Raw genomic sequence first — 72,089 nt, forward strand, 5'->3', positions numbered from 1 at the left:
TCTTTGAGGCCAGAAGTCCATTAACAGATTTTTAATTACATAAAATGTGAACATTGCAAACTTGGTAAAAGAGTTTGTTTTAAATTGGAGAAACTGTTAACATGCTTTGAATCCTAGAAAGTGATTTCTTATTACACATTACATTTTGGTTAAAAACAGTATGTCTTTAGTGTCACAGTCTATTTAGTCCAATACAATGCTTGTTAACTATGTATCTTTGCGGCCAGAAGTCAATGAAAAGATTTTCAATTACTTACAATGTGCACTTTGTAAACTTGGTAAAAGAGTTTATTGTAAATTGCAGAAACTGTTAACATGCTTTGCATCCTAGAAAGTGTTTTTTTACTACACTTTACATTTTGGTTAAAAACAGTATGTCTTGTAGTTTCACAGTTTATTTAGTCCAATACAATGCTTGTAAACACTTTCTTTGAGGCCAGAAGTCAAATAACAGAGTTTCAATTACTTACAATGTGCAAATTGTAAACTTGGTAAAAGAGTGTGTTCTAAATTGCAGATACTGTTAACATGTTTTGCATCCTAGAAATTATTTTCTTATTACACATTACATTTTGGTTAAAAACAGTATGTCTTGTAGTGTGATAGTGTATGTAGTCCAATACAATGCTTGTTAACACTGTTTCTTTGAGGCCAGAAGTCCATTAACAGATTTTCAATTACATAAAATGTGAACATTGCAAACTTGGTAAAAGAGTTTGTTTTAAATAGCAGAAACTGTTAACATGCTTTGAATCCTAGAAAGTGATTTCTTATTACACATTACATTTTGGTTAAAAACATTATGTTTTGTAGTGTCACAGTCTATTTAGTCCAATACAATGCTTGTTAACTATGTATCTTTGTGGCCAGAAGTCAAAGAAAAGATTTTCAATTACTTACAATGTGCACTTTGTAAACTTGGTAAAAGAGTTTATTGTAAATTGCAGAAACTGTTTACACACTTTTCATACTAGAAAGTGTTTTCTTATTAAAATTTGGTTAAAAACAATATGTCTTGTACTGTCACAGTGTATTTAGTCCAATACAATGCTGGTTAACACTGTTTCTTTCAGGCCAGAAGTCAAAGAAAAGAGTTTCAATTACTTACAATGTGTAAATTGCAAACCTCCTAAAAGAGTTTATTTTAAATTGGAAATACTGTTAACATGCTTTGCATCCTAGAAATTATTTTCTTATTACACATTATGTTTTAGTTAAAAAACATTATGTCTTGTTTATTTAGTCCAATACAATGCTGGTTAAACCTGTTTTGGCAACCCTGATGCACTGGGGAAAACTCAAACTAAAACTTCCCAAACAAAACCAGAAAACGGGCAGTACTTGAATGGCTAAGGGAAGCCTCCGGAGAGAGACAGACTTGAGAGGGAAAACTGGAGAGAGGAAGGGACATGTGAAAACACAGACACCCTCACAGCATACAAGTGAGGTGTAGCACCAGAGCTCATAGACCTCAATACCTTACATTACCAGATCGGATATTGGCTCAGAACTTTGGCAAAGACCCAGCACTGAATGACTGGTTCACTGGGCTTATATAAGGTCTAGGATGTTAAGCCTGTTTAGTGGTGTGGTTGACTCGAGGCCTCCCCCTGGTGGCCGGAGGAGGCCTCGGCCTGGTGCCAACCCTTACAGTACTCCTCCCCTCCTTGGAAGGGGCGGCTTCTGACGTCCCAATGCCAGCTGCACAATCTCACCAAAAAGCCCGAATGTGTTCACGTTCGAGGATGTGATGGGAGGGGACCCAGGACCGCTCCTCTGGCCCGTATCCCTCCCAGTCCACCAATTACTGGACTCCACTATGAACCCGCCAGACATCCAAGAGACGCTTGACTGGGGCCCCGTCCACCATGCGTGGACCCGTCGGGTTGGAGGGGCCCACCATACACAACACAGGCCTAATGTGAGACACATGGAAAGTATGGTGGACACGCAACGACAGGGGAAGGGCAAGGTGATAAGAAACAGGGTTTATGCGGCAAAGAACTTTGAACGGCTCGAAGTAGCAAGGGGCAAGTTTGCGGGTATAACCATGCAAAGGCAGGTCCTTGGCCAATAGCCAAACCCATTGTCCCGGCCAATAAGTCAGTGCTGGTCGCCGTCTCATCGGCATAATGTTTTTGAGCAGCTGTAGCAGATCAGAGGGCCTGACGGAGGGAATGCAGGGCTAAGCGGCAGAGCCTGACTATCTGCTCAGATGACTGGACACCCATGTCAGCCTCCTGGTTGGGAAACATGAGCGGAGCATAACCGTACTGGCACTCAAATGGCGACATGCCTAAGGAGGAGTGTCACAGGGTGTTGTGGGTTAATTCCACCCAAAATAGGTGCTCAGACCAAAAGGATGGGCAAGAAGAGACCAGACATCGGAGCCAGACATCGGCTCCAGGTCCTGATTAACTCTCTTGGTCTGGCTGTTGGATTGGGGATGAAAGCCAGAAGACAAGCTGGCTTCTGCCCCCAACAACCAAAAAAAGCCCCCCAGAACCGGCTAGTGAATTGAGCCCTGCGGTCCGACACGATGTCTCTAGGCAGCCCATGGTGCAACAGACCAGCAGGCCTTGTCCTAGGGTCTTTGCACTGAGCACAGATGCGACAGGAGTTCACAAATGCTCGAATGTCGGGTTCCATGCGTGGCCACCAAAACCGCCGACGGAGAAACTCAAGCATCCGTGTGACTCCTGGGTGCGCTGAAAGGGGGCATGCCTGTCCCCACTCAAGGACCTGAGCTCTAACCGCCTTAGTTACATACAGCCGTCCCGGTGGGCCTCCAACCGGGTCTGGTTCAGCTATGAGAGCCTGATGTACTGCCTTCTCAACCCCCCACTGGATTGGTGTTACGATGTGGGCCCTTGGGACAACAGTCGAGGGTGGAGCAGAGGGCAGCAAGGATTCCTACTGGCGGGAGAGGGCATCAGGTTTAATGTTCTTAGTGCCTGGCCTGTATGATAAAGTAAAATCAAACTGGGCAAAGAACAGTCCCCATCTGGCCTGGCGCGGATTAAGTTGCTTGGCCTGCTCTATGTAGTTTTTGTGGTCTGTCCAGACCAGGAATGGGTGTTTTGCCCTCTCCAGCCAGTGTCTCCACTCCTTGAGCGCAAGCTTGACCACCAGTAATTCGCGGTCGCCCACGTCATACTTTTGTTCTGCTGGGGACAGACACCAAGAGAAGTAGGTACAGGGATGCAGTCTTTTGTCCACTTCTGATCGCTGGGACAGAACTGCACCAACACCCACATCAGATGCATCTACCTGAACAATAAATGGAAGCTCTGCATCAGGGAGCCAGAGAATAGGAGCCATGATTAGACGGTGCTTTAGTTCTTCGAATGCCTGCTGGGCTTTGGTGGACTAGCAGAACCGACCAGATGCTTTCTTGGTCAATGCGGTCAGTGGGCTGCAATTGTGCTAAAGCTCTTCATGAACCTGTGGTAAAGGTTCGTGAAGCCCAGGAAGCGTTGGATCAGATGCACTGAGGTGGGTCTAGGCCAGCTTTCCACAGCCCACAGCTTGGCTGGGTCCATGCATAACGTGCTGTGGGAGATGATAAATCCCAAAAAGGAGATGGTTTGTGCATGGAACGTGGACTTCTCCAGCTTGATGAAGAGGTGGTTCTCGAGTAGGAGCTGGAGGACCCACCTAACATGAGTAACATGTTCATCTACCGTTTGACTATAGATCAATATGTCACCTAGGTAGATGAACACGTACCTGTCAAGGGCTTCCCTCAAGACCTCACTGATGTACTGTTGGAAGACGGCGGGTGCGTTCATCAACCCAAACGGCATGACGAGGTATTCATAGTGCCCAGAGGGGGTGATGAACGCCGTCTTCCACTCATCCCCCTCCCAGATTCTCACCAAGTTGTAGGCACTGCGCAGGTCCAGTTTAGTAAAAACAGAGGCCTGCTGCAGTGTCTCGAATGCTGAGGTCATGAGGGGCAATGGATAGCGATCCTTGACAGTTAGTTATTCTGTTAAGGCCCCGGTAGTCCATACAGGGGCGTAGCCCACCATCTTTCTTCCCGACAAAGAAGAACCCCGAGTCCACGAATGCCTGGAGATATGTTTCAGATGTTCCCCAGACAATTGCATCCTAGAAAGTGTTTCCTTATTACACATTACAGTTTAGTTAAAAACAGTATGTCTTGTACTGTCACAGTGTATTAATCAAATACAATGCTGGTTAACACTGTTTCATTGAGGCCAGAAGTCAAAGAGAAGAGTTGCAATTACTTGGACTGTGCACATTGCAAACATGGTAAAAGAGTGTTTTAAATTGCAGAAACTGTTTACACGCTTTTCATCCTAGAAAGTGATTTCTTATTAAATTTTGGTTAAAAACAATATGTCTTGTACTGTCACAGTGTATTTAGTCCAATACAATGCTGGTTAACACTGTTTCGTTGAGGCAAGAAGTCAAAGAACCGAGTTGCAATTAATCTATTCTCCCTGAATTAAGTGGACCGGACCACACAAGCTTTCGAGTGTGTGTGTGCACAGTGCCATTATGAATTGCTGGAATGGGAAATGTGTGTGTGTGTGTGTGTGTGTGTGTGTGTGTGTGTGTGTGTGTGTATGCATCTTACAGAAACAGAGGAAAAGGGTGTCCACAGACATGCTGTACACACTGAAGAAGCCTTGAGTAATCAAGTAAGCTCCCACCATCACTGCCTAAAAAAACACTAGTAGAAATACACACTGGGCCATCAGTACTATATGAGGAACTGCTTTCCAGAATAAATTTGTAAATCATGGTTATTACAAACAAAGTGACTTTACAATCACTGTCCACTGCCTAAAAAAGGAAACATTTCTACAATATGCTGATGTTTTGACCTCACACAGAAGTGAGTGTCAATTCTGAGGTTATGTCGAGTGTCAGTTCTGAGGTTATCCGAGAAGTGCAAGCAATATGTACAATAATGGGCAACCAGTTGTAATGCAGCAGCTGAATCTGGAAATTGTCATCTGGCAGCCTCATTCGCCCAGAGAAGAATTAGAACCTCTGCAAACATTACAGGGAATGTAGAAAAACTCTCAGTTACCTTCTAAAGTGTGTTGCTGTGTGCCATCATGCTCAGCATGTGATGAAGTGTACTATGGGTAATATACACATGAATTTACACACTCTCACCCACTAATCCACCACCAGCACCTTGCTGGAAAACAGCAGTGTGTCTGTAACAGTCCAACACCACCACCCTGTGGACAAAGGGACATGGTCAAGGACAACATGCTAAATACATGCTTGAACAACCAAACACATAAAATGATAAAAATATCCCTTTCTTGGCACTCAAGTCAACAAATATTTATACAAATTAGAGTCATTTTCATATGTGTTACATGCCCCCGGTTGGTGGCAAAATCAACAGGGTTGTAACAGTCCTAAGAGGAGTGTATGTGTGTGTGGCCTGTGTAAAATAGCCAAGGATGAGACCAACGCCAATAGCCTCTGTGTTTATCAATTTACTTGTACCAATAAAATCAATGGCGAGACCACATATTTCAGAACATAAGAACAATTCTAGTGAGTGAACATAAAGTACGGGTGGACATTGTGGACGGTGTCAAAGAAACGAAAATAATAAACCAGCTTCCCTGCTTACCGCAGCACTGCATACTTTCACAAAATGCCCTAAATAATAACTCAAGCATGTCCCATATCAGCGCTGCACACTTTCGCAGGAAATCCGCCTTTAAAGCAGCAGTCCCACTTCTCAGCCCACAAGGCTTCTTTTTGGTTTACCTGTAACAAGGAAAAGCAACCAATACAAAACACAAACATTCACACCTGGCACGTAACAATATGAGTATGTACTGATAAAGTCATTCATTTAATATTTTTGCCTTAAAAATGGAAATGAAAGTAATTTGTTCCACAACACCAACATTCAATAATGTGTGTGAAACATGTCCTCTGTGTGAGGACCAGTTAATATTTCTACTCAAGAGTATGTAAGCATTCTTGGCAGATACAATTAAATTGTCTCCATATATAGCAATCAGTATATTACCAACCACAAACAGCCTGTTGTCAGATTGTACACTCAGTAAATTTCACTCAGTAAATTTCACTGATCATATAAACACAATTGCATACTTTGACACTATTACCAACTTGTTTAAAAAATAAACATAATAAGTCATACGAATATACACAATACAGTATTTCATTTAGTTTTATCTAATACTCATACTAACAGACTAGACAACCTGTCACTGAAGGCACATTAAAACAGTTATTTCAGAAGTTACCTTTTTTTTGCACAGCTGAATATGAGACACAGCGTGATATAGGTGTTTCTGTGGAAGAACATGAGGAATTTTCCAGGAACCAAAAGCATCATCACAAATGTTTCATATCAAAATGTTCAGACCAATCTCAGCTCCCTTTGTAATGAGGTACCACTTAACCTACAGCACTGCATAAAGAAATAATATGGCTGTAAAGCTGAAAATATGAGGTCCAATTTTAGAAATGTATCATATTTCATTTGAAAACATCTTTACTTGTGAGAAATAACTGTTTACCAAGCTTTTACCAAACAAGTTTACCAAAGTGTTTGGTTTACAAAAGCAGTGAAATATATGAATAAAGTAGTATAGAAGTTAGCAATGTCTGAAATAACATTTTGTCAAATGTTTACTGAGTAAAAGTGTGGTCTGTCACTCTGTCACCAAGTCTTTGAGGGACTGAAATAAAATGTGACTAAACAATGTCTTTATATTACATATCAAGCTTCATGGCCTATCAATACATCTAGCTTTGTGTGTGCAAGTGAAAATGAGCATTAGAACAACTATATCCACAAAATGGCAAAAAACAGAAAATTCTCAGCTGCACAGAATGTATTCTGTATGGCCAAAAAATTCAGTATGGCCAAAACACACCAATATATCTATACTATACTACCTTACTTTCACACCAAAAAAAACCTTAACAATGTAAACCTTTACTAATGGACAGTCAATTTTGTCAAACAAAAGTTATGACAAATGTAATAGAAATCAATTTCATGAATTTTGCACAGAAGCAGTATTTAGGTTGCTAGCTATTAGAAGACATTGTGGCTAAATGTGACCATAGCTATCTAAGTCAACTATAATAGCGATATTGTAAAATGCATTTGTTTAGCCATCACACTTTTATTTTATTTCTGATGTGAAGGGTAAATCCTTAGTGATTTCATGATTGTTTATCAGTGTTTCACACAGACTGACACACAAATTCATCAAATCAGACATGGTGATTAGATGGATAAGACCTGAGTGACACATGAACACACAGATGCCTCTTAACTCTTAACTATAAACACAACTCTTAACTCTTAACTATAAACAACTATAACTTAACTATAAACTCAAAATTCTTAACCCAAAACTATAAATAAATGCAAAACTCTTAACTCTTACTATAAACAAAATTGGGCAGATTCAGGAAATGTTTGAACCATTTTTCAACACTGTCTTATTGCAAAGATATTATGCACCAGGAACCACAGGTTAAACACTTTGGGCAGCATGATGCAGATCTTGGGTTTCATAGATATAGACAATTAAGGTAAACTGAGACATTGATGAATCCCACCATTCTCACTCATTCACACAGGTTTGTTGACTGTAGAGCAGAGGGGCTCTGATATCTCAGGTAGCCTTAAGCTGTGCTACCTTCTGGCTCTCCCCTTTTAGTTAAGCTGTTATAGTTCTGATGGAGTCTCCATTGAACTCTGTTCATCATATGTAACTGTCCAGGTGTGGGATTTGTTTAAATTTAAAAAACTATTGACAAATGGGGCACCACCCTAAATAAAGGGCAGTAATCATTAATGATTAATTACTGAGGGTTAATTAATACTGTATAAGACTCATTCTAAAAGTAGTTCAAAATGTGTGCAGTGACCTAATACTTTTGGTTAAAATATACTTCCCACAGTGACCAGTTTAATAAATAATGTGAAGCTTATCGGTTAATTAATATCAAGAAAATTTAAACATTAAAAGGCATTGTAGAATTGGCTCGGGTATATGAAATTAACTTGCACCTTTGTACCATGAGAGAGGCATATAAGAAAGCATATAAGAAAGTCCGCTTTGTTTGGACTGCGCTGAACTTCATCAGAATCCACTAGGCCTTTGAAGGTGTTCCAAAGATGCTCACTGGTATCTAAGCTGTCTAAACCCCCACTGACATAGGCTACTACAAGACTTGATTTGCAGTTGATTAAATTAAAATTAGTATTTGTTGGCTAAACAGAACTAATCCTAATTCTATCAATGATAAAAACAAACTAATTTTATAGCAATGGTTTGGAGGTGAGCAATTGAAACACCTTTGACAAGTAATGCAAACTAACAGGAGAAACAAATAAAATACAGTTCTAAGTTTATATTTAGAACTTCCTGGTGCACTCAGATTTATATCAACACCATGGCTAAGACTACCCTACCACCTCCTGTTGTATTTTCTTGTATCCAAGATCTCAAACAGTGAATGAACACAAACTTCTTAAAACTAAACTCTTGACAAAACAGAATTTCTACCAAAGTCCAAAATCTCAAATTTGTCCAATTTTAAATTAAATCTGGATGGTGTTTTGATCAATTGCTCATCCATGGTTAGGAACCTTGGTGTACCCTTTGACTCCTCAATCTCTTTTGAACCCCACATCAAATCACTAGTCAAAAATACTTTTTTTCACCTCCGGAATATCGCTAGGCTTAAGCCCATGCTCTCCAAGCAAGATGCTGAGACCCTGGTTCATGCCTTCGTCAATTCCCTTCTTGACTACTGTAATGCTCTCTTTGTTAGCAACCCAAACAAAACCTGAGAATCTGCTCACTTCAATATTTCCAAAATTCAGCTGCGAGAATCCTCCTTCATATAAGGAAAGCAGCCCATATCACCCCTAGTCTACATCAATTACACTGGCTCCCCGTCCTTGAACGCATTGTTTAAAATTAGGATCACTTTCATTTGTGACCCACACCAACAATTTCTTTGGTGGCTGACTGGGTAAGGTGACAAGGTGGCTTTCCACAAAAACTCCACCAGGCAAAGATGACATTGCTGGTGGCTCAAGTGGTGCCCACTTCTCACTGTGGACAATATTTGTTCGCATACAGCATTCAACAGGAACTCTTTCTCCAGCAGGGATGACTTCTGTCCTCTTGCTTTTCTTTTTCAGGATTCTGATGTGACCACTCTTATGCTACTTTTCACAAAATGCAAGTGTTCTCATCAGCTGGCTGTAGCCAAGAACAGTTGAGTTCATTTCCAAAATGCAACCATGACTCTCTAAAAATTAATACATTTCCCCCTTTTCATCATTGTCATTCAGCCCACTGACAACAATTGAGTTGGGCACCTTGATGTTCTTAGCCAACACTACATCCATTTTTAAAAAGAATGAATTATACTCCAAGTATGGAAAAACAAAGAATATTCGAATAATAATTTTACTGCTTACATAAATTGGTTCTTAAAGCTATGGGTAGCCTGTAAATGAATTTTTAAAAGTACAAGACTGCTCTGTCCTGGAACAAAACACATCAAAACACACACACACACACACACACACACACACACACACACACACACACACACAAAACACAAACTGTCTAAACAGGAGTATTACTTGGCTTTACTTGGCTTTATGCCAACACAACAAACAAAAGTCTTCTAAAGTGAATTCAATCATTAACTTCCCTAAAACAAAATAAAAATAAAATACAATAACTCTCACCTCAACTCCTTATCACAAAAACAAAAATACAACAACAAAGCAAAAAGAACATGGCACCACCCCTACAACTCCAAACAATATGAAAAGAACAATAAACAAATTCTAACACCACAGCACAAAGAAATAACAAAAAAAAAAAGTCCAAAGAACATAACATTCCCTTGACTGTGATTTAGACTCTGTCTATCTGGATTTGTCTGCTGTTTGGATTTCCTTTTCTGTTTTTTACACTGCTTCTGTTGTTTCTTTGGTTTGGTAATCCTACGGTTCTGGTTTTGACCTTGGCTTGTTGTTTGACTACATTTTTAGATTATTTTGTCAATCAATTACTTTTATCTGCAAGCATCTAGCTGATCCTGCCTCATTACAAATATCATATATCTTTTCTTTTAAAAGTTACAATTGTTCTGTTATTTGACATTGTTCCATTTTGTTTTTGCTGGACTTAAAGAATGCATAGTGTCTCATGCTATATTCCTTGAGCACTTGGAGCACTGCACTGGCATCATCAGCTGATTAATTTCTTACCTTTAGAACATTTATAGATACATTATTTGTAACAAAGGCTGAAGGCAGATATCCTACCCAAGATTTGAACCCAGGGCTGACAGGAGGTAAATGAGCCATCGGTTTTTGGCTTCCTCAGGGTCTGTTGGTTCCTGTAGGTTTGTTTTGGGGTTTTTTTATATGCATGTTTTTTTAGGATAAATAATACATATATTGCATTTTGTTTTGTGGGTATGTTAATGATTTACAGGTATATTCCCTTGAAACATAGTGCTCCTTAAAGAAGCTCAATGAGTACATTGTGAACATTAAAAACTGTAAACAAATAATATTGTTGTTAAACTTGGTTCACCCAGTTAACAAAAAGTAAAAAAAAAAAAAAAAAAAAGAAAGTAAAACCCCATATAAAACATCTTGGGGTAACCTATGACCTAGAATTAAAAACTGACACTCAAATTAGTGCATCTGTCAAAAGTTTCTTCCAGTCTATAGCAATCACAAAATCATTCCTTACAATACAAGATCTATAAAAAGTAATCCATGCATTTATCTCCTTTCATTTCTAGTGAAGCCCTGAACAGAGTGGTCTCTCTAACATAGCTAATATGTTTATTTCACACCTTGCCCTTAGATCCTTAAAGTCCTCTTTGCAAGCTCTGTGAACACAACAGAAACTAGCAAAACTTTTTTTCTGCTACAGATACAAGAAGGGGCAGTTTAAACTTAAGGTGACAGGAATATAGTATTGGATCAAGAGAAAATGTACTTACCTGGGTTTTAAGAGTTAGTCCAATAGGGGGCACTATTTGATATTTTATGGTTGCTCTCAGGGTTATCCTGAAGAAGAAAACACTTAGACTTTACAGACTTTACAGACATACAGTTATGAGTTACAATAAAGTGCATGAGTTCTTAAAAAAAATTTATGTTTTCTGTCTGATGTTAGAGTATTCCTGTAAAAATAAGCATTGTACTCCATTTAAAGGAAGACTGTTTATTTTAGGTTCTTCATTTTAATTTTGCTAGCATGTGTCCTGGTGTTCTCATTTGTAATGAAATCTAAATGTTCCATTAGAGAACATAGGCTTATAAGGTAAATCACATTATTGTTGCATAAACACATATCCATGCAAATATTTTTTCAACTACTTCAAATAACATATATATATATATATATATATATATATATATATATATATATATATATATATATATATATATATAGTAGCTGTATTATTTTCATACTCAATTATAATTTATACTAAAAAGCTTTAAAATGAATGAGTTAGACATGTACATTCAAAAAGAGTAAGATTTGCTATTTTACACATTACCTTTTATTGTGGATTTTGCATAGAATATACTTTTATAATCCTAAACCATAAAATGTTATTGATTATTTGTTTGCATTCATCACTACAGTAAATCTGCTAGAACTATTACGTAGCCCCTACCTTTTCCTCAACTTTCTCCTTCCATAAAAAGAGACAGCAGTGGGCGTATCATCACGCATGACGTTTTTTCAGAGCTCTGACGTTTGATGGCACCCATGGTACGTCTGTGAACGAGTCCGGCGAAACCTTACTGACAATTTTGTTGTAGGGATGTAATAGAAGCGAGATGCTCAGTCTCTTTCTTGCAAAACGGCCGCAGTTTGAGTTCAGCAAACGTACGGCCGAGCGAGCATCCAGAAACGATCTCTACTGAATGTCTGCTTGTCCCTCATGAACCTACAGGAAATTGCCCTTACATTGTTGCTGTGTTGTTAAGCGTCGGCTGTTCTCATCAAGGTTTCGTTTTATCGGTGTTAAATTTGTGGGAAAGTATTTTTAGATACGCCAAAGGATGAATTCAATACGACAGGTGCCGTCACGGGTGAAGAGTAAAAGGACGGAAACTAATTTAGGAGCAGAAAGAGAGCATTTTGATAAACAGCAGGTAAGCTATTTATAGGCTACGTTAAATGCTCTGAAATGTTCTGTCTTTTGAAAATTGGTTATAGCTCACTGTTTTGCTAGTGTTGACGAAAGCAAGGCAAATTATTCGATGACTGTTGCCGAAGAAGGTTATGATTCGTAAGAAAATAGCTTACATCAACCACTTCAAAATCCGTCTTGGTTCTGTCTGAAAATGGAAGGCTCTTCCTGCTCGAGGTAAAGAACACGATCGCCGATGCTGTCGGTAAATTATTAGCGTGAGGTGTGCCAGATTGTTGTTCACAGTATATGAAATGCATTCTGTTGTATCTATTATTCACATTTTGCGTTATTTGTTGAGCAAATTTAACTGCAGGGCCACTTACTGCAAAAAACCGGTCTGACCTGTTTATCGCGGCATTTAGATGTGAGATGGTGGCACCTGTCTGAGGAATTTCCCTAACCTGCATTGTATTTCAGTGGCGTTGAAAGGTAAATCGAAGCAGATTAAACAGAACCACTGCAATAATGCCATAGAATGCAATAACGCTTAATGTTATTATACTCTGTCGGAAGTTTCCGCTGTAAGATACATTTGCACAGGTTTCACTTATTCACGTTAAGTTTGTATTATGGTAGTGAACTGGTAATTCATGGAACTGTATTAGTATCTTTAATTTTTAACCGTTGAAGTGATTGTTATTTTGGACACGGCTGACAGTAGTTTGCTTTTCTTTTCTTTTCTTTTTTCTTCTTTTTTCAGTGATACTTTTGTTATATATGGCTGCTCACCAACACTCTTCGTATTCCTTAGAAATGTATTGTATAGACAATATAGACAAATAAAACCTACATTACCATGTGATACTATAGTCCTGCAACCCACAAATAGCCCCATATACCTGTCCCCAGGCTTATCATCCTCCCCAAAAATTCCATTGGATCATTGCTGTATCACAGTTGTTTTCACTTTTGGGTCAATGGATAAATGACCAAAAAAACCAAGACAAATATTTTGGAAACTAAACTGCATTTATAGTAGCCTCAGATTATAAAACGAAGAGCAAGTTTTATCTTCCAGATTAAAAAAGACTCTAATTATTGGAACAGCATTTACATTTAGTGTCACTATACAAAACTTTCATTGTAAAGCATTAAAACTGCTTTATTTGTATTTAAAGTTCTTGCTAACTTCCACCAGGAAAAAGATGACTCACTAAAATTCCATGCCTTTCATCCAAACCATGCTGCAAAACCCTCCCTTCAAAGACAGGCTTGCCTAGTACTTGGCCTACTAGTATGAGTATGAGCTTCAAGCAAAATATTTGATAAGAGTGACCACCACCTTATAGAGAAGGTTCCTGCTTGGCTAGAACAGCTGGACAACGTAGAAATCTTTAATTGCTGACAGCCTAGTGTAGTCACAGACCTTTCCTTTCACACAGTATTCACACATTTAGTGATTACTGTAAGAATGTAAATAGACCAGTTTGGAGAGGACGTCACGGTGACTTCACTTGCAGATCCACGTGCATTGTGATGGCAAAAAAAAAAAAAAAACAACCCAGCAGAAACAAGTCAAGCAAAGAGTGCGAGATCCACAAAATAATGACAAAAATGTATTGTTGTTGGCTGCCAGAAAAGGGATGGAAAAACAAATGTCCATTGTTATAGAATACCATCAAGGCCCCCTTTCAGGCAAAATGCATATGTTTATGGTTGTAGGCTATTAAATGGATAAACTCTTATTAGTCCTACATTAGCCTCAAAGCATGAAAATATTTAGAACTATAAGCAGAAATAACATTTAGCAGCAATTTTTCTAATGATTTATGTTGTTCTAACATGCATTAAACAATGAAAGAGTTAATAATAACCTAGCCATGCAAGTGCAGCTTGCCATCAATATACATCTTGATTTGCTTACGTATAGCTGTATGTTTTTTTTTTTTTTGTTTTTTTTTGGGGGGGGGGGTTCTGTTTTGTTTTTTGTTTTTTGTTGTTTTTATAGCTGCTAGGTAGAATGTTGGTCTGTAATAAAAAAAACCTTCTGACAATGACAATGGGACTGACCTCAAAATGCAAAATTATATGCAACGTTATTCGGCTGATAAGTTAAAGGGTTAAGTTGTTAGTGTATGACAGTTGTCACCACCCTCATAGGGCTGATACGATCAACATGGGAGATCTGGGAGATCGACCTGTCAATAGACAAGTTGGCAAACCATTAAAATAACTGGTGAAGGAATCTGCATGGTTCATATTCCTATATTCCTACACATGACACTGCTGTTCTATTAACAGCTAGCCATCCCTTTCTTCAATAGCATGGTAATCTCAAGTCACAGTTGCTGTTGTGTATAGTATAGTGGTTACTGTAAGTGTGCTTGTATGATCTCCTAAAGATGGAGAAAATTCATTCTTGTAATTTGTAGAGTGTAAATATCACAAGGAATGGTGTTTTGCATTTTGTTTAGCTTTGTGTTTGTTGCTAGATATTTGGGGTAATCGATCTACAAATTCTTATAGTAATTAAATTAACTAGCTAATTTTGCTGTACAAAAGACAGGAAGGGGCCGTGTGCTGTCAGGGGTGAAATGATGAGTTGGGTAACTACAAAAGAAAGTCTGGTTTCAGATCAAAGGGCACACTATTTGACATAAATAAACCGTTACTTGGAATGGCCAGAGGAGTGGCCAGGTTTTGACTTTGGGGTTGTAAAAGCTGTCTTGGCCATGAGTTTAAGAATGGTTTGCTGAGGATTTAGTAAACATGCCTCTTTGTCCATGGCCCCCTCTAAGTGGAATAAAAGTTTGAGATTTGAGGTTCCAGTCTTTGGAACCTTCCTATATTATACTGCTTATATACTACATTGTTCTACATATGGTGTATATGTAGACTGGGTAAAAGTATCATCATTTTTATTTAAATCTTTGAGGGAATGCTAAGGGTCATGGTGGTTAGTAAGATAGGTGGTTATAGTGGCTTCATGGTGCTAGTGTACTATTCTCCATAGAAACCAAGCATCTAAGGGAAGTGTGTAGTGATGGGAGGTAGCTCATGCGATCTCTCCAGAGAAAGGGAGTAGACAGTAAGCATACGAAGGAGGAAAACCGACGCCTCTAGAGAGCACAGAAGGAATTTCTCAATGCTGAATAATGCTTATGTACCTTTTTGTGTAAAATCAGTGCACTGCATTATTTTTATCACCCAATAACCTTCTAATTTTGGTTGTTGTGTTGCAAGAACAAATGAAGCATTGTCTATGCCTGTACTGTACTGTTTAAAATTTTGTCTTGGTTTGATTTGTAATCCATACTGTATTGCAATATAACCTACTTGTTTAACCTCCTTTTTGCCTGCAGCATATGCTGGTTCAAGCTTTTTCAAATCATTTCCAGAAAAAAAAAGTAAAAAACATTTAATTAATCCAGACATTTTTAAATCAAAAAGCTATAAATACATGTTAAACATGTATGTATTTTTGTGTAGTTTTCTGTGTTGTCTTAGCAGATATTTGTATTTTTTGTAAAACATTATTCTGTAAAACTTAGAATACCAAACTCTAGATCACAGAAAATCAATGTATGTGACTTGTCAACAACCAGTAGCTAAGCACTGAGTTATGCCTTCCCTTTTGGAGTCCTTGCTCACCTATTTGGAGCTACGCACCTCCCATTTGTAGGTTGTCAAGCCTGCAGTAATACCCTACCATGCCCATTAGGTTCAGTGACAGGGTTTCCACCAATCTCAGTCACAAATTAATTCACCTGTAATGCTAATTTGGTGAAGCTCGTTTCTCAAATTTTGGATTTTAGAAGCTCAGTACTAGTATAGCTAGCTAGATTTTACAGCATTTATTAAATAACACGTAACTAGCTGCATAGCTAGCTAGTGTAGTTAATTAGCCTCACCAGGCTAGCTTGCAATGCTAAGCTAATATCTTACCTTAATAGCAGAGTGGTAAGCATTGAATATCAGTAGACAGTGTTGGGCTTCATTCTTTCTCACTGAGATAAATACTTGTCCATGTTTTGACACACATTCTCCATGTCCTAGAATTGTTGATGGGTAAGCGCCTTGTTAACATTAGTTTATCAAGATGCTTGAGCCTCAAACAACTTACAGTACATCTATTTTATGTTTTTAATTGCATCGAAAAGTTTGTTACAACCAGTAATGTCATTGTTCATTCGATTTAAACCCACATCATGTCCAATTAAGATGTGAGTGCATGAATATCATGAGAGTTTTACTGTGATGTCTAGATTATAATTTAACTTTTATACCACATTACTAAAACTGCATTATCATTTACAGAATATAGCAAGAGTGAGGCCCTGTCTCCATCAGCAAGATTCTACTATAATGCTTATATTTATATTGGTTGTGTGTGGGTATGTTTGTTTGTTTGTTTGTTTTGTTTGTTTGTTTATATATATATATATATATATATATATATATATATATATATATATATATATATATATATATATATATATATATACAAAATATAAGCTTGTGAAATTTTACCATGAATACTAGCACGGTTTTTGTCTAAATGTATGGAAATTCAGCTCAATGTCCGCCAAATATGAGTAACAAACCTTTTACATTTGGCACCATATACTATCTAATAGTTGCCAGTGAGTATCTATGCACTGTGTAGGTGTTTCTATTAAATTGATTTCTCAATGGAGATCTGTGTTTATTTACTACCCATGTGTTCTTTTTCTGCATTTCTCTGTTAAATGGCCTGGATTTAGACATGGTACACTGTAGACTAGTCCGTAAATTTAATGTAATTGCAGCTATGCATTTTCAAGTCTGTCGGATTCATGTCTGTAGAGTCTTTTATGGCTTGTTTCCAGTACTGGAAATGGTGTGCCAAGCAAATTTTAAAATATGAATACATATGTATGAAAAGTTTGTCGTATGTTCCTTTTGAACATGTTTCATGTTAGTTGTCCCATACTATGTTGACAGAGGAAGTTCCTGGAATGCTAGTCATACCTGGCAGTCACGTTTCTGTTTCTTATTTGTATGAACATGAATAAGGTAGCTAGTCTTATCAGCTGATATCGCTAAGCTGATGTATCAGTTAGCCTCAAACATTTATTTTTTTCAGATGGTTTCAGTATCCAGTAAAGTTTATCAATAGACTTTGCCACTAAATTCCATCATTCCATTTTTGCCTAGCTCTTCTTTTACTTAAAAAAAAAAGTTTATTGTTGTTTGGAAGTAAATTTTGGCTTTGGTCTCATTCTGAATTTTTTTTCATGACCTTGATAGCCATAGTTGGTGTGGAGGTTGGTGTGTTGAATTAGGCTGATAAGGACCAACAATAAATTGCTGTATCGTGGTACCAGGCAACCCAGAATAAAGCCTAAGATCAAGGCTTCATAAAGGGAAATGCACCCAACAGGGAGAGTCTGGCATCTGGGAAGAGAGAAACAGGTATAGCAAACTTAAAATACACTACCCTCCGAAAATATTTAGCTAGGGAGGATATTCTCTCTTGTTCACTCTCTCTGTATCTGTGTCTCTGTTTCTCTTTATGCTTATTTCTTTATGCTTACTCCTTTCTATTTACTGTATGTGGTGTTTATTTCCCCCATTTTCACATAGCAGATGTATGGGCAATTTTATCTTGTTTCTATTTATTTAATTCCAGTGATAACTTAGAATTGAGCTCTCCAGTGCTCTACTGCCATGATTAAAATACAACTTATAACAAGTCATCTTATTATGCTCATAATTTTTCTCCTTTCCTAATGTCATGTGGAGGTATGAACGTTATGTTGTGTTAAATAGTCTGTTCCTGCTTTTGACCTCCTTGAAGGTGGTAAGGACATCTGCTTTTTTTTACTCCAGATAGTACTGAATGTGTTGTGTGCTATGATCTTTCCAACCAGTAATGTACTAATCGGTTGTTGTATTGTCTGAGAGGCCTTACCACAGATAGTATTGGGTGGGTTATGTGTCATTTCTGGTTAGGTTAACCGCTTTCACTTTTACAAGCTGTGTTGGTGAATAATAGTAGTCCTCTCTTGTAAGTATCGTTAATTGCATATGTGGGACTGAAAAAGACCTAAAACCTAGTAAAAATTTGGATGCTCACATGGCTAAACAGCATGGCTTCAGGTTTGATATTGCTCTTAATGTTCTTGATTTAGCGTTCTAATTAAACAAAATTGCTTCTTATTTAACTTCTACATACAAGTTGATAATTTAGGATTAAATGACAAATTGTGTTCATTGCCCCTTGTTTCAGTATATTGGTGAATTCAGCATTGAATTAGTCTTCTTTTTTTTAGTGCATTGCTTTAAAAAGTAAACTACAGATGCTGACACTGCTTTGAATTTTGTCAGAAAGAATTCCAAGACAGCCACTCTAAAATGTTTTGTTTTTGTTTTTTTTTCTTAATAGCTCTATCTTTAGGGAACTGGTGCAAAGTACTTTTGTCTTAGAACACCACATGTATAGCTTGTCATGTTCCTTCAGTTTTGTTTATTAAGTTTCAGATACATAAACTGATTTAAACCAAATTACCTTATAAACACATAGTCCTTCTGAAGGTTCAGAGATTTGTTGGTGAGTTACAATTGTTCAGCAATGTAATGTTTGTATTAATCTTAGTTGTTTGAGTGCAGTTGTCCTTGCAATGCTGTGTTGTGCCTTCAGGATCCAGATTTTCTTTTTTTCATAGTCTGGAGTGTTCAAGTTGGTTTAATCTTAGTAATTCCAATTGCAGACATCAAATTGAAGGAAATTATTAAAGGACTACATATTCACAGCTCTGTCATTTGCACAGTCAGTGCAACACAGACTCATGAAGAAACTTGGTGTCAGATTTGCTCTTATCTGGGGAATGTAACAAAAAAAAAATCATTTTAACTTTTAACATTTTAGTAGAAATTGGGTAGAGTCATTATTGACCATTGCTTTTTTTTTTTTTTTTTTTCCCTTTCCACTGTCTGAATGCATTATAAAGGTTGACCACAATGCTCACTGGCCATCTGTCCTAGTCTGTGTGTGTTAGTGTGTGGCACCCATCTATATCAGCCCTTAAACCCAAATGACAGGTCCCCCCACTCCCCAGTCTGTGTTGAACAGTTATCCTGTTTCCTGTTGCACCATGTTTCTTGTGTTGTTAATGGGCAACACTGTTTGTTTATTTTTAAGATTTTTATTATTAAACCTATTCCACAATTAAATATTTAGTATTCTTTTAGCTTTCCTTGTAGAGTAGATAGAGCAAGGTGCTACCAAGTTTACAGTCATGGGTTTGATTCACAGTGAGCTCACACCATCACACTGATAAATATTTACAACATTTGGCAGATCCTCTTATCTATGTATGCTCCCTGGGGATCGAACCAATGACCTTGGCGTTACTAGCATCATGCTCTATCTGGATGAGCACATCAAACAATTGCTGTAAATGTAATGTGTAATCCATTATTGCATTAAATACAATAACAATTGTATATACTATAAAAAGAAGCTTAACTGGATTCGTGAATATCCCAAATGGATTGATTTTTTTTTTTTTGTATAATTTCACTTTTGTGCCACTGAATTATATTAAGAATTTCAGAAATTGTAAAAGAAAAAAAATTTAAAAAATTAAAAATACTAAATGAGCTAAAAAGATTTCATGTTATTATATTTGTCAGTTTGGTCACACCCAAAAAATCTGAGACCTGAACAAACTAAGTACGAGTATACCACTTGTTCATAATGTTGTGTAGGCTTTATCTAGAGAGACCACAAACAAGGTTATGTAAACCCAACTTTTAAGTGGCTACCATATTTTATGAAGCCACATATTGTATGAAGTATTAGAACAAAGTGTGGCACTGTCTTTTTCTAGCATGTTTTGCCCTAAAATCTAGCAGAGACTCTGGGTTCTGAAATGTAGTTGTTCTTTTTCATTGTAGATGTGGTAAAACTAATGCATTTGTTACTTTAATTGCATATTTAACACTGACAGTAGATGAGAGGCTCAGAGCTTAAGAGTTGATCACTTGGCTCGTGCATTGATGAAGGACGCAGCCAGCTGCGAGAACTAATGTGAATTGCAGGACGCATTGATCATCGACATTTCGAACGCACATTGCGGCCCCGGGTCCATCCCGAGGCTACGCCTATCTGAGGGTCGCTATTCCTATCTGTCGGACCTGCCTTCTCAGGCAGGACTGCCTGTGCTGAAAGAATATAAAATCAAGTAGCATTATACCTTGGCCACATGTGCTTTACCTCTAATCAGATTGATAATGATCAATGTGATCCTTGGAAAGGATCAAGGAAGATCAGAATATTTAGGATGTACTAGCATTCATATTAAGCATTCCAGCAATTGATAGTAAGTTCATAAACACCACTAGACTTTAAGGGTTAAGCTCAGAAAGATTAAATTTCCTGGAAACTGGGGCAATAGCTTTTCTTCATGAAGAGGAGGTAGTGCCCATGGAGAGAGAGAGATCGAATAGCCTGTATGTGGGACTAGGCTCCATTCATTCTACTTTGAAGTCATATGTATCAAGTTAAGTGGAAAAATAGGCTGAGCTTGGTAGCCAGACCTATTTGGGTATACCATGAAGTAAGATCAGCATAGATTTTTTTTGAGGAAGGATGGATACACTAAACCAAACCTTTCAAGTATCAACTGATGTCACAAAGGTGGATTTCAACTAGCAATCTCTGCACAGTTTTATGCTTGTGCATTCATGTTTTATAGGCAAATAAATTGGGTGCTTGCTGTGTAATTAAATCTTAACCTGTGGAACAATAAAGACCAGCTCTGCTGCACATATACACTGTAGCCCATCCATTGCCCTAAATCATGCAGCTAGTACACTTTGTTTGACTGATATTTCATAAATTTCCCTATGGGGATTAATGCTACTTAGTAAGTCGAAAAAGATAATGCAAGAAAAACCCACAAGAAATAAGCATAAATCAGGAATGCCTAAATGGATTGTTTAAGCATTAATAAAAACGGGTACCATTTACTTCTCCTTATTGAAACCTTCTGCAGGATCTGTTGGACTGCTCTTTATCTAATCTCTCCCCTCAGACCTGTTTGAGTAACCCTATTGGAAGTGTTTACTTCAGATGACAGCCCTGCTTTTGCAACAGTAATATTATAATGTACCTTATTATGACCAAAAAAAAAATCCTTAACAATGAGTTTGAATATTACATTTAAAACCAGATTTCTCTTGCTTAATTAAGCTAAATCAAAACCTGCCCCAGGGCAGGTTAGTTGTGGAGAGCATATTAAGTATATACAAGTTTGATGTTACATATTTGTTGTTTTTAGTGTTATTATTTATTGTTTGCAAATTAATGGCTGCAAAAAACGTGTTTGGCTTTATTTACTTGCTGTTTCATGTAATGTTCACTACTAGGAGAGAGACAGACAGACAGACAGAAACAAACATGAGGCGAACAATGCTTTTAGCTGAAATAAAGTAAATAACTAAAATGTAGGCATGCATCTGCACTTTACACTATATGATGTGATATCTGGCTTAATACTTTTAAATTGTTTGTTAATGTAAGAGTCATTGTGTATAAAAGTAGGACACCTGTAATTGGACAATTTGACTATGTTGATTTGTTCATTGTCATGGGCCTTGAATGCATTGTTACTGAACTTGTCATGTGCGGCAACTGCCTTCTCCTTGAAATACATAACTGAGTGTTCAAATTTGTTATACAATCTGTCAAAAATCTCAGATTCAGTATCCAGGCGTCATTTGACAGTTTCTCATGATCTTTGATCCTTGCCTTGATCTCAAGCAAAAGGTCAAGGCAACAAATTACTGTAGCAATTGTCTTAACTGCTGACAGTACTTAACTACATTTTGCCTTAATATAATTTGCCATTTTACTTAAATGTCAAGTAAAGCCCACCACCTTACCTGCCAGGGTATGTTGATGAAAGAGATAACTCCAACATGCACACTATTGTAATTTCAACCAGTTTTATCATGTACAAACCTTTTGAAAAATTTGTATTTTATTTTGCTTTAACATTGACTCATGAAGTATTTTAGATTTTTGCCACTCCAACACACAACACTGTGGAAAAACACCTTTTTTTTCTAAATTAAATTAAAATGATGTAAGCAAGAAAAGTCATAGTAACAGTGCAACAGAAGGCCTATTACAGCGCTAAAGAAGTTACAAATGAGAGAAACTATGCATGAAAAACCAATAGCATGCATATTTCACTTGCCATGTAGCAAGAAGATTGTCAAAATCTGATTGAAGTTGGAATCTGCCCAAAGGTATATGAGGGTCTATGATCTATTATGACCAAAATCTAAGTTGTTAACCACAAGGCTTCTCTCAGCATTTGCTTTAAACCTAACATTGCTGAGTACATCACTGGGGTGAAGCATGGTTTTGGCAGATCATGCTTTGGGCATAAGTCTTTTCATCAGGCAACAGAAACATAAGGAAAACTATAACGCGATGATCAGGAAAATCTGCTACAATCTGCCAGAATACTGTGACTTGGAAGACTAATAAAAATTCAAACAGAAAAGTAACTTGAAACATATACTGAGCGGCGTTAAAACCACAAGGTTTATGTCCTGAAGTGGCCCAGTCAAAACTCTTGGCTCACTATGAAAATTTCAGTTTAAAATCATCTGGCTTCAACTGACAAAAAGTGGATAAAATCACACAGCATTGATAACTTCTAAGATGCAGTTAGGGCTGTGATGCCAATAAAGTTGCAACTGCCCCTCTTTGCAGTGTCATGCTGACTGAAGCCTGCTGAATATTGTGCATTGTTCGAGAAACTGTAATGAAATCTGCAGAGCAAAGGAACTACTTTTGAATTAAAGTTGTACGGGACCATGTTAAATATGAATATGAACCACAAGCCTGGAGCAGTACATTTCTATACATTTTTGGCTGCCATTTTCAGTGTTGCTCCATTGTCATTTTGTTCTTCACAATACCTGCTGAGGTTTGGGCTGTGCAGGTCCATGTTAATATTGCCTGGATTAGAACATAAGATGGTGTATGCAAATTGAGTTTGAAAATATTAATGAGACAAGACGATTATGAAACAATTTATGATTTTGGATTTGGCCCATTTTACCACCCTCTTTTGCTTGTGCAGAATTTGCTTTTGAAGGTGACAAAATGGTGTGTGAGTCACCATATGTTAGTTCAATATACCAAATTCTCATTATTCATTGCTAAGGTAAATGCAGTTTACCAACCCCCGTTGGTAAAGTCAGACAATCCGAGTATTTTATTTTGAGAGTGCAAGACTATATGTTTATCTATTAATCTTTCAATTTGTGCTGGAAGTAATAGGTTTTTACCGTTGCTCACCTTCACAATGCATCTGCTTTAGTTTCAAACTATATAGTCTGGTAGTCATATCATTGCCAAACAAGCACTTTGTCATTTTGTCTTTGGTGCTAAAACCTTCGCTATAGTGATCTGACTGGTTAAAGGTGGATAAAATAGGTTTCCTGCCAGTAAATGGGAAGCATTGTAAATGTAATTATCATTAGCATATTTATACAGTTTTTCTAAATATAAATATTTATACAGTTTTCATAAATGAGTGCATGCAATTTTCAAGTTTCCTTTGTATATTTGTATGCTCAAATTCGTGTCTCATTGGAGGGTGTGTATATTTGAGCATATTACTTAACCTCAAAAGTAAATTAAGTTGCTTGCTTTGTGGTTAGGTAATGAAAAATTATGAATATCACCAATATCAGTAATTGATGGAAACAAGTAATTGATTGTTGGAAACAAAGTAGTCCTAGGACCTTTGCAATATACTCACATATTTGGTATCGAAATGTTTGCAAGACATTTCGACTCAATAATGCTCAGAAACATGCTGACATTTTTACACTGTATATCTGTACATATCAATGCTTCCAAGGTGTGCAAAATCAATCTACACAGCTGTTGAGGAATTCTTTGGGTAATTAAACTAAAATTTCTTCCATTGAGACTGAGCAATTTGCTTAATGCTTCATTAGCTTAATAGCACTACATCTGCATGATTTAGTGTGTGTTTAAATATTGTGTGTAAATATTATGTATATAATGGCACAAAAGGGCATGTTCTTTGCAATTTACATGTAAGAGGCACCAGTGCATTGGCACTTGATTTTTTTCATGTAACTTTCATGATTTGTCCTTAAATCACAGCTTGTTTCCATGTTTTCAAGAGTCCAACCTAGAGTAGTTTGTAGGTCATTCATGTACTCCTGTATATGCAACTTTGATAAATAATTGCCAGTATGAATATCTTCACTCTACCTGCCTCACATATAAAGTTACTTGTGGTTTTGGGGGATATAGATTAATTAGCCCATTTGATTACTTTTTCCATTTGAAGAGCCAGCTGTAGGAAATCTGTAATGTCTCAGTGATGAACTGGGAATAGGCATGGTCATAGAGCCTTGTGAAACTTTTGCTATTTCTAGGTGTATAAAACTTCCAATACAAAAGCAACAACAAAGTCACCAGCACTGTCAGTCAAGCGAAACATTGAGTTTGATATTGTTGATAAGATGTTCTTTTATTTGAATTTAACACAAACACGGGTAAATTCAGCCATGCCTACCCTAGTGCTCAAAACTACTACCCCTGTGTATCTTGATATTTTTTTCTTTTGTCTCATGCCAGTGTACGTTACACTAACTAATTCTGCTCCTTTCATTACTCTGGATTTATTCCTAGTAATTCCTTTAACTCTGTTCTCATTCTGTTAAAAACGTGTGCTATAGGTCAGAAAAATGTCATTTTTAAAAATAGTACAAAAAATGAGCTTTTTTTCTGTGCAGAATAACCAGAGTCACATTTTTTATTCAGTTGGATGAGAGAAACATTATTGTGCCCATATTGCACCACATCTTTTATATTTTATCTTTTATATTTTACCCTTTTCTAACCATTGTAAATCCTTTAGAAACAGGTTACTGTTTAAGACAAATATAAGATAAATGAGCTCTGTTCCGATTGGATACCCTGTAATACTCCTCAATCAAAAGGTGCTTGGAGCTGAAACATGCCTGAGAACTGCAGTGTAAGTGGGCAGGCCAACACCTCTAGGCTGAATAGGTAAATATGTTTGTTTTTGTAACATCAGAGAAATGGTGATTCTAAAACAGGTAGTTTTTGCAGTTGAAATTCTGTGACCTTTAGGTACAGGAAGAGTGAAGCTTTAACAATATTTAACAATATTACACCTACATTATTTTCAAATTCTTTATTTCAATATAGAATGGATAGTGGTAGCTGCCCTTTTAATGTACATGAAGGGGCTGTAAAATGTAGCATGTTTTATGCAAGAGTTTGTCAATTGTGACTGATGCAGAAAATTAAATTGTGTGAGATGATAATGGCACGATGTTACAACCAAGAGAACGTCTGTGGCATGTCACAATTGATTCTCGTTAAATGTAGAATTGCTCAGTTGTCTGAACACCCCCACTCCTCCATTAAACACGCCACTGTCACTGCCACATGAATCATACATATCAATACCTTCTGTTATCCTGTATTATACTTATAATTTTATATGCAGTTTTTCTTTTTAGCAACTGTTCAATTGTTGAAATAACTCATTGAAATATTCAGCCATGAAATAAACATCTTGGAGCTTTTGCCTTAAAGGGTTTTGGTAATGTTTTTCAGGTTACTTTTTTTTTTTTTTTTTTTTTTGATTATCAAATTCATGTTGTTTACAATGTATATGATATTCAATTGTGTAAAATGACAATCAAAAAGATGTTCTTAATTAGCTGTTTGTGTTTAATATGTCTGCTATTTATGCAGATCATTTCAAAAATGCTTTGCTGCTATTATTGATTGATGCAAACAAGCACTTTTTGAACTATGAACTATGCAAGATGCTCACATATTTGGTATCAAAATGTTTGCAAGACATTGAAACACATTGACATTGATATTTGCAGCCTATACAGTGTACAAATCAATACAAGTGCAAATTCAATCCACATGGCTCTTATTAAAGAATTATTTGGGTAATTATCTGAAACAACAGGAATATTAAGTTATGGACTTTGCCTGCTGATTTTGGTGCATTTTTGATAAAGGGGCAGTGATATAATAAGGGATTGGAAATCTGAGAAATCGGCCAATTCCATTGTGTTTGGCAAAAAACAGACATAGTTAATCATTTTTAAATATGGTTTTAGAATCAATGTGCATTTCCTTAGAACATTATTAAAAATATGTTGCCTTTTATATGCACTATAGCTGCTGCATATCAGTCATGCTAAATTTCGTTTAAGTTTGTGCAATGCTACAATCTCAGTCTCAGTTATGAATGGTGAACTTGCGTCAATGTGGAGTGCTGTCATATGAACTGTCAAAGTGCTTATTAGCTTATATCATTAATGATATTCAAAGTTTATCTCTGAGTGCACAAAGATGATGTGAACCTCACAAACCTTTGTCACCTAGGTGTTGGGTAAAAGATGTTCACTGTTCTTGCAAAGTTGGACAGTAACTAGCTAGCAATTTGCTAGCTGGACAAGCAAAAGTTTGATTCCTTGTGAATTGTTTAAAAAAAAAAAAAAAACAAGAAAACAACAAACCCAAGTCAAAGCACCTATGTCACTCAAAAGCATTTACAGACTCCTGGAATTTGCATTCCGGACAGGCAACAAGATTGGAGCTTTGGGATTCTCAAAGTTTACATGAGATGATCCCTGGAAATTTTGTCTGAGATTAGGACTACTTCAGTGATTTGTAAATGATAATCCAAAAACCTTAAATGATCAAATTTGTGCACTACCATGTAAAGGTTTCATGTTTTGCATTGTTATACAGGGAAGGGCAGAGAAATCAAAGGATATTATAGTTTTGTATCTTTCTATTCAATTACTGAATAGACTTCTCTATCCATTGGATTGTTCTTATAGAACAGGACTCTATTTGTATTTTTACATCTGTATTTGTATTTTTGCCAGTGTGCGATCTACCAGTAGCAGTGCTGTAATCATCTCCACAAGTATTTATAAAAGATTGAGAAGTATGCTATAACAAGTTAAATAAGAACTAAAATAGCAATTTTCAAATACAATGTAATCTTTTTTCTCCTCATTCCACCAGCTCAGCAGCATCAGTAAAGCCATTAACTCCACGGAGACACCAGTAAAGGAAAAACATGCCCGACGTATCCTTTGAAAAGTTTTCGTATTCACCTTGAATTCTCATTCTTACTTAAATAAGCACCATGTTCAGGATGACTTTTTTTTGTGATTATTTTTTTTTTGTGATTATTATTTCAGATAAAGGTTACAGACATTTGCTAATTCAACTTAATTTTTTGTGGCTATTGTGTGTCTATAAACCTTGACTGTGTTTAGGAATTATCCTGGGAACCCACCGGGAGAAGGGGGCATACACTTTCTGGTCCTATGCTATTGGGCTACCCTTGTCCAGTAGTGCCATCCTCAGCTGGAAGTTTTGCCATGTTTTGCATAAAGTCCTTCGTGATGGCCACCCTAATGCAAGTGTTTTTTTGGTTGTTTTTTTTAATGTTTCTATCCATTTTATGCATTTTTGTCAGTGTTGAAGTTAACCCTCCCCAATTTATGATCTTAATATTTTGCATATTTTGTCTTCACTTTATCATCTTTCTTGACATTATTCATTTTAATCCCCAACCTTATTGACAGCAGTCAGCTTGATGCTTTAATGCTAAAGAATATTTTGCCATCCCATTAACATTGCATACCAAGAGCACTATTTTGCTAAACTATTTGGCAAAGCAACATATTAACTCCTTATAAAATTAATTGAACGTGCCATGGCACATAGCAGAGTATCGAGATGCTAGCATAGGACAGAAAAGATGGAATTAATCTATAATTTATGAAATAACGGAAGCCTCACCTTTTTGTCTAGGAGAGAACTTTATTTAGTTACTAGTAAAAAATAAAGAGGGTGAGGAATGAGAGTTTAGAACCATCAGTGGCTTCTGAGAGTGTAAAGAGTTAATGGAATGCATAGAAAATAATTAATACTTAAGAATTTTTATTGTTGCTGGAATATTTTAAAACTACAGACTGAATTATGTGAGTTAATGATTAAGCAATAATATATGCTGCTAGTAGCAGGAATCCTGTACCCAGTGGGAAACCTTTTGGATACCAAATCATTCAACTAGAGATGTTGCAGCCATTCATTAATAGGTGTCTAAAAGTACTAAACTGGCTATGCTACCCTTGGGTAAGAAGCATGGCTTGGTATTTCTATTCCTATTAATATGCTGTTATGTTAATCAGTCAGTGGTGGCCTTTGTACAGATGTGATTGAGGTTCCAGCATGTTAGATTTCACCAAGAAAACCTTAATAAGATTAGTTAAATTTTTAAATGTAATATTTCACCAAGAAAATCTTGATCAGATTTGTTTAAAACTGTTTTAATTGTTTACAATTATGTTTTTCTTAAATTAAATTAGTACAGAATGATTAATACACACATTGGTCATTTACAATTTAAACTACCAGTGTTAAACTGGTAGTATCTCAGAGTCCTGTATATGGTCCTTCTAGGTTTCCTGATTTTCAGGAACTGCTGTGTCCTCTCTTATTTTTGGTCAGGGTTTGAATGTGTATAGCTTACCAATTTCTTATGAATGAATGTCCTTTAATGTGAGTTGGGAGACACAGAACAGAGAGAACATTATCTTCTTAGCATAGCATTCATAGGTCACGTTCATGGTATTGACAGCCCTAAATTTTTCTATAGAGCTTACAAGACTGCATGAGACATTACAGTGACATCGCTGAGACTGGAATTCTATGGGTAAGCTGAACAATGGTCTGAGAACTCTTACATAAATTATTGTTTAAGATGTTTCTCCTGTTTTTGATAATTTTTTATGTAATTTGTTTTACTAAGCAACTCAAGATGAAAATAACTATTCAATATGGTCTCTAGGCAAACCTCAGAGACAGATATGGATATGGCCAACTTGTTGGTCTATATACCAAGCTTCTCTGTTCCAAGATGGAGTTTCATACCAAGGTGAGGGGCCACTTTTAATAGATTAGTGTTGTTTTGTGCCTCATTAGCATTTCGCATTTTACAGAAGAGGAAAATGGAAGGTGAATCTTATTCAGTGAATAATCTAATCGTATACTCCTGGTTCAAGTTTAAGCTCAATGTGAAGAATTTGCATATTTTGCATATTTTCTACATTTATTTGTTAGTTTTCCTTTTGATATTTCAATAGTGTGGGAGCCTACCTAGAGTTTTTGCCCCTTTTAATATTTAATATTTTATTTTTATATTAATCTTTTTTTGGGGCTCTCTTTTAAGCGATCAGTGATGTACTGCATTTATCAGCTCCCTGTAGGCTCTTTGCAGAATGGGAGAAAGTATGGATATGTTTATTGACTTCACTGAATATTTTTGACAATTTGGGCATTAGTAATAAGCAGGTCAAAAATATTGTCTACAGTGTTAGAGTACGATAGGTAGTGGAAGAATTAAAAAGTCTTAGAGAACCAATGCAAATCCAATTCTGTTGATGATTTTTGGTTGGTTTGTTTTTGTTTTGTTTTGTTTAATTGTTTGAAGCATCCAGAAATACGATGCAACCTAGAAGCTTCAGATGAGCTCCTGGAGCGCACAGCTGGAACAGACATCAATAATGTGTATGTGGTACACCATTTCACTTGGGTCATTTTGTCTTTCTGTAAAATATTCCTAAAGAACAGAATGAATATGGAATTGGGCAAATTAGTTGAAACACTGCATGAAAAAAGATTTCAACATTACAATTAAAAAGGCAGCTACACAAGTGGGTCTTGGGTTGAATGGTTAAATGATTGAATGATTAAAAGAGGGTTAAGATTCAGCAGTTCCATGTGTGAATTTTCAGAGCAGAAAAAAAGTCAATTTGCATATTTACAAATGACCCACTCTTACCAAATTACAGGTCTATCCATCACAAAAAAAACTAAAATGTCCCTTCACAATAATGACACCAAATATAGATAATCTACACTGGCAGAGAGTTAGTAAAGTTTAAAGTGTCAAGGGAACTCCCCATGAGAGCCACTAATAGTTTTCAGTATGTCCCCCTGTATCAATGAAGCTTGCATGGAAGAGTCTCCACACCAATTTTTATCTCAAGCTCTGACTAGGTACCACTCACCGTTAACTTCACACTAGTGGTGCACTATGTCAGCCTGATTCACTCCATTAAGGTCTCTGTGCTCATGCCACCTACTGCTTCCAAATTATTGCATAAACATCACAAAATTTAAGTCTCAGAAATTAACACAAAAATAAATCAGCGCTACCTTTTTAGTTGTTTCCCAGTGCTACTTGATTAACTCCCAGTCCTGTCAACACCAGTCTGGGCATGAGGTGTGAATAAATAGTTGAAGGTCAAAAAGAAGTGCATAATAGTAACAATAAAAATCAGTGTAATATCTTTCTGTATTCTTTAGAAAATCTGTGTTTGTGGGGGAGACTTTGTTGCAAAATCAGTGTCAACATTTCCTGTACTGCATAGGTGTATCTCAGAGGCTGGGCATCATTTACAATAACTACTATGTGTGTGGATAGTTACACCACTCCCAATGCTCTGTCTTTAGACAATGGAAGTGGTACAAGTCATGCTACCCATTAAACCAGCTGGTACAAGTCATGTTATTCTTTCCTGTCTCAGTGTCATGTCACACTAATAGGCTTTTCCACAATGCTAAAAAAGTTGCAAATAGTGATTCATTATTTCATATTCGTTATCAACATTATTCATATTGGACTTTAAATGGGTTTCTTTCTGATGTATTGTTTTTAGCTAGTTAAGAATATACCCCTTTTAAATCTAATTTTTTCTTAATGATTTTAATGTATGTTCTATTTTTTATTTTGCTAGTTTTCAAAACATTTAGTTCTAATTTTCCAAAGTATCAAAAAAAGAAAAGTTAAAGTATTATGAAAAATGAAAAATATCCCAGATGTTGATGAGAATAGTTAAAATGTAATGAGGCTTGAAATCTGAAGTGATGCCAGAGTTTTCTGTAGTGGTTCAGCTGACATTTGCTACACTATTGGAAGAATAAGTAGGCTTCACATTTGACAATTTCTGTTGTACACAACTGTTCATATTCCCAGTAAACAGCTCAATGAGCTTAAGGTTTAAATAACTGGTTACACTTTTCCATGCTAGCTATTTGAAAGTCACATGATAAGCTTCACACATTGCCCCCCTGCCCCATTGCAAAAAATGTAAAAAAAACAAAAAAGAGGGAAAAAAATGCCCCTTCCCTCATTTTATGCAGCAGACATTTTCTAAGAATGCTTAAGGAACAAAATGGTGCATATTTGGTTTGGGTTCCAAATATATCAGATGCAAAAAAGTTAACAGAATGCACATTTAAAGAAATGTGTCTGACCTGCTTGACACAGAATTCATGAGACTGTCTTGGTTTTCTGTACTCAGATTCCAGCTGACTGTTGAAGTGTTTGATTACATGGATGTAGAGCTTCGGCTTGCTGAAGGAGGTGAGTGTTCCCTTTTACTATATTTTAACGATTGATTCTCCTTGACCCACACCAAGCTTTGAAAACCTGGTGGACAGGAAATTCTTCACCTAAAGTGCTCTTCATTCCAGATTTGTGATGATTCATGGTATGACCAGCCAGTTTGTTGTTTAAATAATCTTAAATAAAACATAGCCAAGACTTGTATACTTTTGTTTCTCTAGATAGCTATAGTGACACTATTATGTATACCCTTTATATTCTCGGTAAGATTGCTCTATATGCTAACATTTTGGTAGAATAGATGGTGATCTAAGGCAGGGCCTGTCTTGTTATTATAGAGCAGTTTTCAGCTTTAGCACTACACTGATACATTCACATTTATTAGTGACACTAATTAGTGGTCACCTCCTGCCTACTACCATGCTCCTGCTGCCATAAAAATTGAAGCTTGAAATATTTTGTCTGTGAAATAATGTTGCAAACATGTTTTGGTCAAATTAAGGATCAAATTTAGTATATAACAGTGTATATTTGCTTATGATATCCTCCTTTAACCCTGCTTGTCTTTTAGTAAAATGTGGAATTCAATCATCTAGGGACATTATAATTTTGTTTTAAGTAGACTGCCTAATTTCAAGTTCCTTGTGGATGACTTTCTACTTTCCAATCTCAATTGCTGAGCTCATTCTGCTTAGTCATAAACGCACTCAAATAGAGCAAACTCATGACTGGGCAATGAGAATTAAGCAAAGTCCGAAACTGATGGAAAAAAAAAATGCACAGGTTTATTCTCTTAGGAATGCTTTCAGTAATTTTATAGTAAAGGTCAGATTATGTTAGTACGAAGTGTATTCATCCCCAGTCATAACGCCAGATCCCAAGGCAGACTACAGTACCCAGCAGCCTATTTGTTGCACAGTCAACAACGCAACCAATCGGAGGCGTCCAATCATATCTGTGTCACCAGAGTATTGAACTCACATGTATGTCTTGATTACAAGTGTATATAAGAATGTTTTAGACTCAGTCTAAAGTTTAGCTAAAAGCATACCGAGCATTCTTTTTGGATAGCCTTTCTGTGTATCGTACCCTGTTCTCGTATTTCTGGTTTTTGTCTTTTTGCCTACCCCCTTCAGATTTTCTGTCTGGTTCTTTTTGTCATTGTGCTTTTTGTTTCAGACTTGGACTGGTTATTTCTCTATGTTTTGGATTGCCCCTTTTATGTACCTTGGATTATTTCCATAGCCCTGTACAATTAATAAATCGCCTCCTTTTTCATATCCGCAAGTGTCTGGTTTTGCCCAACCCCTCATATCCCTCTTTAGTCATTAAATTCTAAAATCTGGATTACAAAAGACACTTTAATATTTTGGGCTGTTATTTTTTATTTTTAGAATGATTGACTAATTTAAAGGAATATTGGTTTTATGTGAGAGAATATTTTGTGACAAATATTGCTAACTGGAGAGAGAAAAAAAAAACCCTGTGCTGTGGATGCTTCAAGTTTGTAAATTTGACATTGCCCAAATGAGGACATAGTTGGTTTACATTTGTCTTCTGTAAATTATGAAAAGTAACCTTTTAAATAAGAAGCCCCTTATTTCATGTATCATTTGGACAGACTCTGAATCTGAAGGAAAGCTTTGAAACTGAAGACCATTCAAGCACTGTCTAGACAAAGCTGTCCCTCAAAACATGTGTGTCAGCACAAAAAGGGGACTTGTTATGGAAGTAACAGAGAGGCCAGCACTTTGTTGTTACAGAATGTCAGAAGGTTACATAATTCAGAAGCTGAGACTGGAGAGAAGATATCAGGAGCTCTGCATGCAATTGCCTAAATGGGAGGGTACTAATAGAGAAGTAATTACTGATAAATTATTTTAAAGCAAATCTAGGGTTTGCTCAGAAGCATCAGGATGACCAACTTGGTTCTACTCACTACCAGTCTGAAGGGGTTGAATACTTAAATCAGTTTTCTTTATTTTAATTGATTGATCTGCTGACAAGTAATAACCAGAAATACCTTTTGACTTTGAAAATTTACTTTAAAAACATTGCTTTGCAAGAAATATAATGGCTGTATGTCATTTGTAATCCTAATGAATCTGACGACTTTTTAAAAGGTTGAATTTTTACAGGATCTACGTATATCCTAAGGTCTGTAAAACTTCTGTATTTCTGGCTTCATTTACATTAATAACAGTTTGTACTGTCTCTTTTTCACAGTCCTACGGCAACTCAATACCTCCATTGCAATCTCTACTTTGACAGCAGGCCAGTGTAAACTAGCTCCGCTTATCCAGGTTGTCCAGGACTGTAGTCATTTGTACCATTACACTGTCAAGCTGCTTTTCAAGTTACATGCCTGTGAGTCTTTTTTTTTTTTTTTTTTTTTTTTTTTTTTTTGTTAATCATTTCTGCGTTTAGGTTAATCACAATGCTTAAATGTTAATGCAAGTCATATTTTCTAATTTTAAGTTAAATGGTTGTCTATTTCATTAATATATTGGCTAGAAGCTTTTTTTCAATGTCCTTTGCTGGTGTGTTTGTGCATATTCTGGACCTTAGGTTTACCAGCTGACACACTACAAGGCCATCGTGAACGCTTCCATGATCAGTTCCACAGGCAAGTATCTGCACAGCAAAGAACCCCTGGCGTGGGCTTTCGCCTATTTAAAAATGTGGTATTAATTGAACCAAGTTAAATATGCTGGATTAATACTATACTGTGATTGACCTTTTGATTATTCGTATGTAGAACCACCAACTAAAAATACAAATAGATTTACAGGGTGGGTGACCATTATCAACTGTTACTATCTCAGATAAAATAATTTTTCATAAAATGCTTGAAAAAAATTCTTGATGGAAAATGGGTAATGTTTACATATCTAAGTTGAAAAGTGTCCGTGGTGCGTCAGTCAACTGAAGTGGGTTAAAATGGAGTTTGTTGCAGAACTAAAGAAAAAAAATGACATGGCAAATTCTGGCTACTAAGAATTTACACATGAGAACAGGATTAGCCTCTCAGTTGGAAAGGCTGCATGTATTTATAGAACTACATGGTATAGCACCCATGTGCACTTGACTTGTTAGAAAACTATTCCCAGTCAACGTGCTAAATTTAATTTTGTACCAAATATTTTTTAGACTCCCCTTTTTTCACCATACCTCTAAATGTTCATTTCATCATCCTATTGTGATTATGGAGAATTAACTGGAACCACAATAAAATATATTTGTTTATATATTCTTGATATTGTTGTTTTGCAAAGTATTGCAAAAATTACAGGCAGATTCTTTTGACTTCCCATTACGTGTTATTCCATACTTGATCTTAGGACAGCCATAAGCACTGGCAAAACACATTCTGTACAAAACCACATGTCTATGTTAGTGACTAGTTTTCAGTGAGATGTGGATAAAATCATGTGAATTTGCTAGACAATAAGAAATAAATAGGAATATAATCAATCATATGACCAGTAAGAAACAAGTTAGATTATAAGAAATCCGCTGACCAGTAAGAAATGTTTTGAATGTAACAAATCATGTAACCAATAAAGATCAATTTGGACTGAGAACAGATGACGTTTTAGGAGCAAATTCATAAACTCTCTCAAACTTTAAAAGTCTAAGCTGAAATGAATACAAATGCTTTATGTGGCACATTTTTCTTTGTTTTCTTTTTCAGTCTCAAGACATTTTTTAATAAAGCAAGAGACATGCTATACTTCAAAAGACTCATACAGATTCCAAGGCTACCTGATGTAAGTCTTGCAAACCTTTTGGAAACTCTATTACTGGCTTGATTTCACCCTCTGTAAGGATAGTATTACTTAACACACCTAGCCATGAAGCTACAAACATATATTTCAGAATATTAAATTATACATTAAAGTGGTATGCAGCCACTGAAACTCAATAAAATATGCAAAAAACAACAATCATGTAGTGGTAAGCAAAGGTTTGAGCAACCCTGGTGAAAATATATCTGTTAACCATGAACAGAGATGTGAGTAGAAGATAAATTGATTTCCAAAAGGCATAAAGTTAAAGAGGAAACATTCTTTTCAACACTGTAAGAAACATTAGTGTATTATTTTTGTTTGGTACATTTTTAGAGTTAAGAAAGTTAAAGGACCACCATGTACAAAGTTAAGGAACCCCAAGAGATTTGAGCTTTCAGTTACCTTTTACCAAGGTCTCAGATCTTTAATTCACTTGTTAGCACTGTCTTGTTCACAGTCATTGTGATGGCCAGGTGATGCAAAATTCAAAGCTTTATGAAGGTCCGACTCCTCAAATCTCATCCCAAAAATCTGTATGGCAGGTGACTAGCACTTTGAAAGATAAAATAATTGAAGCCCAAAAAGCAGAAGATTATAACAAAGCTTTTTTAGGTAGCTGTTTCCTCCGTTCGTAATGTAATTAAGAATGGCAGTTAACAGGAATGCTGGAGGTCAAGCTGAGGTCTGGAAGACCAAGACATCTGCTCACGGAGAACCGCTCACAGAGAACCGCTCACAGTATTGCTAGAAAGGCAAATCAAAACCCATCTTTGACTACAAAAGACCTTCAAGACATTTTAACACACTCTGGAGAGGTGGTGCAAGCAACTCCTTCTCAGACATTTGCAAAGTCTTAACAAGCCTGATGAAATTTGGAAACAAGTTAAAATACAATTTTGTGGCTGCAGTGATCTGAGTTATTTTTGAGGAGAAAAAGAGTAAAAAAGTGTAGAAAACCTCTCAAACTGTTATGCGTTAAACTGCTAAGCAGTGCATTAAAGACAGCTCAAGAATGTCAGAGAACTAGAAGCTTTTTACAAGGAAGAATGGCAAAAATCCTCCTCTCAATAATTCTGTCTAGACTCTGGCTAGAACTGGGATACTTGCCAAAGGGGTTGTTGCTACTAAAGCAGGTTGCCGAGACTTTTGCATTGGGCTCTTTTTCTCTTTATTTTCACAGTAACAAATTTTGACCAGGTGTACTCAGACATTTGAATGCCACCGTGTCCTGCTCTGGCATACAATAGTGTGCATTTATTTCATATTTAAGTGTATTCATATCTTAGTTTTCTCACATTTTGGCCTGGGAGTTTGAAGGTATGGACCAGTATTTGTGCTCCCAGGATTGTGCTCTTCTGAACTAAGATTCGTCATCCCTTGCACCTAATGGAGGCACCCCTGCTGCTTATGGATCACAGTCCCATGTGCTCTTATCACTGGAACAAATTGTTTGAACTTTGTTCATTCTACTTTCATTCGCTGGGTCCTCCTTTATAAAATGTTGCATGGATTACAAAATTAAAGTGTGCATGCGCAAGAATAACTGGCATGCATCCTGTTACTGTCCACAAATATCAAGAAATGGTTAATATTACCTCATGAATATGTGGGGTGTCCCATTTATTGTTTAAAGAGATTGTGGCTACAGTGGCATGCAAGTGGAGTGAAAGGGTAAAAAGAGAATTTTGCTGATTTGTACTTTAGGATGGCTGGGATATCCCCAACCTCTAAGCTAATTCACTCTGGAAGCAACCGGTTGCCACGAATCACAGGGCTTTTAAGACCTGTAAGTGGACAGGTATTGCCCAATTTTACAAAGTTGGTCTCTCTAAAACTGGGCCCAACTCTGTACATGGTTACAAGAGAATTACAAATCTAAATTTGCTCATTAGCCAGTCATCACCATTGGCAAGAAAAAATCTTTGTGGTCTCTTAAAAACATAATACTCAGTTGTCTTGGTCTTCTAATAGTGTCAAAAGGCCATTGTACCAAAGACAATATAGTACCATTGCAGCCATTTTATAAATGTTTACAGTTGTTTTACGGGTGTTTTCAGCCTGTAATTATCCACAGTTATTACCAACCCATAATGAGTTACAGTTTCACTTGTAGAGGGGATTGCCAAATTGAATGAAGCAAATAGTTATTTGTAGTAATAAATAGGAATACATAGAAACAGGAATAGGTATTCAATAAATATGAATACAATGAAAACTAGACTACACAAATCAATCAACACATCAGAACACACCGTTTAAGCTTGCATGCTTTTAATGAATGTGTAGCCTATATGTAGTATTTATGTATAATATAATATAGACATCGTTTTATGCATTTTGCTGCAATTCCCTGCTTTATTCCAGAGTGTTGTCAATTCCTGCTCTCTATAAATGTTGCATATGACTCTACCACATGGGTGAAATTGCCCAACATGCCCAGTTTCCCACCAAGTATTTCTTTATAAACCCCAGTTTTTCTGCAGGAGACTGCTTGCATGCATTTCAGACCCATTTTTTTTTGCATGTGCACTTATTATAAATGAGGCCCCTGGTATTTCACCACCTTTTCATATTCCTTCCTTTTAATAATACTGTAATTTGTGATTGCCACATCTATTAGCATTGCTGTTTTCTGCATCTTATCTACCTTCACTCTATTTACCATCACTCTGTACTTGCATGTCTGTCTGGATCTGCAGGTTCCACAGGATCTTAGTGTTGTTGTTTTCCATGACACTCTCTTGCCACTCCCATTATGACTTGAGGGTGTCCAGCTCATATACCTGCACATGTTCCTGTATATGATCCCTGCCATATGGTTCTGTCTTTCAGTATATGCTTTTCCGCCAGCATCTTTCGTCCTGCTACTGGGTGTTGGATTGTCTTAGGGGCACCTTTGCACAGTTTGAATCTTTGGTCTTGTCTGGTGCAATACACTTTTGTTTATATTGACCTACTGCTTAGTTTGTTCTTCTGCTGCCATGACTAGCACCTCTGTACTGTCATTTAATCCTGCCTTTTCCAGCCCTTTATAGGATTATCTTATGTCAACCACCTCTGATATCTAACAGTACATTCCATGGAGAGGTTTTTTTTTGTTTTGCCATGGTATCCATGTCTCCCATCTGTTTGAAGCCATCACATATTCTGTGCCTCATGACGGACAATGGACGTAGGTTTTCCCTCCTCCTTCTGACTAGTATACATCCTTAGGTTATTGGACTTGGGGTGGAATACTCTGTGCATCATGGGTTTTCTGGTCTTGATGTCAGCGGTGTCCTGTTCTACTTTTGACCAATATATTGTACTACCTGTTGGGCAACTAATGACTCACAAAGCATATGTGTTTATGGCTTTGAGCTGACTTCTATTTAATTGACTCTTGAGGATCTGTGTTATGCTGTGGAGGTACTTGGATGTTGCTGAATGAAGACTCTTCAGAACCTATTCACTTTATACAGGGACAAGGCTTTTGAGTGACCACCAGTATGGCACTGAGTCACATCCGTCACTAAGTGGTACCTTTTTCTCTTTTAGCTTTGTGTCTAGTATTCCTGACAGGAATTTATTTATATTCTGTGTTTGTCTGTTGTTCCAGTCACCTCCAAACTTCCTCCGTGCCTCTGCTCTAGCAGAGCATGTGAAGCCAATGGTTGTCATCCCAGACAATGAGGAACCTGAGGACCAGGAGGAGGATGACCCTGAACCACTAATAGATGTCAGTGAAGCTGCCTCAGTCAGTATGGCTTCCCAGCCACAGGTAAGAGTCTTTTCAACCCACAAAAACACATTGGTGAGACTGCCAGCATTGAGACTGACTGACTGACTTATTTTTAGTCATCAGACTTGCTTTCTAATATATGGTAATAGAAGCATATCATCTTAACAGAGGACTGATGGGTTTGTTTGAGCATGGTTTTTGTTCTTTTTCTGACAGGTGGATATATTTGACCAGGCATTTGGGCCACCTAATAATGGTTTTGATGACAGGTACAAAAACATGTGAATAATTTTATTCAATGCCACTTGCTTTTCTGTAAAATATGTGAAGGTTAAATAAGTTTTCATTTCTTTGCAACAGTGTATTTTCCCCCCCCTCCCCCCACAGGGACCTGCAGATTGATAGTCTGAAACAAGAAATTGAGCATCTGCGTGCTGAACTTGAGAAGATCAAAGCTGAGGTAAGGAAAAACATTCCAGGTACAGGGTTTACTTTTTGAGCCAATCTTTATGCAAATGTAGTGTTCCTGCTAATATTTGATTTCACTACTTAGAAGGCTGATCATATATGGGTACATGTGCATAAAGAGTATGAGATGTGAGAATTTCGGAAGATCAAAATGAATTGTGCAGCTGCATTCTGGATCAGATTCAAGGGCCTAGTGGCATGAATGTGGGCACCTGCCAAGAGTGAGCTGCAGCTTTCCCGTCTTTAGAGTACAAGGGACTGAACCAGCAACTGGCCTTTCTGTGGAAAATGGCAGAATCCTTCTCATGTTGTACAGGGAAAACCTGCATATTCAGGTCATCATGGTAGTAACATGAGCAGAGAATGATAGGTGTTCATCCAGAATCATGCCCAGGATTTGTGCATTTTTGGATAGCAAGATAAGAGAATTCTCTAAGCAGATTACCAGATCAGGGTGTAGGTACTTATTACCAAGTATATGTTACAGCTTTTTCTTACTGGCATTCAGTTTTAGGTGATGGGCAGCAATGAAAATCTGAATCATACATTAATGTTTAAGATGGGAGGGAAGGAGAGGATTAAATTAGTGTTGTCAGCATAACTGTGGTAGGAGAAACCATGTGTTTATATTACCTTTTCTACAGAGTAGAAATAGAAATAATTGGATTAAGCAAACAGGAGAGGTTACTATCCTGTAGTAGCTGCAGAATATCTTCTGGAGGAAGAAGACTGAAGGTTGCCATGGAGTTGGAAGGAGGAAGGCTAGTGGGAATTGTGGAGGAGAATAAATGATTTGCAAAAAATAGTTAGAAAATATAATTTGCAAATGAGAAGTAGGCAGGACTCAAGTAAATATCAGTTATAGTAGTGAAATATATTTAGAGTCTGATTTATTATGAATAGCCTTAATCATAGTAATGGGTTATTTGTCATCTCTTCAAAATTTGTCATAATCTACCAATTTGGGATGCATCCATAGGCAATGAAATAACATGTTAACATACAGCAGATCTTAGAGAAGCTGTCCAAACAAAGACTGACCTTTTTTTCATATAATAAACTAGAAGTCCTCATCAGTGTCACCAATAAGCAAACAGCACTTTTTTGTACTAGCAACATCAAAAACACTGTAGGTGAACACTGTGGCTGCTGTTGGGAATTGCAGTGACTCATTCATACAATTATTGTTTTCAAACCATCAAATTTACATATTTAACATTGGCCTCAATGTTTCTTAGTTTTAGTGTGTACATTTTATAAACAAGAATTTCAGAATGAAATGTGGTTACAAAAAATTGCCACGGTGGCACTGAATTTAATACAGGTCCTACCTGGATTCGAAATTGCACACATGTTACAATTATGAATATGGAGAAAAAAGAATATCTTCATCACCCAAATTAGCTCTTTGTTCAATTATTCACCTTTTCCCATGGCAGCCAACCTTTTTAGAGAGAAAAGCTAAATTAAAAAAAAGTTCTGTACTGGAAGCATATTTGATTTAGTGAATGACCTTGTTTTTGTTCCATGTGTTCTGTATTGTCTGTAGTATGATTTGAATATAAAGGTGCTGTTTCAGCGCAATACAGATTTTACCCTTACACCCCCAACTACACACAGAAACACACCTACACAACTTTTCGTGGTCGGAATTTTTTTTGCTTGCTTTAACCCCTTAATTTATGAGTTATTCTTATAGTTGTCATCTTATTATTGCTCTCTCTCTCTTGTTCTTTTTACCCCTCTTCCAGGCACAACGCTACATCACTCAGTTGAAGTCTCAGATCAACAGTCTGGAGGCTGAACTGGAGGAGCAGAGAGCACAGAAGCAGCGTGCTCTTGTAGAGAACGAACAACTACGAATGGAGCTGGAGGCCACACGACAGCGTAATGCAGAGCATGAGAACATGCAAGTTACCTTTGTAGAGGCAGAAAGTGAGTTTATACATGCCATTACATTGACTTGAAACACATGGTCTCACTGCAACATGTGTACAGAAAAGAAAGCACACTCACGATCACTTTATTTCGCTGTAGAGAGGGCCCAGGCTACAGAACTGCGCTATAACAAGCTGAAGGAGAAACATGCAGAGCTGGTAGCTAACCATGCAGAACTCCTTAGAAAGGTATGACCATATATAATGTATTTTTGGGGTGTGTGGGTGTGGATGCAGGGGCATGCCTAAAAGTATTCTCTGTAACTTGCAGAGTGCAGATACAGTGAAGATGCTATCAGCCACTCAGCAAACTCAAGAAGAGGTTGCCAGAACAAAGCAACAGTTAGCCTTTGAGGTGGAGAGAGTCAAGCAGGAGTCTGACATGAAGGTCTGTCTCTTTCAAGCTCTGTTGCTCTGTCTTTCTCTCTTTCTGTATTACACACTCACGCTCACACACACACACACACACACACACACACACACACACACACACACACACACACACATATATATGCATATATATGCATGTACACGCACACAACTGTAAACACATTCTAGCTCATTCACTTAAAATAATTTTCTAATAATTCATGAATCAGTTGGTTCAGTATATTCAAATCAGCTCAGAGCTGGCTATTTCTACTGGTTACTAAAACTATTGGTATTATGCATTATTCATGTTTGAATTTCATGTTTTAGTTGGAGGAACAAAAGTTTGAATTGGATAAATTGAGGCGTGAGGTCGAGGAGAAGACTGGAGAGATCCTGAGAGTAAAGGGCACATTACAGACATGTGAGAAGGTGTGTTTCTGTGGGACTGTGTGTGCGTATCTGCGGGAAGGTGTGTGCGTATTTGGGCAAAATCAAATGGCATGATGTGTGTTTGCATGTCTCACATCACTTGCAGGCCAGTGAGCAGCTTAATACTTCCATGAGTTCACTGCAGGCAGAAAAGGAACGTCTGATGCGCTGTGTGAGTGAGAAGGAGGCCGAACTCTCCTCCCTCAGGCAGGCAGCCCAGTTAAAGGAGTCCTCCCTCCAGCAGGAGAGGGAGAGGAGCAGCAAGGAGCTGGGTGACCTACAAGTAAAACTTAAAGACAAGGTGCGTATGCCACCAAGAACAGGCTTGACTACATAATTCTTATCCACTTTTGAGGAAAACGTAACTGCATAAAATAGTGATATTACTATATTTACCATATTAATAAAAATAAATAAAAATAAAATAAATATAATAATGGTTCAGAAGATTTAAAATTCATGGTTCATCATCCTTTATAATGTACATTCGGAACGTTTTATTGAAAATGGTAACAACTAATTATCTGTATTTTATTTGTGATAAAGGAGCACCATAACTAGTATCTAAGAAATTTTTGTGTGTATGCGCACGTGTGTGCTTGTAGCATGGTCGTGAGGAGCAGTTGCTGAAAAAGTTGTTGGAGGAGCAGTTTGCTCTGCTGCAAGGTACAGTGGCTGAGGCAGAAATAATCATTCAGGATGCCGTGGCCAAACTGGATGACCCTCTACATATCCGCTGTACCAGCTCCCCAGGTACTGGAGACATACATCTTAGGACTTAAATCTTCATCATTTTTGTCTAATTGTTTCATGTGATGAAAGCTTCCACGCTGAAATGTCATGACAATTTTATCTGTAATGCACCAGTAAAACGTTTTCAGTCTCTAAGAGCAAATGCTTCATCTTGGGTGAGTTTTATTTGTGTGAGCTTTTATGTATTTAAAGGTGGCACATCAACTCTGCCCTGTTTCAGCCCAACTTGTTAGTTAGGCAGCACTGATTTACTGCCTATGAGAAAGAAAATCATAAAGCCAAGCTTTATGGAGAAAAGGGTGAATACCATTTTCTACCTTCCTTATCTGACCTTCTGTCCTAGATTACCTGGTTAGCCGTGCAGAAGCTACACTCGTCTCCATTGATAAAGTTCATGCTGGTCATGCACACTATCTGAAGAATCTGGAAGGTGTTTATTTGTTAATTACCTCCTTTTATACTCTCTTCTTTTCACTGTATGGATTTTGTCAATTGTGTGCATGTAGTATGTAGTAATTTGCTTCTTTTCTGCCTTTTGCTTCTTTTCTGCTTTTGTCTTGTCCAGATGCTGGGCCTCTGTTAAGAGCTCTTGCACAGTTTTCTCATCTTACTGCGGACACCATTATCAATGGGAGTGCAACAGCGCACATGGCACCTACTGATCATGCTGACCGTAAGACTTTAATAGTCGTATGCACATTAAATAATAGTCATAACATTGCTAAGTGCATTTAAGTTGTCGTTCTGACTAATGTTACGCATGGTATGCACAGGATTAACAGAGAATTGCAGAGAGTGTGCAACTCAGAGTTTGCACTTCCTGCAAGAGCTGAAGTCTAAAGCTTCCATAAAGAGTGCTGACCCTGCCTCTGTTCGTGTGATAGTGCAGAAGATCCTTCGAACTGCACAGGTGGGATAGAAATGACCATGACAAAGCAATAAACCATCACAGCAAAAATACATTTTGCTCCATACCAAAAGATATTTTGCCTCTTACACATTTACTCTGGTTTTAAGAGAGGTAAAGATTTTTTTTTAAAAAGCAGGAGTAGGATCTTGGTGGGTTTCACACTGAATGTTTCCTGTAAAGTATGTACTGAGTACGGATCAAATATTCACTGCATTACAGACACATACTCATTTATTTTATTGAATAGTTTTTATTGTTTTTTGTCCCTGCCTGTCTCAGGGTCTGAGGCCTAAAGGAATGGATGTTGGAAAGGAGGAGCTGGGAGACATGGTGGATAAAGAGATGGCTGCCACCTCTGCTGCTATAGAGGAAGCTGTGAGGAGGATTGATGTAAGTTTGATGATTGGGGATACTGCACACACCAGAAGAATTATAGTGCCCCTCCCATACTCTAATTTGCTTTACAATATCAGACCTGCCAACTTATGTATTTTGTGTAGGAGCTCCATTTTATCACCCAGCTACACCTAGTACAAAAACATCATTCAGAAACACAGCAAAAGAGCAGACCTCTTTTTTTTTTTTTTTTTTTTTTTCCCTCTGATAAAATGGGAAATAAGTCAATCATGACATGAACCTGAAATGACTGACAGTAGCTTGGTAGTTTTTAAGTCTCCAATGAGATCTGACAGCCACAAATGCTCTCCACCCTTCACATTGGCAATCTTGCCTCAAGTTTCCTGCTTGATTCAAGCACTGGGCTCCTTTGGTTTCTATGAAGGTAAATGGGTGTTGTGTTCATATATTTGACATAAAATCTATCAATATATGTTCAGTTTACTTAACAACAGAGAAGTAATTAATTAACATTGACTACTATATTAATTATTGTCTTAATATTAGCCTGAATAACTGTTTGGCTGCCATTTTACGATTTTCATGTGTGTGCATTTACTAGTAGCACATACTATCTGTAAAATAATCATAAAATCAGAAAAGTACCCGATGTTGTTTTATAAGTAGCCCTTGTTACATGTCAGTTACGTTAGCAGCCACAGACTACCCTCTGTGCCAAACTAATATTAGCTAATGTTAGCCTTCAGCAGAAACTCTTTGCTCTAGCAATTTAATGTTATTATGATTATAAAACGGTGCTAACTTAGGTTTATATCCACCAGATTTAAACAATCCTGGTAACATGAGCTAATGTACTTGGTGCATCACAGTAAATGATGTGGGAAGGAGCTTAAAGGATCTTAATGCCTAATATTTTTTTCTGCTGTAGAAAAATAAAGATAAAAAATAGAGGACTATTGCTGCATCAACAACATATAGACATGAGTCAATTATAATAGAATCATAATTGACATGATTCAGTTAAGTTAGATGTATGATATTTTGATTGAAAAATTTGTTTTTAAATAATATTGTTTTCTAATGTTTGGAATGCATAATTATTCAAATTACTGTGTTGTAACTAGGTATCACTAGTATACTGTGCACACAGTTAAAAGGGCAAGAGAGTATTTTGACCATATCATTTTTTATGAATATTTTCTAACTCCAAGCTGTATAAACTTGAATGCTTATTGGATTTAAGCATATCAGGTGATGTGTACTTGTGTAATGAGGTAGGGTGTGGCCTAAGGAGATCAACACCCTATATCAAGGTGTGCATAATTATTAGGAAGCTTCTTTTCCTCAGAAAAATTGGCCAAAAGAGATTTAACTGACTCTTTAAAGTCAAAAATTGTAAAAAATAAATAAATAAAATTAAATTTAAAAAAAAATTTAAAAAAGAAAAGAAAAGAAAAAAAGTCTTTCAGAGAGATGCAGCTCTTGCTAAGATATTGGGGCGAGATCACAGAACCATCAAACATTTTGTTGCAAATAGTCAACAGGGTCACAAGAAATGTGTTGAGAAAAAAAAGACTCAAATTAACTGCCAAAGATTTGAGAAGACTCAAACGTGAAGCAACCAGGAACCCATTATCATCCAGTGCTGTTATATTCTAGAACTGCAACCTAGCTGGAGTGCCCAGAAGGTGTTCAGTACTCAAAGGCATGGCCAAGGTAAGGAAGTCTGAAACCCGACCAACACTGAACAAGGCACATAAGGTGAAATGTCAAGACTGGGCCAAGAAATATCGGAAGACAGATTTTTCAAAGGTGTTTTATGGACTCATGAGACGAGAGTGACTCTTGACGGAACAAATGGATGTGACCATGGCTGGATCAATTACGGGGACAGAGCTCCACTTCGACTCAGACACCAGTAAGGTGGAGGTGGGGTACTGCTATAGGCTGGTATTATTAAAGATGAGCGAGCTGGACCTTTTTGGGTTGAAGATGGACTCAAAATCAACTCCCAAAGCTACTGCCAGTTTTTATAATACACTTTCTTCAAGCAATTTCAAGAAGGCCGTGATTTTTACACATGACAATGCTCCATCGCATGCATCGAAGTACTCCACTGTGTGGCTAGCCAGTACAGGCCTTAAAGATGAAAGAATAAAGACATGGCCCACTTCCTGACCTGACCTAAACCCTATTGAGAACTTGTGGGCCCTTCTTAAACAGGAGATTTATGGTGAAGGAAAACACAGCTCTCTGAACAGTGTCTGGGAGGCTGCAGTTGCTTCTGCACAAATAGTTGATCGTCAACAAATTAGGAAACTGAGAGGCTCCATAAATGAAAGGCTCATGGCTGTTATTGAAAAAATGGGTGGCTATATGGGTCACTGATTTGACACGTCAAAAAAAAAAGTGTAATTGTAAATTGTTTTCTTTTTATTATTCTCACTAACAGATGAAAATAAGCAAGTGAGATTTCTGTTTTTCGTTTAGTTGCATAATGATTCTACACACTAATAGTTTAATTATGCACACACAGATATCCTCCTAAGAAAGCCAAAACCTCACTTTTACTTTCTTAAATATTCAGGTTTGAGGTTTATTAACATCTTGGATTGACCAAGAGCACTGTAGTTGTTCAATAATAAAATTAATCCTCAAAAATACAACTTGCCTAATAATTGTGCATACAGTGTAGGTGCCTCAAAACACCCCTTTTGTCATTCAAGGTTGGCAGGTTTACAGTACAGTTAGAATCCTCATACACACAAAGAACAAATTAAAAAGAGGAAAGTGATTAGTGTTGGGAAAGTGGTAGGTTTTCAGATGAGACTTGAAATGGGCCTGCAAAGAACAATAGTCACCGAGGTATTGTGGGATGGAGTATGAAGGCTATAGCACTAACCTGTCTTCTGATGTGGTAAGATTGGTTTTAGGGTTCACCAGTAGCAAATACATGCTGGTTAAGCTATTCAAATAGTAATGTGAATGTGATAGTAATCACACAGAATAGTAATGTGGTTTATTTTCCCTGGCATTCATGTTAAAATCTGCATAATAATGGAAATTAAAAGCATAGTGCCATATTATGTGACTAATGTGAAGAACTTGTATGAAGACAGGACTGACAACTGAACCATGATGGGCTGCGTGTATAACAGGTGCAGTAGAGGACTCTGGTTTAGTAATAGATTCAGATTGAAGTCTGCCAGAAAGAGATGATGTATACCTAGCTAGAATTGTGCTGAAAATGCAAATAAAAGAAAGAAGAAAGATGAATATTCTGGTTTACAATTTCAAAGGCTGCACTAAAAGAATAAGGATACCAAGGGCACCAGAGCCAACAGAAATATTGTTGGTGGCTAAGCCGGATTTGATAAGAATTGATGAGGTGAGAAATGGGGAATAACATAATTGATGAGCAGGTTTTGATGAGCGATGTTGTAGTATGATGAGATTTAGAAATTAGTACAAAAAAGTCAGCATGTGCAAAGTAGGTCAAGGTGTGTTTGAAATGGAGACATTTTACGTTAATAGGAGATGAAGAGATGATAAATGTTGAACACCGAGTACACTAATGAAAATTTTGAGAAAAGAGTCACTTTGAGAAGATAACTTATATTGGCTAATCACTACCTCTGCTGATGATCAAATAAGGAAGGTGAGTTTTTGTATAGCATTTATACACTGTGCTTTCAGTGTGCTTTAAATTCATTTCAATGCGGAGTTATTGCAGTAATAAATGTAGCAAGCAGCAATTAAAGTATCTTTGTACTTGATCAAATGGTCATGATAGGCCCCTGCATGGTCAGTGAGGTCTTCCTTTACAAGCACTCAAGTTACCTACCTACAGATTTTATGGCACATGTTTCAGGGGAAAACCAAAGAGAAGTACGAGTGGACAACACCAGCTCTAAGAAGAGCAAAGCAACAAAATAAATTTAAATGCGACTGTCATTAGCACTGTAAAGATTAGTGGTGTCTGTCAAAGAAGATTTTAGTGCTATCAGGAAGTTAGAAAGGACAACAGAATTATGTTAATGTTACTTTTCTTGCAAGATGAGTGACAGATGAACTGAAATTGAGTTCAATGAATCAAAACATCAAAATCACAAACAGGAATCCTCTCTAGACTAGTGGTAAAAAAAAAGGTTTTTCATTTGTAAAATGGAATCCATGTACATTTTAAAATCTCCAAGTGAAATTACAGGACATATCTAATAAATAGACAAAATATTTAGACACATTATTCTAATATAACTTTTGAAATTCTGACAATAGGAGATGATGAATCAGGCCAGACGAGACACTGAAGGAGTCAAGCTTGAAGTAAATGAGAGGTGAATCTCAGTTTTTTACATTACTTTTATTAATTCAACAGGTCTGCCAAAATATGTATAAATAAAACACAGAGTGCTATATTTTTTTGCATCTGGCTAAAACCATGTGATCATTCTTGCAATATAATTTATTTTTAGAATACTGAATAGCTGCACTGACCTCATGAAGGTAAGTTGCAAGTTGGTTTTTAAAGAATTAAGTTTAACTGTTTAACTACCAAATGTTGTCATTTTATTTGTTTGTTTATTTACTATAAATAAATTGTCCTTTGTTTTCTATTGTGTCTCATGTCTCTCCCTGTCATTCATTCTTCCTTCATGTAATCTGTTTCCTTTCCTCTTTTCTTTAAGGCTATTCGCCTCCTGGTATTGGCATCCACAGACCTGCAGAAGGAGATTGTGGAAAGTGGAAGGGTAACCTTATGAATGATGTTTTTTGCCTTTATATATTCAAAAATCCAGTGGGTTGGTATGTATGTATGTATGTATGTATGTATATTACTTTCAAACAAATAGAAAAATGTCAATATTACAATTAATTACTATGCATGCATTTTTTGAGTGTTTTGATTTATGCCATTTTTAGGGTGCAGCAACAGTGAAAGAGTTTTATGCTCGGAACTCTCGCTGGACAGAAGGGCTCATCTCTGCTGCCAAGGCAGTGGGATGGGGGGCTACAGAGTTGGTGTATGTATTTCCAACAAGTCTCAGCAAGAAATGCATTCCTAATACTCAGAATAACTGCTCGCTCTCTCTCTCTCTCTCTCTCTCTCTCTCTCTCTCTCTCTCTCTCTCAGTGACTCTGCTGACAGAGTGGTGTTACACACAGGCAAATATGAAGAGCTTATTGTCTGTTCCCATGAGATTGCTGCCAGCACTGCACAGCTTGTTGCAGCCTCAAAGGTTTGGGATCAACATTGCATTTTTTTTTTTTCTGTCCATCAAGCCTAAATTTGTGCTTTCTTTTGAATTTGGTTAATCTTGCTCTTCTGGGTACACAATAGTAAGTAAACAAACTTTATTTCTATAACCCTTTTTTTAAGACAAAGCTACAAAGTGCTTCACAAAAAATGTTAGAATATACAAAAGACTAAAACATACATATACAATTGGCACATAACCAGTAATCAGTGATCATTCTTGACTGACTACATGTACAAACGAACTCTGGGCCTATGAAAACCATTCCAAAGTTTAGTAAATTAACAATTATTTGTTAAACCCTCATTCATATAGCCATACTTGTATGATTCATATTCTGCAAGTTTGTGCCCTTATGTTCAGCTTTGCTTAAGTAGAGTAGGAAGCTGCAAGCTGGTGATATAGGGCTGTCAGTCAAGCGTTATTACTGGAATATTAGGACCAAGGCCACAGTGTTCTCAGGTAGGACTGATAAGCCAGTTGCATTGATAAGCCAGTGTTTTTATAATATTTGTTAATTTTCTTATTTTTAAATTTACAATACTATATTGTATAGCAATTATCAAATAACTCAATATTCAAACCCTTTTTAAAATGGGTTCCCTGGATATTTATTATACAATTACAAGTAATTTTGCCTCAGGTTCCCGCCAGCTTTATTTTAGCTGGACACAGGGATTAATAACCTGTGTGTAAAATATATTCATGTATGAATTAATATATGAACCCCATCATAATTTGTGTCCATCATAACCACGTTTAGCAGGTTTTAATATAAAGTATTACATTATTAATGTATTGGAATCCAATTACTTTCAGATACTTTTAGATTACCTTTTAAAGATTTACCTGCTATTAAAGAAGTAAAAATAATCAAGATAACTTCAATAAATCTTATGTCCGCATGAAACAAATCCTTTGCTCAAAGCTATTAGAACTTCAAATCACACCAAAAAGATCGCACAAATGCACCTCTGTTTCCAGTCAGACCCCAAAAAAAAATGCCCAAAATATCCTAGGTAAGAACACAACGAAGAGTACATATTTTAAAACTTTTAATAAAGGAAATCTATATTCAGTGCCGACGCTGTTGCAGTGCATCATGGGAACTGTTTGTTCATTTAGAACCATAAAAACGTGGGAAATGAGAAGAGAGTAAGTGTTCCTTTTTTAGTTGTAATATAATCCTACTAGAAATCACCATATGTTTAAAATGTTCCAGTAATATAATAGCTGTCTTTTTTGCTAACTGTAATGGAGTACAGTTAACTTTTTTAAATATCCTGACTGCATATCTCCATTTCCATTTCTACTCCAGCTTAGTTATTTGGTTGCTCAGCACATGGAGAGACATGTAGCATAAATAATACTAAAGTAGGATTAAACCTTTTCACACTCCTTCATTCCTTCTTTTGTCTGTTGTTCTTTTTATTCATGCTATTGGCATTTTCTTTACAGGTGAAGGCAGACCGTGGAAGTAAGAAGCTGTCCAGTCTTCAGCAAGCTTCTCGTCATGTGAATGAAATGGCTGCTAATGTGGTAGCATCCACAAAGACAGGCCAGGAGCAGATTGAAGATAAAGGTAAGTGTACTGTGATGTGTTAGCACTACATTAGAGGACTTTTGTATACTTAAGGTTTTATTACATTTATATAGAATTAGAATGTATATAAAATTTATATATTTGTATAAAAATATAATTAATACTTTGTTTTAAGTTTGTGCAAATTAGCATTAATCAGCTAGCGTTTAATTAATTGATATAGTCAAATTTATTCAGGTGTATGTATGTTTCTGATATATAGACACTATGGACTTTTCTGGCATGTCTCTGATCAAGTTGAAGAAAGAGGAGATGGAGTCCCAGGTTTGTGCCCCATTCTCTTCATTCCTATTCTCATCTTGTCTAGTGAATTTTTTTTATTATTATTTCCTGACATGTTGCTTGTGTTCATACAATATCCACACTGTTCATGGTGTCAATGATGTCTAAATAAATAGGATAAATCAAGGCAAAATTAAAACATTGCCATGACTGTGTGGGATGTTTATGAAGATGAACTGAAACCAAAACAGTTATGCAGCCTAGTAGATTGACAGTCTTGACCAGCAGGGAACACCTCTGTAACCAGCCATTGGAACAGATGTCTGTGTCCTGCAAAAATGATAGAAACAGTGTTAGTCTCCATGGATTCTGTTGTTTATGACTGGAGTGACTTTTGAGTGTTTGAGGAAAACAATTATGAGTAGGTTTTCCCTACTGGAAATACTCAGATAATGTCTTTTTAATATCTTTGTGTTTAAATCCTTCTCCAGACTTTTTTTCCTATTCAAACTATGCTAACAAGACAAGGTGATACTCTCAGTTTTAATCTGAATTGATACTGTAGCACTAACAACTGCCTAAACAATCCCTTTGCTTTAGAAAATATCATAGACGTACCTGCATTGGAATCAAGTTGCATTCTTAATTAAAATTTAAGATTGCATATAAACTTTCTAACTTCACAGGGTATCTGTGTACATTTGCTCATGGACTATAATTTTGGATTTCTACATTTCATAGAAACATGCCTTAAACCATATGATTACAGGTATTTTTAGTGCATGTACACCACCAGGATATAGTTACAAGCATAACTCGAACACACAGAAGGGGCAGATGTGTTCCTCATATTTACGAGTTGGCATTCTTTTAAAAAATAATACATGAGTTTGTTACATCTTGGCAGAGATTGGAAATGGGCACAATGGTTGGTTGTACCATTTCACTGTTGGTGTTTATTGCCTCCATCACCATTATAATCAGGGCTCTGAAGTGGTTTGTAGGTGGGGAGAAGATACAAGATGTTTTCTGGCTAACTCCAATTAAGGCTTACATAGATGATATGACAACACTGACAACTACTGTGCCTTGTACCTGGTGGTTGCTAGAAAAGATAAGTGGGCAAGGATGAAGGACACACTTAGCAAGTCTAGAAGTCTTTCAATTGTTAAAGGAAAACTTGTGCAGGAAAAATTCTTAATGGAAGAAGAAAATATACTGACCATAGTGGAGAAACCAGTTAAGAGTTTAGAAAAATGGTACAGTACAGTGCTAAATGATAAAGTGCAAGTTGTGGGGCTAAAGATTGAATTGATGAAGGATATTAATCATATCAAGAAATCATGTCTACCAGGTAAGTTGAAATTGTGGTGTCTGAAGATTTTTGTTAGGATCCAAGTATGTGGTGATCAAAGTAGCAGCACCAGTCACAGAAGTAGAGATTAAGTGAGTCACCATGCAGAGCTCTTTAGCACTAAGGGATGTGATTGTGCAAATGCAGTGCAGAAATAATTCAGGTAATTCCTAGAAATCTACATCACCAGAAAGAATGGGAATGATGACTAGTTTTATTTGTGAGAAGGAAGAGGCAGCAGGTGTGCTGCAGAAGTGTCACAAGGAAAGCAAGGCCAAAGGTTTTTTGGGAAAATGTAGAGAGGAGGAAAATCAGCTGGCAAGAGCTGTGCGCAATGGATGCAATTTCTGTCAGGTTTCTGCTTGGAGCAACTTACAAAATTCTTCCAACTCTGTAAAAACTTGGACAGTGGGTAGCTGAAGACCTTAAGTGTAAATTATGTGTGGAGGCTGGCATGCTGAACCATATTTTATTGGTGTATAAGGTTAGTTTGTTGCAGGGTTGATATGTGTGGAGAGACAATCAAGTGCTTAGCATATTGCCATTTTTATTTTATGGTATACACTGAGATGATGTACATCGCATTGCCTAGTGGTTTTAATAATAAAGTGATTAGGTTTGTGCAAGAGGGGCAACATGTTGGAGAGCAAGCACAGGCTATAACTATTGGTAGTGAAGCTCAAAATTGGAAATTGCTAGGCACACAGTGTATTGCATTAGCTATGCTGAGGCTGGGCATGGTGGTGTTCTCTGAAAGTAAATGTAGTATTTTATAGAGTAAACAATTCCATTTGAGGATGCAGTGGTTGAAGCTTTTGAAAGGAAAAAGCTGAAGTACACAGGCTTGGTGGCCGAGGTGAGTGAATGTAGGTGGTAAGAGTATATCAGACCGGTAGAAATGGGTGTTGACAGATTTGTAGCCAAGTCTGCCACATCATTGCTTGTGTAGTTCGGCCTTAGGGGCTGTAAATAAAGGGTAGCTGTGAAGGAGTTATCAGAGGTAGCTGAAAGGGCTAGCCAGTGGTTGTAGATACAGACAGCACAGACCTATTGGGGTAACACACCATAAAGGATGGAGTGGCTGAGGTCATCATTGTGTAATGTGGTAGATCTAAATATGTATGCTTATGCTATCTAATGCTGAGAACATGCCTTCATAACCTCTAGATTACACTACTACAACACATTGCTGGCTGGCTACCCTGCTGTCTCTTTAACTGAGCTTCAGCTATTTCAGAATGTGGCAGTCCACTTTCTCAAAAGGAGAAGGAAGTCAGAGCATATTACCCTGGTCTTATTAACATTAGCAATGTGTAGCTTATGGAGTTCAAGGTTATAATGCCCTAGGATATCATGCTGATCATTAAAGAGCAGTTTGCTTGTTTGCTTGTTTGCTTGTTTTTGTTTTTGTTGTTGTTATTATAATTCCTAAACTCTAGAATAGCTTTCCCGAAAAATATTAGGAACATAAACTGAGATGCATATATCAAAATTAAAAACTTACTTATTTAGACTGGCTTACACATAGTTTGTTGTTGTATTATTGTTTTGTGCAAAAACGTTACGTAGTCCACATACCCTTCCCTCAGGTGAAGGTCCTGGAACTGGAGAGCATGCTCGAAAATGAACGCCTCCGTCTGGGAGAGCTACGCAAAAAGCACTATGAGATTGCCGGGGTTCCACTGGAGCAGGTAGCCCAAGACAATGGTCTGCGCACCCCTTCGCCAACTGTGCCGTCCTCCCCGAAACCCTCTAAACCTACATTAATGAAGAAACCAGCTCTTGCTCAAAAGCCCAACATTCCACCCAAAACCATGGTAATGCTTCCACTGATTTGTGCATTATTAATCTTAAACGTACCTACCTAATTATTCTGTAAGGTCATCTTGGTAAATGCTACTGACAGACTTGGAGAGTTGGAGATGAGGCTCTAAATTGAGCCTAATTCTTTGCTGACATAAATACTACTCAGGTGGGATACATTTTCCAGATATAAGTCTGTGAAGTAAAGCAACCTAGAAGGACTTTTAATGTTTATAGACCGTTTGCATAGGATAAGAGATCTGTACAATTTACAGTTTATCTCAGATTATTTACCAAAAAAGTTTTAAATATTAAATATTTTGTCTTGGGGGCTATTATGAAATAGGTGCAAATGACTTGGATATGTAGCTAAAGAACACATTCATAAGCCATACTGCAATTTTACATAGGCACATCAGCTGTAACATTTAATGTGTAGTATGGATTATGTATGTGGAAGTTGAATTTGTAGGAAATAAAAGTTAATGGGCTATATAACACATACTTAAGCTATAACTGTGTTACTGCACACTAATCTAAATGTACGAAAGCATCATCTTCAAACAAGTCTCTTTAAGCACCATCTGTATTTTATTGCTGTGTCATATACTAATCGCTGCAAAAATAAAAGTAAATGTGTCCTCAAATGCCTCCATACATAAGAGAAACAGTAAAAACTTCATTAGATGATATTGACAAATATCCTTTTATAGACCTTTTTACATAGAATTTGATTGTTTTTATAATGCTTTTAATTAATATATTATTTATTCATAAATAAGGCTTTTATTACATTTAAAGTGTACATGCATACCTCAAAGTGTGTATGCATGTGTGTAGTGTTATTTATATATATATATATATAAATAACACTGCACACATGCATACACACACATACACACACACACACACATATATATATATATATATATATATATATATATATATATATATATATATATATATATATATATATTATAATTTTTTTTAAAAACCTAGCCTAAGAACTTTACTGTGGAGTAGTGGAGAATTTCCAACATATTAAAGTGAATACAAACAAAAAGTTAAAACGCTACAGTTCAGGGTGGTTCATGGATCTGTATTACTGGTTCTCTTGATCACTTGGGTAGCCAAATTATTCATCAAAGCAATGTTATGAATCAATTGAATCCTTTCTGTTAATGCTAAATTAACAAAAGTTGTTCCTAGCTCACACCCTTACATAAGCATTTAGCTTCCTAACTATTTAGAATAGAATACTTACTTTCTATCCCTAATACTGTAAAGTAATACATTACTTAAAATGTGAACTCTAGTGTATTTAATGTTGACACTGCTATCTGTATGACCCTCTATTAATCTATGTAATGTGAGTACTGTTATTTGAGATCATTTTTGGGGCAAGTAATTTCTCATTTATAAATTATACCCTGTGTTTACCACAGAAAGTGATTGTATGCTTGAAAGTGGTATTGGTGAAAGATGGACTTGGTGCATCTTTTAAATATAAAAGGTTAATTTACATGCATAATTCTTTCCTTACAGTACAGGTAAACAATTCCTGGACAAATATTGCTGAACCTGGATCTCCCTCTTAATGGACACTGCTGAAAACCCTTTTTTAAGTAATCTTGGGAAGTTTCCCCTTTCCTTTGCTTTTGTGCCCGATTCTCCCATGTTGTTCTCCCTTATTGGATGAATCATTCATTTGCCTTGGTTATTAAATGTTCTCCAAAAAGGTAAGTTGGAAACTTTTTTTTCCCCCTCAAATCTGTTCTATAAAATACTGAAATGGTAAGGTGTTGTTATATTATCGTCTAGCTTTGATATATATATATATATATATGACATTTCCTTTTACTTCAGAGAAGGAGGATTTTAAACAAGGCAAAGATTGTAGTATGGAAAAAGCTAGCATTTGGGTTTGTTTCTTTTGTTTTTCTTTTGCATTTGTTTTCTTGTGTTTATTTCCTATGTGTATTTTGTATTAATTATTTGGTTTGGGATAGATGTGTACTGGGTTGAATATGTTTATTTCCACCTCATTTAAATCTATGTTATGTGACTGAGCTAAATATTTCTTGATAATTCTAATATTTTTCTTTCTAAAATATCTTGAAATGATCATTTGAACAAATTACAGTTTGTAACTTTTCTCTGTTTGGTTTTTTAAAATGATTATCTAACAGTAGTTCAAACAAATCTGTGTTTATATAAGTTCTATTTTATAGACAATTGATTCCAAATGACTTAGCACAATGTTTTTTCTTTTTCATTGGCCAGTTCTCTGAGCTTGATTTCTAATTGCCTATTTTCTCTGATTTCTAAATACTGTTTTTAGAAAATGTGGGGTTATTGCTTATCTGGAAGTACAGAGGTGACTTGAATGAAGTGGGACTAGAAAGTAATAAAAAGGATTAATTATCCTAGCACATTTACTCAGTTACTTGCTTATAATGAGAAAAGTGGTGATCTAGATCAACTCCTGGAACGACTACTACATATTTATTAATTTCATAATGAGACATTTAAAAATATATATATGATAAATTGAACACTCACAAAGAGCCCATTACTCTCAAAATGTTGGGTGACAGTTCAGTTAGACCCAATATGCTTTTAGATTGCTAATTTAGATTAATAATTAATGCACAAGTATTACTCTGTCAACTTGCATAAATAAATGTGCCTTGCTTCCCTGATTCCCATCTTCTCTGAAAACATATACCTCTTGCTTTTGGGTTGTTTTTTTGTTTTTGTTTTTTTTGGGGGGTTTTGTTGTTTGTCTAATGTGTTGAGGGTTTTTTTAATCACTTAGGACAAGGTTTGGTACTAAATGTTTGGTACATGTAGTTTTATACTGTTACATATACAGCATTGTTGTTCTAATTGTTTTGGAGCACAAGGGACTAAGTACATTGGAGCAGTGTCTATTTCAAGTTTTCCTTTAAAACACTTCTTAGAACATCAGTTTTGCCATTTGATCTCAGCAGATTTTGGTTTCAGACCCCATGTAAAAAATCTTCTTTTACATGAATCCATTGATGGTTGGCGCTCTATGGACACTCCAATAAGTCTGCCCAGTTCCAAGGTCTTATTACTAAATATGTTACATACTATTTTCATTGCTTTTTTTCAAGGTCAAAATAACTGTGTTACAGTGGTGGAGGAGAGTTCATATCTACAGAGTACTGTAAAGTTATTTTAATTCTTGGAAAGAGGAGCTTAAATTAAACTTTTTTTTTCTTGACTTTATATAACATCTTTATAGATCCAAATCAGTTAATATATTTTAGTCATGTTTGATTGTCTCCCTGTACTAAATGCAAAGATTAAATGAACAATAAATGTTTATAATGGAACCTTTTTTTATTGAATTGGTGAATATTACTTCACGTAGAACAAACTGTTTGTGTCTGTACAATGTCAAAACAAAGTAAATAAGTACAAGTAGATAAAATATAAGAACACATGAACTCTACACATGCTAACCTTTTTATTTGGCCAGGTTTTTTTTTGTTTGTTTTTTTTTATTGCTTTGCCTCATTCACACTGAATTTGAAATTTAGAAATTGGTCATACAGTTATAGCCCAAACCTATTGGGTGCATACATGTAGGGATTACTGCCCTTCATAGTCCTCCAATTTTGAAATGCCAAAAATAATCTGTTGACTGCTCAGTTTTTTTGTACATCAACAGTTATTGCACAAGAGGAGTGAATAATGTGTACAGTTAATTCATGATAACATTTGGTAGTCTGTTGCTATTGTGTCTCAACAAGAGGACTAAAGGTTCAGTGGCAATAAATCAATGGTTACTAATGGATACTAAATATAACAGTAAACGTGCTTCAATTTTAATCTTTTGTACATGTCCTAAGGTGTGCATACTGACAAAATGGCATAAAAGCAAAGCAGAGTTACAGATATTGAAACTGTGTAAAATTTGATTGATTTCAGTCTACAGCATTTATCTGGTAAATTGACCTAACATATAAATGTAAGGAAACTTGCTGAAGAGATTTTGAGGGTTTTTTTCAACTTGCAAAAGCAAGTGGTGTATTTTAGAACTTGAAATTAAATAGTGCTTGACAATAAATTTTGTCTTATGACAATAAATGTTCTGCTAGTTCAGGTATTAATAGTCAACCATTTCATTTAAATTGGACATTACAAGGATCAGCACAGTTTAGTAGTTCAGAGGATTTTTCTTCTCTGGTGGCATCATAGTTTTTTGTTTTTTTGTTTTTTTTCATTACTAAATGTCCTTAAGAAAGCTTTAAAGAGCACACAGTATTACCCTGTGTATTAACAAGTGTATTACTATGTCTATATGTAGCTTCAGTAAGCGATTCATAAATTCCATAGCACTGGAATCAATATTGTTACTAATATGAATATTCATATCCATAATAAGGATTATCTGGTCATAACCCTAAGAATAATTGAAATAAATTCAGGGAAAAATAAAAAACTGATTTTTGGAACATTTTTAATATTTGGCAATTGTATTCAAGTCTCAGTCTGATTATTGTAAAGCTGTACCACCTAAGAACTGTACTGTGATTGAAGATTTAAACTGATTGGAGTAGTTAGCATCTGTATCACCTCCTCTTTTTTTTCTGTCTTACTAATTGAAACAAGCTTTATAGGTAGGAAGGCAAGTTTTAACAAGGGTTGCAGTGCTATCATTCTTAAGACAGGTTTCCAGTAGAAACATACCATATTGATATTCATGTCGAACTTTGTATGGATCAGGGGTTTTACTAAAATTAGAATGGTTAATCACCCAGGTTGATTGCTTGATTTTTTTTTTTTTTCTTCAGCTGCTGATCAAAACTGGACTAAAATATAGGACAGAGTTTACACAGTCAAATCTACAGGGGGACTGGAATGCTTGGACATCTCGGTAGTGGAAGCTACTGCCATTGTTTAGTAAGGGTTCAAGTTACATATAGGAGGCAGAAAGAGTCTTGTGAAAAATGTTTGCTGGCTGCAGGCCATCTTTCTTACCCCTCCCCCACCCCCCACCCCCCACCCCAAAAAAATAAATAAATAAATAAATAACAATTATCAAAACATAAGGAGAAGTGGCTGCACCCATTTGGAGTTATAGTTATTTGCTTATTTCCACCAACTTTAGATTATGTATAATCCATCATGTCTGCTTTTTGTGGGAGCTGAGAAGTATGGCCAGTAAAATCTGACCTCTTGAGCTACCTATGCTTCTCTCCTGAACCCAAGAATCCCCTTATTCCACACTGCCATGGCCATCTCGGACACTACAACATGAAAGAGAGCTTGATCCAAACTCCTGAGCCTGTGGTCCTGGACCCCTTTGCTTCACTGTCCCCTTTCCCTATTCTTGGTTTCCCTATTCTTGGGGGGGGGGGGGTGTTGATGATGAAATTATCTATCAAGGAAGTGCAGAACAGTGAGAATTCTCAACAACATGAAGAAAGCTTCAGTCAAATCTGCAAAAATATCTCAAGTCCATTTATTCAGTCCATTTACAGGAGTGGAATTTCATGTTTACAAAACTTTCCATTTCATTTCCATTCTGAGGAATAAGGACCTAGACATAGATAACCAAACAAACAACATTGCTGTTGGCAGTGTTTGTTTTGTAAGACCTAACTGGAAAATAATGTTACTACAGGTACATTTTGGAGTGTATTCTGTCATTAAAAGTCAATTGTGTAAATGTGTAAATCCTTCATTCTAATATGAATTAAAAACTGAAGGGCCAGTGTTTCAAATACAAAAGCCTAGAGTGCAGCAACTAAGTACCCAAAACAAATCCAAAATTCAATCTTTTGAAAGCCATTGTGGGTACAGCCCATTTTAAAATGTCAAAATATACCTAAAATAAATGTGATGGATTAATTTTGATGTTTGATGTAATATCTGCATGCTATAATCATTGCTTTGAAGTGAGTGCAATTTTAGAGGATAACATAAATATAACTTTGCATCTTTGAGTGTATTGTATCCAAGTGTGAGGCCTTTGTGTGTGTGTGTAAAAAAATAGTGTTGCAAGATGACCACTCTGCATAGAAACGCACAAAGTTAAAGGCGTCACGCTGGGAAAAGTTGGCAAAACATGCAGGCAAGACTGCCAAAGCTGTGCCAAGTGGGCCATCATACCATGTGTGACAAATACTAATCTTATCTTTTCCTTAATATATTATGTATGTATGCTAAAAATAGGTCTGTGTAAAGTTTATTAAGCAGCTTTGCTTATTTATTTTTTATCTAGTGAACAAAAAGAAAAATTGAGACAAATGCTCTTTTTCTTTCTGAATTGTGAATGTGCATTGATGAGGGAACATTGAAAGACACGGTTCACCAACAACAAGATCGCATAAGGGTCAAAGAAAGATCACAAAACAATTACAGTAATGATGAGGACATAGTAATGTGTCCTCACTGTTTCAATTTCATTCATGCATTCCTTTATGCCCATGCTAACATCTATCCAATCTAGGATGAGTTCATCCATTCAGAAATGAAAATATTAATTCTAGGCTATTTTTGTTTGAATTTGTATGTATACTTTGCTTTTATATGAATGAATGTAATTAATTAATAAGATATGTGTTTCATGGGCCAAAATACAATTTGTAGAACTGTACCATGGGAAAAATAGTGTGTACATCATTTATAGCCATCCTGGATCACATTGCCCTTCATTTGTCATATACTTAGTGAGTTTGCCACCCTCTAGTGGAAATTGTTTTGTTTTATATAATGTAGAATTCTATTTCAAATTGCCACATTTCTAAACCGTTGAGAGTAAAGTGACAAAAATAACAAAATGTTTAGTGAGTTAATTCTTAATAGAATAGATTGTGCTTCTTTAAATTTGGAGAAGAGGCCTACCGTGCCTACTGTGGTAATGAGGCAAAGGATTGAAACTAGCAACCGACAATTACCATGATGTAATTAGCACAATACAAACTAATTTGGAAATACTGTTTCATTCATTGCTGTCAACATTCTCTTAAAAGCAACTACATTCTGCAAATTGAATCCAAATAGAAGAAAAACAGTGGGAGTATAGTTAAATGTATCAAAAATAATACTATAAAGTATAAGAATATAAAATGTAATATATGGACGGTACTGTGCAAAAGTCTTAGGCCATCATTAGATTTGTTGTTTTAGGAATGTTATATATACAGCTTTGGAAAAAAATGAGACCACTGAAGTTTTTTCTTAAATCACCATCTCCACATGTACAGCAGCCATTCCATTCAAGTGTTTGTTGAATTCCTTCACAGACACACCTCATTCTACTTAAGGACATGCTGACTAGGTGATCACCTGAACAAAATCCTGTTCTAACAAGCAACAGTATAAAAACTACAGCTGCTGTCATTACTATTCTCTTGTTTTAGATCCAGCTGGATGGGGAGAGCAGTGCTAGAACTTCCCAAAAAGTAAGTGTAGTCAAAATAAAACTACAGACCATGCCAAAAGAGTTGAAAAGAGGTTCTTAATGAGGAAAAGAAGGGTTCAATTGTAGCTTTACTGCCAGAGGGATACAATAAGCGTCAGGTTGCTTCCATCTTGAAAATTTTAAAATAAGAACAAGGTCAGGCAGCGAACACATGGGACAACAAATCAGACTGGCAGAGGTTGAAAAATGACTCTCTATTGAACATGATGATCGCCACCTCATTTGAATGTCACTTAACAACCATAAGATGACATCGTGACCTACAAAAAGAATGGCATGCGGCAGTTGGGGTGAATTGCACATGGAGGATTGTTTGAAACGGGCTTCTGAAGGCAGGGCTGAAGTTGTGCAAAGCTAGAAAAAAAAGCCTTTCATCAATGAGAAGCAAAGAAGAGCCAGACTGAAGTTTGCAAAAGACCATAAGGATTGGAATGTAGAGGACTGGAGTAACATCATCTTCTCCGATGAGTTCAATTTTCAGCTTTGTCCAACTCCTGGTCATGTAATGGTTAAACGGGTACCTGGAGAGGCCTACAAGCCAATGTCTTGCACCCACTGTGAAACATGGTGCAGGATCGGTGATGATCTTGGGGTATTTCAGCAAGGCTGAAATCAAGACCCTATCATGGCCAGCCTAATCTCCAGACCTGAACCCCATTTAAAACCTCTGGAATGTGATCAAGAGAAAGATGGATGGTCACAAGCCATCAAACAAAGCCGGTATCCTGGAATTTCTGTGCCAGTAGTGATGTAAAGTTACCCAACAGCTACATGCCTATTTTAATAAAAATGGCCAGGTTAATCTCTACACACATCATAATGCTATTGGAAGACTTGACTTTGTAATGACAATGAAGAATAGAGAGAGGTACTGTACTGTGGTACTATAGCCTGCAACCACTCTACATGTATGCTACATGTAAATTTATTAACACAGTCATTAAAAATACTGGCATAAAGACCTCAAATAAAGAAAAATACAATGCCGGGTCTTAACCTGACACCAATACGTAGTATGCCGGATGAGTGTCTGAGTCATAATGAGAAAACACAAAACTAGATCCAAAACCAGTACAGCAGTAAATAAACACAGGCAAACAAAGCCAAAGTTCAAACCAGAATCAGAATCCAAAAATACACAGCAGATGATCATAACCAGAAAAACAGGAATACTATAAATGCTCAGTATGCACAAGAGGCAATACTTCGCAAAGACAACATGAACCTGGTGTGAAAAAGTGATTGCCCCCTTCCTGACATGTTTGTCACACTTAAATGTTTCAGATCATCAAACAAATGTAAATATTAGACAAAGATAACACAAGTAAACACAAAATGCAGTTTTTAAAATCCAAACCTACATGGCCAGGTGTGGAAAAAGTGATTCCCCCCCACGGTTAAAACATAAATTAACTGTGGTTTATCATATCTTTGGAAAGCTTTCAATTTCTCTAGCCACACCCAGGCCTGATTACTGCCACACCTCTTCTCAATCAAGGAATCACTTAAATAGGACCTGCCTGGCAAAGTGCAATCCAAAGAAATTCAGGAACAAATTAGATACAAAGTGATTGAGATTTATCAGTCTGGAAAAGGTTCTAAAGCTTTGGGACTCTAGCGAACCATAGTGAGAGCCATTATCCACAAATGGCGAAAATATGGAACAGTGGTGAACCTTCCCAGGAGCGCAGCGATGACTCATCCAAGAGGTTACAAAAGACCCCACAACAACATCCAAAGAACTGCAGGCCTCACTTGCCTCAGTTAAGGTCAGTGTTCATGACTCCACCATAAGAAAGAGACTGGGCAAAAATGGCCTGCATGGCAGAGTTCCAAGACAAAAACCACTGCTGAGCAAAAAGAACAAAAAGGTTCGTCTCAGTTTTGCTAGAAAACATCTTGATGATCCCCAAAACTTTTGGGAAAATACTCTGTGGACTGACGAGACAGAAGTTAAACTTTTTGGAAGGTACTTCAGAAGGTACTTTCAGAAAAGGAACATCATACCAACAGTAAAATATGGTGGTGGTAGTGTGATGGTCTGGGGCAGTTTTGCTGCTTCAGGACCTGGAAGACTTGCTGTGGTAAATGGAACCATGAACTGATGGAGAATGTCCAGCCATCTGTTCATGACCTCAAGCAGAAGCGCACTTGGGTTCTGCAGCAGGACAATGATCCAAAACACACCAGCAAGTCCACCTCTGAATGGCTTAAGAAAAATAAAATGAAGACTTTCGAGTGGCCTAGTCCAAAGTCTTTATCTGAATCCAACTGAGATACTGTGGCATAGCCTTAAAAAGGCAGTTCGTGCTCGAAAACCCTCCAATGTGGCCGAATTACAACAATTCTGCAAAGATGAGTGGGCCAAAATTCCTCCACAGCACTATAAAAGACTCATTGCCAGTTAAGGCAAACACTTGATTGCAGTTGTTGCTGCTAAGGGTGGCCCAACCAGTTATTAGGTTTAGGGGGCAATCACTTTTTCACACAGGGCCATGTAGGTTTGGATTTTTTTTTCCCCTTAATAATAAAAGCCTTCATTTAAAAACTGCACTTTGTGTTTACTTGTGTTATCTTTGTGTAATATTTCATTTTGTTTGATCTGAAACATTTAAGCGTGACAAACATGCAAAAAAATAAGATATCAGGAAGGGGGCAAACACTTTTCCATACCACTGTATATTAGCATTTCAGATCTTACAATATGAGTAATTATAATGGTGTTGTTTGAATATTATATGAAATGGCTTTATTGCATTGATAATTTATCTATAGGTTCTAATAAAATAAACTGTTCAGCCCAAGTGTATTGTGAAAGCAGATGACATACAGAATACAGTTTGGGTAGAAGGTGGAATGGAACAAGATTTTCTAGCTGAATGTTTTTGGTGCATTTTGGTGCACTAAAGTGAAGAGGATATGACAGTCTTCTTACAGGTAACCTAAATTGATGCCTTCTGAGACATCTATGATGTATGTAGATTGCATTAAAAAATGTATCATTATTTCACCTTTATTCTTGAACAATTTCTCTTTTTAAAGTTCCTCTCCTGGTAAGTGTTTATGTGAGCAAATTGAAGCAGTTAATTGTTTACAAATCATATTATATATGGTATTTCAGATCAGCTCTGAAAAAAACATTATAGTAACATGGCTTGGGTAAAACTCATGTGCCCTGTGATTACAGACATGACCAGTGAACAGTTGAATAGTGGTTCTCCGGTTCAGCACACCAGCTATGTAACAACCAACCCAACCCATTTTTGTATTCCTTGAATGTTCCCCTAATGTTAGGCTATGGGATAATTTTTTTAATGTTCTGGAAATATTTTAACATTGTATCCAGTTTTTTTTTTGGTTATCAGAATATTCTATAAAATGTTCTCAGAACATTAGAGGACAAATGTTCAGGAAATGTTCATAGAACACATTTTGTCAAATCAGAACGAAACGTAAGAATGTACTCATGGGTGATGGAAGGACTGGATGCAAGTGCTTGAGCATCAACACAGATACAAGAAACAAGCTGGCAAATTCAAAGACACAGGCAGGCAGAAGGAGGAAATAGTCCACTTAAGAGAAGGCTAAAACAGATAATCAGCAAAATCGACTCTGGTTATTAATGCAAGAAGGCAAACCTGATAAACAGGCCTCTGAGGCTTAGTATGCAGCATGAGAGACTTTGAACTATAATTGGGGAAAGGCTAACAATCTTGTTAGGATGCTCCATTAACATTATGTTCAGCAGAACATTTCCTCATAACTTTTGTGAGGGCTTTCACTTAAGTGTTAAAGGTTCTTCAAACTTACAGGTATCTACTAAATACATTTTTAAAAAATAATTTGTATTATCACCACAGAGTGCAACCATAATTATATTGTGACAAATAAATTGTAATATAGAATCTTCAGCTTTCTTTTGAGACATAATTTTTTATTAGTACATATTTTACATTTTATAAGCAGCTTTACATTGGAGAAACCAAGAGAAGGCTTGCTAAGATTTGTTGATCATCTTCAGTGCATTAGAATTAAGGATTTGTCATTTCCAGTGGCAAGGCATGTGAACCTATGAACATTGCAGTAATGACATATCTGTTCCCTTGCAAGTTGTTGGTAAAGACAGCAGTGAATCTAGGAAACTCAAAGAAAAAGAACTGATAGGCACTCTCGGAACTTTAGAGCATCATGGAATGAATGTTATGATTTAAACTTCTAGTTGTACTTTTTATTATAAAAATTTTCTAATATATAAACTGCATGGTCTTTATTATTAGATTAGATAACCCCACAAGGCTGGTTCTTGTCCTTTCTTGTGCAGTGGTGTTGAAAATGTAAGGTGAATGGTGTGACAAGGAAAAACATCCAGGATCCAGGGGATCCTGTGGATATAGACAGCTTATTGACTAAAGCTTATTGACTAAAAGGGTTATAGGAGGATGTCAAGAATCACAGGCACAGTCAAGTGAATAGAATAGAATAGAATAGAATAGAATATTCACTTGACTGTGCCTATTTGTAGAATAGAACAGAATAGAATATTCCTTTTTTTTACAATGTAGAAATTTGTCTTAGGCATTAAAAATAAAATATTCACAAGATTCCTGACAGACAGTAGACAAAGTTATGCATTTTCAACAGTACATAAATAGCATACATCATGTATCATATCATTACAAGTCTGATTCGTTCATGATTTCTACTGCATCTTCTAAGAACTTATAAACGTTCCTGTAATGTGTCCTTAATCATTAAGTATTGCAGCCTGGTCTTGTTTTTTCCTTCAAACGCCCAGGGCTTTGACAGAACCCATGGCATGATGGATTACCTCAAGTACTAGGAGACTTGAATTCAAGATTTAATTTTGTCTGAAAAGCTAATTTTATCCATATTGTTTACTTATACACTGCCTGACCAAAAAAAAAAGGTCCCACACTCTAATAATTCATTGGACCTCCTTTAGCTTTGATTACAGCATGCATTCGCTGTGGCATCGTTTCCACAAGCTTCTGCAATGTCACAGCATTTATTTCTGTCCAGAGTTGCATTAATTTTTCCCCAAGATCTTGTATTGATGATGGGAGATTTGAGCCACTACACAAAGTCTTCTCCAGCACATCCCAAAGATTCTCAATGGGGTTCAAGTCTGGACTCTGTGGTGGCCAATCCATGTGTGAAAATGATGTCTCATGCTCCCTGAACCACTCTTTCACAATTTGAGCACAATGCATCTTGGCATTGTCATCTTGGAATATGCACGTGCCATCGGGGAAGAAAAAATCCATTGATGGAATGAGCTGGACATTCAGTATATTCAGGTAGTCAGTTGACCTCATTCTTTGGGTGCATAATGTTGCTGAACCCAGACCTTACCAACTGCAGCAACCCCAGATCATAGCACTGCCCCCACAGGCTTGTACGGTAAGCACTAGGCATAATGGACGCATCACTTCAGCCGCCTCTTTTCTTACCCTGGTGCGCCCATCACTCTGGAACAGAGTAAATCTGGACTCATCAGACCACATGACCTTCTTCCATTTCTCCAGAGTCCAATCTTTATGCTCCCTAGCAAACTGAAGTCGTTTTTACATTTACATTTACGGCATTTAGCAGATGCTCTTATCCAGAGCGACTTATAAAAGTGCTTTGTCAATTACTCATAGAATATATCCAAGTACAGTACAGAAGGTTAGAATTAAACATACCAATGAACTAGAATACTGTAGAATACAGGGATGAATGCTGATACCTAGAAGTGCAAAATACATAAGTTCTATCTTAAACAATGATAAGTGCTATAAACAATAAGTGCTAGAGTTTGTTAAACAACATAAACAATGCCCTACAATAAGTACTAAATTAGTCAGTCAATTTGGGAGCAGTGTCAGTTGTCCTTTAAATATTTTGCAGATAGATGGGTCTTAGGTCTGCGTTTGAAGACTGCAAGGGACTTTGCTGTCCGGACAGCAAACGGGAGCTCATTCCACCATTTTGGAGCCAGGACAGAAAATAGTCTTGATGCTTGTCGTCCATGAGACCTGAAGCAAGGTATTTCAAGCCGAGCGTACTTGAGGGTCAAAGTAAAGATTGGGCTTTGACCATTGACCTCATGTATGAAGGGTCTGGTCCATTTCTGGCTTTGTAGGCAAGCATCAAGGTTTTTGCTGGTTAGCCAAGTGTTAATTTTAAGGCTACACAGCTGTTTAGTCCCAATCCCTTGAGTTCCCTTTGCATTGTGCTGTGGAAATGCTCTTACTTTCACTATTAAACATATACCTGAGTACTGTTTTTTTTCTACGATTTGATTTCACCGCACATTTAAGTGATCGGCGATCACGATCATTCAAGATTTTTTTCTGACCACATTCCTTCCTCGAAGATAATGTTTCCCCACTGTCCTTCCACTTTTTAATAATGCCTTGGACAGTTCTTAACCCGATTTTAGTAGTTTCAGCAATCTCCTTAGATGTTTTCTCTGCTTGATGCATGCCAACAATTTGACCCTTCTGAAACAGATTAACATTTTTTACACGACCACAGGATGTCTTGCAACATGGTTGTTTAACAAATGAGATGTTACTCACACATCAGTTAGGGTTAAATAACTTGTTGCCAGCTGAAACATAATCACCCATGCAGTAAATATCCAATGGGAGGCTCTTACTTATTTGCTTATTTAAATCCAGGTGGTGACCTTTTTTTGGGCCAGGCAGTGGATTAATTGACAATATAATTCTGCCAATAATTCTGAAGGGCACTGTATGTTAAGATCAAGCTCATAAGAATATAATTGTTTTTATTGTTCCTTTAAAGTGAAGAACTAGAGGAACAGCTGTACCCATACTAGCATCACAGAGTTTCTCTAGTGGTCCAGTGGTAAGTAATTATGAAGTATGAAGTGAGACATGCCCAAATGTATCCAAATATTATAGCTATAATAATTTTAAAAAATTAAATGACAGTACAATAGCTTTACTTTACAAAGGCTCTTTGCTCCTCCTTTCTCATTTTTAAACACACTTTTGCTTGTTTCTGAACAGATAACAAGTCACATAGTGAATGCTACCACTTAATATAACTCAGTAATATTAAGAACCATTATCAGTTTTTTAGACTGAGCTGCTGTTTCTCTCTGTCTCTCTAGGTTTAGTTTTTTTTTAATTTTCTATGAACAACAACCAGACAGCTTGAAGCATGCAACACAATAGGGATGTGGAGGAGCAAAACATCCTCATGAGATGACTCATATATGCATGAAAATAGTTAGGTTTGACACAAAAACCTTCTGTTTGCTTGCATAGTGATGGAATAACAATAGTCAATTCTAGGTCCACTGTTAAAAAGTTGTTTATTACTTGGTTGCTTAGACTACATTCAATAAATATAGCACAAAATGTCTTGAAGTACAGAGACTGAAAAACATAAATGCAAGGTTTGCAGCAAAAGGAAATAGTGATAAAGCTATTAGCTCTGCAGTGGATTGCACCATCATCATCATCATCATCATCATCATCAAAAAATAAATATATAAATAAATTATATTATACTGGAACATAAATGCCCATTAGTAGTGTAGTAATAGCCAATTAGTGATGTAGTAGTAGCCCATTAGTAGTGTAGGAATAGCCCATTAGTAGCCCCTTTAAGTTTATAATAAATCTCCTGTAGATCCACAAATATCTTCAAAGTTCAAAGTTCAAAGAGGTTTTATGGTCATTTCAGCTATATACAAGTACACAACAAAAACGAGACAGTGTTCCTCCAGGACCATGGTGCAACACAAAACAACAGTGCAACAGACAACATGCTACACAAGTGCAAACAGTCCAATATAGTGCAAAAATGTCATTAAATAAACATTAAATAAACAATAATAAACACAGAACAGGACAAATACAAAATGAGTAGACAGTGCAATTATTTAGTGCAGTACACAGTACTGGGCATATGTAAAGCGAGTTGTGCATAGGAATCAGTGACATGCTACCCTGAACATAGCAGTCACCGGTATCAGCCAGAACAGTTCAGAGTACAGTGCTGGTATAGTACAGTACTCTAGCAGCATGTAGGATAATGTGCAAGACTGCAACAGGAGTGCATAGTTTATTTGTGTGCGGTTTGACTTCAGCACTAGTTCGATGCAAAACAATGTGTGAGTGTGTGTATAGATATGTATGTATGTGTGTGTGTGTGTGTGTGTGTGTGTGTGTGTGTGTGCGTGTGTGTGTGTGTGTGTGTGTGACTGTGTATAAGCATGTATAAAAATGCCGATTTTGGAATCTGAATTGGAATTGGAGTTAGCCAGAGTTCAGGAGTCTAATCTTGGGTTCAGTCCCTAACAAGCATACAAATGTATGATTATAAATGTTCTCTTCAGTAGCTTCAGTGTTAAGTCATTAATTATATGTGAGTCTTATTACTGTATCTTTGTTATACCCTTACAGAAGCATAAGAAAATATGAAGCAAGATTTTGTTTGTGTTTTTCTTTGTCTTTCTATTGCTTTAATCTGTGGTTTGGCACTGATAAATATGCCTACCCTACTCATGAATCAGGCTTATATTTTCCTGCAATGTCCTCTGAATACCAGCCACTGATGGGAAAACTGACCATTAAATGTTTTGTGATTTGAATAAATTGAATAAATTGAGCTGTTTTTTTTCTCTCGCTCTCTCTCTCTGACATATTTGTGTGATAAGCAAATATTTGCTCCTACTGAATATATGAGAGATATGCAACATTCAACTGAAATTAAATTGTTTCAAGTAAAATAAATCTTGTGTTAACAAGAAAAATGTGTGTTAGAATTGTTAATAATTATTGGAATTCTAATGAACCAAACAATATATCATTTATATTTTAATTTATTTAATCTTTAAGCTTTATAACCTATGCATTATGGACACTGGGTATTAAAAATGAAAGTACTGCACATTGCAAACTCTTTTTGTGTCCACTTTTTTACCTCTCTTTCTTCTTTCACAACCCAGAAATATTTATTAATTCAGCAGTCCTACCACAAATTATTTTTAAAAACTATGTAATTTCTTTCATATAGAGTCAGTTCATTCTGAGAACCAAGGGTTTCTCAATGGTGAACGTTTTTTTCTTTCTAGGCTCAGTATAGCATACTGACCATTTACGAACTCCAAATCTGACAACGTTCTCGGCGATTCGCCAACAGCAATGGGTTTAGCTGTCGCTAGGGTAACTTAAAGGCGATTGGATGCAGTTTGTTCGATTTCCATTGGTTGGTTAAGGCATCATTCAACATTCACTAGGCCCAAGTAACAAGTAATTTAGGACGAGGAAAGAAGGTTCTAAACCAAGAATCAATGACGGATTTTGTTAGTGTTCCCGGATCATTAAATATTGCAGCCTGGTCTAACCAAGATTGCTAAAAAGTAGTTTAAATTGGTCGTATTGTACCCCAACATTTGTTTTGCTAGAAGGAAAATGGGAGATCTACAAGATGGTTTGTCCGTTCTTGCTTTCGAGAAGGACCCGCTGGAACTCACTGTTGAAGATGTGTATGACATTTCATACGTGATTGGCAAGGACTTATTAAAAATCAACAGAGGCGGTCAGGAAGTGTCGGATTTACAATTCAAGATTGTTCGTGTGTTGGAAATGTTTGAAATAATGGTGAACAGGTATAACCTGTCGCTGGAGGAACTCAGAATGGAGCGAGATAACTTGAAAAGAGAACTCGATAGAGTTGTTGCGGAAGGTTCAAGTGAAAATGTTCACAATGTGAGTCTTATGAACACTGCTAATCACCGTAACAAAGAGAAATCGCCTGAGATCATCTTAAAAATACTTTCAAATATTGCCTTTGCACTATCCTATTAAGTTTATTGGAAGAAAGGTTGGTAAGGATCTGTGTGCCCAGTAGTAGTTTGCGTTCGAATTTATGAGAGGTT

General features: G+C 36.6%; 2 protein-coding genes and 1 non-coding gene across 4 annotated transcripts in view; all 3 read left to right on the forward strand.

Moving 5' to 3' along the window:
• The first annotated feature begins 11,770 nt into the window (after positions 1-11,770).
• On the forward strand, positions 11,771-58,055 carry hip1rb (huntingtin interacting protein 1 related b). Its single transcript, XM_035526652.1, has 32 exons — positions 11,771-12,211; positions 27,329-27,392; positions 27,586-27,728; positions 28,974-29,030; positions 29,166-29,252; positions 29,808-29,884; positions 31,684-31,745; positions 33,954-34,094; positions 34,296-34,353; positions 35,422-35,497; positions 39,117-39,278; positions 39,456-39,508; positions 39,627-39,699; positions 41,459-41,642; positions 41,745-41,833; positions 41,916-42,032; positions 42,344-42,445; positions 42,552-42,746; positions 43,051-43,198; positions 43,542-43,628; positions 43,764-43,871; positions 43,972-44,108; positions 44,388-44,498; positions 48,744-48,802; positions 48,941-48,971; positions 49,154-49,216; positions 49,389-49,489; positions 49,600-49,705; positions 51,182-51,305; positions 51,529-51,590; positions 54,492-54,719; positions 56,251-58,055. Exons 1-32 carry the CDS (start codon positions 12,119-12,121, stop codon positions 56,257-56,259), a joined length of 3,207 nt encoding a protein of 1,068 aa, XP_035382545.1. The 5' UTR covers positions 11,771-12,118; the 3' UTR covers positions 56,260-58,055.
• On the forward strand, positions 20,201-20,354 carry LOC113581622. The gene has a single exon (XR_003411080.2). It is a non-coding gene; the product is annotated as a 5.8S ribosomal RNA (ribosomal RNA).
• A 13,398-nt stretch (positions 58,056-71,453) lies between the features above and the next one.
• rilpl2 (Rab interacting lysosomal protein-like 2) overlaps positions 71,454-72,089 on the forward strand; it is a 5,492-nt gene continuing 4,856 nt past the window's right edge. For both annotated transcript variants that reach the window (XM_027016889.2, XM_027016890.2), the window contains exon 1: positions 71,454-71,919. In XM_027016889.2, coding sequence (XP_026872690.1) covers positions 71,623-71,919 — 297 coding nt within the window. In that variant the 5' untranslated portion in view covers positions 71,454-71,622. The remainder of the gene's footprint in view (positions 71,920-72,089) is intronic.

Source organism: Electrophorus electricus, chromosome 5 (genome assembly GCF_013358815.1).
Source record: "Electrophorus electricus isolate fEleEle1 chromosome 5, fEleEle1.pri, whole genome shotgun sequence".
NCBI classification, from domain to species: Eukaryota; Metazoa; Chordata; class Actinopteri; order Gymnotiformes; family Gymnotidae; genus Electrophorus; species Electrophorus electricus.

Bases quoted from the DNA above. Each gene is read 5' to 3' on its own strand.
- hip1rb (XM_035526652.1), top strand. From the start codon at position 12,119: ATGAATTCAATACGACAGGTGCCGTCACGGGTGAAGAGTAAAAGGACG. The intron at 12,212-27,328 runs GTAAGCTATTTA...TCATTCCACCAG, and splicing joins AGCATTTTGATAAACAGCAG to CTCAGCAGCATCAGTAAAGC. The intron at 43,872-43,971 runs GTAAGACTTTAA...TGGTATGCACAG, and splicing joins ACCTACTGATCATGCTGACC to GATTAACAGAGAATTGCAGA.